This window comes from Sus scrofa, chromosome 2 (genome assembly GCF_054392235.1).
Source record: "Sus scrofa isolate SSC_HxYL_T2T_F1_AM1 chromosome 2, Sscrofa_HxYL_maternal_Yorkshire_Landrace_v2.0, whole genome shotgun sequence".
In the NCBI taxonomy this organism is placed as follows: domain Eukaryota; kingdom Metazoa; phylum Chordata; class Mammalia; order Artiodactyla; family Suidae; genus Sus; species Sus scrofa.
The window spans coordinates 53,071,714-53,132,661 of NC_139384.1; the positions used below are offsets into that span (position 1 = coordinate 53,071,714).

General features: G+C 44.5%; 3 pseudogenes across 1 annotated transcript; 1 reads left to right on the top strand and 2 right to left on the bottom strand.

The window, feature by feature from the left end:
* Nucleotides 1–5,433: 5,433 nt before the first annotated feature.
* LOC146405390 (brain acid soluble protein 1-like) lies at nucleotides 5,434–6,604 on the bottom strand (annotated as a pseudogene).
* A 22,344-nt stretch (nucleotides 6,605–28,948) lies between these two features.
* On the top strand, nucleotides 28,949–58,440 carry LOC146405391 (USP6 N-terminal-like protein; annotated as a pseudogene). Its single transcript, XR_014837166.1, has 13 exons — nucleotides 28,949–29,011; nucleotides 29,445–29,528; nucleotides 30,570–30,683; nucleotides 30,920–31,027; nucleotides 31,693–31,802; nucleotides 32,281–32,327; nucleotides 33,295–33,417; nucleotides 34,069–34,164; nucleotides 34,339–34,404; nucleotides 34,852–34,950; nucleotides 35,130–35,282; nucleotides 35,551–35,659; nucleotides 57,939–58,440. The product of XR_014837166.1 is annotated as a USP6 N-terminal-like protein (transcript).
* LOC100511117 (serine/threonine-protein phosphatase 2A 56 kDa regulatory subunit gamma isoform pseudogene) lies at nucleotides 49,293–52,362 on the bottom strand (annotated as a pseudogene).
* Nucleotides 58,441–60,948: the final 2,508 nt, after the last annotated feature.

The following is a 60,948-nucleotide window of genomic DNA, read 5'->3' on the forward strand; positions in this document are numbered from 1 at the left end:
AAAACTAAATCACAAAGAAATAGATCATTTAAACATATCCATGGCTAGAAATGAAATTGAATGTGTAATAAAATTCTCCCCACAAATGAACATCCAGGACCAGATGGCTTCACAGAAAAATTCTACCAAATATACAAAGAAGAACTTATACCCATTCTCCTTCAACTTTCCAAAAGGTTGAAGAAGGAATAATCCCAAAGACATTCTATGAAACCACAATCACCCTAATACCAAACCCAGACAAAGTTCCTGCAAAAAAAGTTACAGGCCAATATATATGATAACTATAGAGGCAAAAATTCTCAACAAAATTTTAGCCAACTGAATCCAACAACATATAAATAGATCACATACCACGACCAGGTGAGATTCATTCCAAATCACAAGGATAGTTCAACATAGGGAAATAAATCAATAACACACACCACATTAAAAAAAGACAAGTCAAAAACCACACAATCATCTCAATAGATGCAGAAAAAGTATTTGACATATACCAGCATGTATTCATGATTAAAAACTTTTACCAAAGTGGGTATCAGGGAACATATCTTCATATAACAAAAGCCATTTATGACAAACCCACAGCCAATATAATGCTCAAAGAGAAAAACTGAATGCCTTCCCTCTAAAATCTGGAATAAGACAAAGGATGCCCATTCTCACCACTTTTATTCAACAAAGTATGGGAAGTCCTAGCTGCAGCAATCAGAAAAGCAAAAGAAATAAAAGGTATCTAAACTGGAAAGGAAGAGGGAAAATTGTCACTCTCTGCAGATGACAGGATACTATATATAGAAAACCCTGAAGACTCCATATAAAAACTGCTATTTCTGATCAATGAATTCAACAAAGTAGCAGGATACAAGACTAACACTCAGAAATCAGTTGCATCTCTGTATACTAACAGTGAAATATTAGAAAACAAATATAAAAATATGATACCTTTTAAAATCACACCTCCCCAAAATACCTAGGAATAAACCTGACCAAAGAGGCGAAAGACTTACATGCTGAGAGCTATATAAAATATTTATCAAGGAAGTTAAAGAGGATTGAAAGAAATGGTAAAATATCCCATGTTCCTGGGTTAGAAGAGTTAATATCATAAAAATGGCCATGCTACACAAAGCAATGGACAGATTCGATGCAATCCCTACTAAGTTACCCATGAGATTTTTCACAGAACTAAAAACTTCCAAAAATTTATATGGAACCACAAAGGACCCTGAATTGCCAAAGAAATCCCGAGGAATAAAAACCAAGCAAGTGGCATTAGCTTCCCAGAAGTCAGCTACAGTAATCAAGACAGTGTGGCACTGGTACAAAAATAGACACACAGACCAATGGAACAGAATAGAGAGCCCAGAAATAAACCCAGACACTTATGGTCAATTAATCTTCAGACAAAGGGGAGAAGAATATAAAATGGGAAAAAGTCTCTTCAGCAAATGGTGCTGGGAAAACTGGACAGCTGCATGTAAATCAATGAAACAAGAACATAACCTCACACCATGCACAAAAATAAACTTGAATTGGCTTAAAGACTTAAATATAAGACAAGACACCCTAAAACTTCTAGAAGGTAAAACATTCTCTGACTTCAACTATAGGCATGTTTTCTTAGGTGGTGGCCTCCATGGCTTTGTGAAAGAAGCTGGGCTTGGAGAGGAAGAAGGGTTCCTGGCCCAACCCCTTGGAGTCCACCAGGTCAGTGGCCACGTATATACCTGTGGTGGAGCCCACCACAGCCATTTGATGAGCCTGAGGCTGAGCCTCAGGCTGATCAAACCAACAAACAGAGGCACAGCACATAGCAAACCAGTCTGCTGAGGTTTCACACAACGCAGTCAATACAGCATCAGGGAACACCACCCCCGCGCCCCAGAAGGGCTAGACTGCCCCTCCACCGCCGCCAAATGGCCCCTGCCAGCCAGTGCTAGCTCCTGGGCCGCCTTGGGCTCCGCCCACCACCGCCGCCTGCAAATCAGCTCCCTGCCCTCACGCCCCCCGCTGGGAGAGGTGGTCTGCGGGCGGAGCGGTGTAGGGGACAGGAGCAAAGGAGTGGGTGGTGAGTGGCGCGGTAGAGGGGCGGGTCCGCCAGCGGGTCAGGGAGCCGAGGGGCGCTTCTGCAGCCGGCTAAGCGGCCTCCTGCCCGCTGGCCCCGCCGCTGCTGCTGCCATCACCGACCCCTGCTGACTGCAAGTGCTCCAGCCTCGCCTGCATTCTTGGGGCGCTCAGCCAGGCCCACGTCTCAGGCGTCTGCCTGCACCGCCCAGGGCCTTGCTCCACCTTCCAGGCCAAGCCTGCATGCAGGCTGCGAACAGCCACTCAGGACAGCCGCATTATCAAGGGAAGTGGGGGGTGGGGTTGCAGCTAAGTCCTAAGGTGCTGCTCTGAGAGTCCCTGGCAAGTTGCACCGGTTCTCCATCCCCCTGCAGCCAAGCCTTGGCCAGCACTGTCTGGGAGAGAGCAATCTGAGCGGACACAAAACTTTTATTTCTAATCAAGGAATTCAGCAAAGTAGCAAGATACAAGATTAACATTCAGAAATCAATTGCATTTATGTATACTAAAAATGAAATATTAGAAAATGTGTATAAAAATATGATACCTTTTAAAATACAACCCCCCCAAAATATGTTACCATTTTCCAACATATGAAATATGAAAACCCAGAGACACTAAAGATAAGATCAAATCTGAAAACTAAATCCTGGCACCAAACTGCATCACAAATATATGCCAACAAGAATTTAGGGCTGTGGCAACTAGAGAATATCACTGATGTATTGTGTTAAAGACTGCAGTTCCAGCAATTAGATGCTAACAGTGTCCCATGTGATATCTAGCCTGTACATTATTTTCCTAAAGTCTTAGGGCATTTGTATAATCAGCTCCAGTCATTTAGTCTTAAGAAAAATAGACAAGACTACATATCTGGACATAAGACATATAAATATGTAAGGGAAAACCATCTATATGACAATATTCTAGGGAGAGCTTTTATTAATCCAAGTTTAATTTACTTATCTATTTTCTTATGAGGGTATGTATATGTATGCTCTTATGTTTCCAAACATAGAAGGGTCAAGAGAAAGGGTCTCTTTGAACTTTTCACAGACTTTGTCCTATGTATCTCTTACTTTGGGTAGGATACTGATCTGCATGCTTATCCCATGATAAATTATAATTGCTAGTGTAGTTTTTGGTAAACTGCTTGAACCCTTTTAACAAATTAGCAAATTAGGTTTTGTGAATTCTTCAGACTTGAAATTTATATCTGAAGTGAGTGCAATATTAGGTATTGTGCTCTCAAACCTCAAAGCATATCTAACTCCAGGTAGTCAGAAATTCCACTCCTAGGTATATACCAACTAGAATTGATGACAGGTATTCAAATAAATACACACAGCTCAATGTTCATAGCAGCACTATTTACAATAGCCATAAAGAAAAATGGCCCAAATGTCCTTCAAAATATCAATGGCTACATTAAATATGGTATATACAGTGAAATATTACTCAACTATAAAAACAAAGTACTAGTATATGGTGTAATGTGGATGAGCCTTGAAAACATTATGCCAAATGAAAGAAGCCAAGCACAAAAATCCCATACTTTATGATTCATTTTATATGGAGTATACAAAATGGGTAAACATTACATATAAACACAAAGAAGACTGGTCATTATCAGGACTTGGGGGCAGAAGAAAGCAAAAAATTCCTTAATAGATACAGCACTTTTTTTGAGGTGATGGAAATATTTTGGAGGTAAGTACAGGTGTGGTTGCACAGTATGGTTTAAATCTACTGACCTTTTTTTCTTTTATAATGGTTAATTTTATATTATGAGAATTTGCTTCAATTAAAGCCAGCTACAAAAGGAAATGAGACTTGATCCTAATTTTTTTTTTTTTTTGTCTTTTGTCTTTTTGTTGTTGTTGTTGCTATTTCTTGGGCCGCTCCCGCGGCATATGGAGGTTCCCAGGCTAGGGGTTGAATCGGAGCTGTAGCCACCGGCCTACGCCAGAGCCACAGCAACGCGGGATCCGAGCCGTGTCTGCAACCTACACCACAGCTCACGGCAACGCCGGATCGTTAACCCACTGAGCAAGCGCAGGGACCGAACTCGCAACCTCGTGGTTCCTAGTCAGATTCGTTAACCACTGCGCCACGACGGGAACTCCTTGATCCTAATTTTTATCTTTATTCCTCAGTCTCTGAAGTAATTCATTCAAATTTTTCTAAGGAAAAAAGCTTTCCTCCTTCTAACTAAAATTCTAGGGCTTCCAAGTTCCATGCTATTGATAATTAACAAAAAACAAGTCAGTTAATTCTTCATTTTAACCTTCTATCCCTAGTTTGTTGAGCATTTTTATAAATATTTGCTTAATATCATTAACTATTCTCCACATCTGTTGAGGTGACTGGTATTTCTACTTTATTAATGTGGTGAAATATATTGATAAAATAGAAATGATATACCAAACTTGCATTTTGTTCATTTTTGAATTGCTTTACTTTATTACTGTTACACCATTTATATAATTACATACAATTTCAGTGTATCCATTGCACATATTTTGTTGTTCTTTTCTTTTTTTTTTTTCTATTTTCCAATGAGTGATATGTTGGTGTCTGTGACACAGAATGGATGAGAAACTGGAACTGCATTCAATGAATGCAGGCTTTTTTTTTTTTCCTTCATTTCCACTGACCAATGAACAGAACTACAGATGCACCCAAACCTGGACATGTTTTAACATGTCATAAGAAATCTAGGGGAGCTGAGTAGGATGAGAGAATGTTTGTTCTTCCCAAAAATACCTGGGGCGGAAGCATGGAGTCTTGGTGTGGAGATACATGTGGACAGGCTAAGGGGCCTGTCTGAAAAATGGCATTCATCCGTAGCATTAAAAAAATATATATCAAAATAAGAAAGGCTGTAAATTAAAAAGAAAACTCAGAAAATACTGCCTTCATCAAGATCTGATAGACTTAGCATGGGCTCTGCGGGCAGAGTCAAAATGCTTCATTCCCAGTTCCCCCTTGGAGAAGACGAGATGTTTGGGATCTTAGTGGCAGAGTGCATGTAACAGCAGTTCAGATACAAAGAGAGGTACTGTACTTTCAGACATTTCAGTACTGAAATGGGACATTCAGTGCTGATTGGGAGAGGTGACTGAAGGTATATTAGATATTCCCCCACAAAGACACTATTTGAATTCTCCCCACCCCCTCCCTCCCTCGATGGGACCACATCCCTTTTCTCAGACAATACTTATCATTACTTCCAATTTGAAACCAGTTAGTGTAGGAGAGGAGAGAGACAGAGAGAGAAAGAGAGACAGACAGATCATGGATAAGCTGCATTTTTTTCTCCAGAGTCTTTGTTACTTTGACTCCTATGGTTTGAACTGAATTAGCTCAGGGTCTCAGATTTGACCTCATCTGCGGGGCTGTGGGGGCTTCGGGGGCCGGGCCTTGTGCATGGAACTGGGTGCTTGTGGCTGCTGGGGTCTCTTTGGTGGATGGGGCAGCCTCAGGGCTGCTGGGTTTTGAGTCTGAAGCTGGGGCCCCATCACTTTTCTTCCCCAGCAGAACCTTGGGGAGCCTCAGTCTAGGTGGGTTCCCCTGCCTCCTTGCTCTTGTCATCCTTGGTGGGGCCATGGGCTCCACCATCACCTCAGCCTCCAAAGCCTTGGAGGCTTCACTGCCCGCCCCTGGGCCTAGGCAGCAGCCCCCTCATGCTCAGCATCCCTTGGGGGCTCCTGCTTCCCCTCCAATCCCTCCTTCTGCTCCGTCTCTGCCTTTGGTGCTTCTTCCTTGGCTGCCTAGATGGCATCTTCCTTGCCCTCCTTCACCTCTAGGGTCTCCGCAGCCGCCTGGATCTCATTGTCCTTCGGAGTTCCTTCCTCTTCTGCCCCGGTTCCTTTGGCCTTCTTGTCTTTGTCCTTGGCCTTCTCATCATTCACACTGTACCCCTTCTTCTTCTTGCTCAGCTTGCCTCCTATCTTGGAGTTGGGGTCTGGGTGCCTATACTGCCCCTGGGTGAACAAGGTGCCACCAAGGGGCTTGGGTCAATGGCTTCGCCAAGCTGGATGCCTGGCTGCTGGCTGAGGACCTCTCTCAGGCTCAAAATGTCCATCGACAGAGGAGTGGATCAAGAAGATGTGGTACATATATACACAATGGAATATGTGTATATATATATATACACTCTGACATTAAAAGGAAAGAAATACCGGCATTTTTTGCAACATGGATGGACCTAGAAATTATCATGCTAAGTGAAGTCAGTAAGACAATGAGACACCAACATCAAATGCTTTCACTGACTGACATATGGAACCCGAAAAAAGGCCACAATGAACTTCTTTGCAGAATAGATGCTGACTCACAAACTTTGAAAAACTTATGGTTTCCAAAGGAGACATTTTGGGGGGTGGGGGGATGCGCTGGGGTCGTGAGATGGAAATTCTTTAAAATTGGATTGTGATGATCATTGTACAACTATAAATGTAATAAATTCATTGAGTAATTAAAAAAAAAGGTGGAGTCTGCATCAAATAGAGAGTTGGAGCACTGCTGCAGCCATCGCCACTGCTACTACTCAAAGTTCCACTTTTTTGATTAAATACTTCTTGGATAAGATGTATTATCTTTTTTTTTTTTTTTTTTTTTTTTTTGCCATTTTAGGGCTGCTTCCCATGGCATATGGAGGTTCCAAGGCTATGGGTCTGATCAGAGCTGAAGACGCCGGCCTACACCAGAGCCACAGCAATGCCAGATCCTTAACCCAGTGAGCAAGGCCAGGGATCAAACCTGAAACCCCATGGTTCTTAGTCAGATTTGTTAACCACTGCACTACAACAGGAACTCTGTATTATCTTTTTTATATATCAAGGAAATGATTTAATGTCAAATATTTGCCTATATATATACTTACTTATTTATGATATACTTCCCTTTAATTTTCTTATCTGGTGATGCTGGCATCATACAATGAACTATAAAATGTTCTTATTCCATGTTTGGGCTAAGATTATGTAGGACTGAAATGACATCATCTCTAATGTGCCATCTAAATGTGATGGCACAGCTATAAATTTATAAGGATTACCTGGAATTTTGATAATAGCAGTAGGAAATAAAGACCAACTATAGCTAGAAAATCACTCTTAGATATTATTACTCAAGCTCAGGAAGATTTTTATGTATTTTGGGTTGGATTTTATCTTTGTACTTAGAATGAAACTTTTTTTTTTCTTCATTTACAGGACTGTCCTTGACCTCAAATGAACCATGGATGTATCTAGGCAGCGATATCCAGGAAACACAAAGCATTGATGTAGGTTCTCCACCACCCCTTCCCCTCTCTGCCCATCACAATTTTATTTTTTCTTTCAGCACCATCTTTTTTTTAAGATGATGAAGTGTAAGGAAGATAAATTGCACAATAAAATACCGTCCCTGGAATACACATGTCTATCATAAGACAATTGTCCAGCACCAACAAATTTCCAGAATTCATGTTACTATTAAACATAATATGAAAATTAGATTTACATAATGTGGTTTATATCCAACTTATAATATTGTCTCTATTAGATGACTCTTTTGTATAGTCTTATTTTATTTTGTGAATAATTTCATCAAAAAATCTTGCCCCGGCATTGCCATGAGCTGTGGTGTAATTTGCAGCTGTGGCTCGGATCTGGCACTGCTGTGGCCATGGTGTAGGCTGGCAGCTGCAGTTCTGATTCAACTCCTAGCCTGGGAACTTCTATGCCATAGGTGCTGATCTAAAAAGTAAACAAAACAAACAAACAATATATATATAGCCTTAAAAAAAAGAGAAAGAAATCAAATAGAACTGAGTATCTACAATGAAAAATATGTACAGGACAGTGATCTTGTGTAAGGCTAATCAAGTAACTCTCTCTTCTCTATTTCTCCCCTTGCCACACACTTCCTGTCCTTTCATCTGAGTGTCCAGAGGAGATTGAGTCCAGTAGGGAGTGAGAGGGTTTTCATACTCACAGCAAAGGTGGGAACAAGACATCCCTCAGAGTAATTCCATCTCTTTTCCTCCTCCCCTCCAAGTTCGCATGTGGCATCCCCTCCTGGGACAGACTCACCTCCTTCTCTGTCCAAGTGGATTATTCTAGAAGGGACCCAGATAAATGACCCTGGAAGGACCAAAGTCCAGTGGCCACAATTTATAGAAATAAAAATCAAGCTGCAGTATATGATGAAGAACATCAAAAGTGGTCCAAGGGATGGGGCCAGGCCCTAAACCCTCACATTTCCAGGACATGTTGCTGTGTGATGGGGGTGGAACAGAATGTTTGATGTTGACTTACCCTTAGGACCTCAGGTTCACCGGCAGGAAATTCTGGGACAGACACTTCCACAGATGGGGGACAGAGAGTGTGGCAGCTAGAACACAAAATTAGAACCCACTTCCAGTGTGCTCTGGACCATTCCCTAAAGTGTTGTTGGAGCAACCATGGCAAAGCTTGAGATAGAAGAAAAAAGGCTGATTAAGACTAGGTCTTGGGAAGGTTACTTCCAGGCATAATTTCCCTGAGTGTAAGTTACATCCTCATTTCCTGCCTGGGATCTGGAATCCCAATCAGCAGTCAGGAGGTTGTTGTGTGAGGAGGGGGGACACACATGTGCCTGGGCCAAAAGAACCCAATGCCCATTTGGTCAGGAAGAGTCTATGCCAGCTGGCCATTGAGCAATAGGGCTTAAGCCCTAGCCTCCCTTCTACCAGCTGGATGAGCTTGGTTACATCTGTGAGTCAAGGAAGCCTTCTGTATACTAGCCCCATATTTTTTACTTCTGCACAGCTGGCCAGGACCCATTAGCTCCAAGCCCATCAGCATAATACTTAATTTCACACACCCAGTTGTTACAGTGTCCTAATAAGCAGATTTTTAACCATTTAGAACCTGTCTGTTTATCATACTCCACTGCACACAGCATCTGCTAGTCATAGATAAGACAAACATCTGGCTGTCAAAGACCTCAAGCCACAACTCCCACTGGTGCTCTCTGATGCAGAGGCTCCTCCCATGCTGCTGAATGATGTCACCTAGACCCACAACCCCCTGTCATTTCCCTCTACCCCAGCAGCTCCCCTGCTCTCATCACCTTGGATGGTACTCCCTGTGATGTAGCTTCTAGAAGGTCTCATATTGTGAGGGACATCCCTTAGCAACAACCTGGCGGAGTGCACCCTGGTAAAGCTCATTATGGACACCTGCCATCTCATGGCCACATCATTCTTCTTGATCAGTCCACAAGTCTGTAAAACCTTAACTCTTGGTCAGGTGACCCAACACTTCCTACTCCACATCCTCATCTGAAAAATGAAAACACTTGTAGACCTGTTTGGAGGATCAAATGGCATAAACATCAATCAGTTGAAGCACCACCTGGTCCATTACACTTCATAATGCGGGAAAGAACATTGGTGCATAATGCCTCATTGTCTTCTCCTCATGCAGATCTGCCTCCTGTTCATCCTTTCCTTTTTGTTGTCTCATTCTTTGTTGCACAAGACCTGACTCACAGGCCACAGTGACCATGCCTTTGACTAGGGCCTTGACATTGTGGTATTCTGTAAGAATAATAGACTCTGGGTCAAGATGGACACAGGTTCTCATTTAGGTATGTTACTTATTTCTTATGAATAAAGCAAGCATCAAGAGTAGCTGCTAATGCAGCATGAAAACCAGGATGACCTCATGGAAGTCACTGGAGAACAAAGTTTCAAGATGGAATGCATGCTTATCGGTACTAGGTGTCTAGACATGGGGAAGATGGGGAGAGGAATTGCCATCTTCCACTTAGGCACTGTGACTCCATGAGCTCTTCTGTACTAACTTTCTTCCATGTGGGAAGCCTCTTTTAGGGAGAGCAGGGCCCTTGCATAATCTGGATTTGGTTTTGTTCCTGATCTAGAGATTGGTCTACTGCCACCTAAAGGCCAATGCAGGAACTGCTTTTTGGCTGCTGTTCTGGGTGGAGATTCTCAAGGCTTTCCTGACTCTCAAAAACCCTTTTCTAAACAGCCCCCTGGGAGTTCCTGTCGTGGTGCAGTGGTTAACAAATCCGACTAGGAGCCGTGAGGTTGAGGGTTAGATCCCTGGCCTTGCTTAGTGGGTTAAGGATCAGGCGTTGCCTTGACCTGCGGTGTAGGTTGCAGATACGGCTCGGTCCCCACGTTGCTGAGGCTCTGGCAGAGGCCAGTGGCTACAGGTCTGATTCGACCCCTAGCCTGGGAACCTCCATATGCTGCAGAAGTGGCCCTAGAAAAGGCAAAAAGACAAAAAAAAAAAAAAAAAAAAAAAAAAACCCAAAAAACCCAGCCACCTGGGGTGGGAGTTTGAAACCACAGAGCACCAACCCTCACTCTTCACCATGCCTGTTTCCATGATTCTCTATCTGCATCTCCCAGTTGCATACTAATGCTTGCACATTTTTCTGACCATGAAAACACAAAGAGTAAAATATCAGAGCGAGGGGAACAGCTGATGAGGGGGAACTTTCCAGAGAATAAGGGAATTCTAGTTATCCCAACAACTGAAACAGTCACAGCCAATCACTGTAACTGAGCAAGGCCTTTTGGGGCTCCTGGCACAAAAGATTGTCTGTGTCCCACATTTCTTGTTTTTAGGAAATGGGCCTCATTCAGCCTCCATGGCCTTCCCTGAGTTCCCAGGGGCAGATTCAGACAATTTCTGGTTAGGGAAGGAAGGAGATGCAAAACCAAAGGAGGATCAGTGAAAAAACAGTACAGCCTTGGGGCAGGATCCTGCTTCCCTCTCAAGGGATACACAGAATGACATAGACATCTTATGCACCTAAGAGAAAAGTTATATTCCTTATGGTTATTTTAGAAAGGAATACTTAAAACTGAATGCATAGAGTCTTTCATTGTCCTTCTCACCCATGGCTTTACTCAATCACCCATAAGCTAAAGATTAGGCACCCTGAGCACAATTGCCTGTGGGTTAAAGATGATTAGCACATGATGTTTTTTTCAGGATATATCCTAGTTTTTTTCTAATCTGTGATCGATATGCCCATTTCTCAAGTACTGTTATTCTAGGCAATAACCCAGAAGACAACCACCCTGATCATGCCGAGATCTCCTGACACCAGCTTTGATGACAAACAACCCCTTAAAAAAGAAGAATGCATGTTTTTTCCCCTCAATCCTGATTTCTCTCTGAAAGCCTGTTTTGTTTCGTTTGCTTTTTACTATAAAACTCCCCACAATTCTCTCAAAGGGGGCACAGTCTTTAGAGCATTAACCTGCTGTGGGCTACTTTGCCTGGCAAAGCAATAAAAGCTGTCTCTGCATTTCTATTGAGCACTGGTGGACAGAGGCTGAGTTTTGGCAACAATAAGGGTCATCTACCTAAAACTACAGCTTATATGACATATAACAGCAAAAGATGGATTAGTAACAAAACAAAGAAATCTAGTCTTACCAATCTTATGCAACATCATACTGGAAGTCCTAGCCATCCCAGTGAAAAAGAAATAAAAATGCATGTACTGGAAAAGGTGAACTATAACTCTCTTTATTCGCAGATGACATGATTATCTGTATAAATAATTCCAAAGAATCTCTAAGAGAAACTTGTAGAACTATTCCACAAGTTTGGTGAGGCATCAGCATGCAAGATTGCAATGGAAAGATTAATATTGGGAATGAGAAATTTTAAAACTAACATTTATAATAGCTCCAAAAAATCAAATACTATGTATAGATCTATTGCAGTGGCTTGGGTTGGGTCACTGCAGAGGTGCAGGATCTCCCTGCCTGGCAGAGTGGGTTAAATGATTCTGAGTTTTGGCAGCTGTGGCTTGGATTTAATCTCTGGCCAAGGAACTTTTATATACCTCTAAATAAATAAATATATTTTAAAATAAAATAAAATAAAACCAACTGAAAGACTGCATTTCTGCATTATCTGCACACTCACATGTCAGAGGGAGCACTTGTAAAGTGAAATGATGGAAAAGACAAACCCTGGCCAGTGGAAGTGCTGCCCAGGTGCCCAATTTCAGCAGAGCACAGGAGGCACAAGTCCCTGACTCTGAGTACCCTTCAGGGGGGTGTGGGCATTGGGGGCCCTGCCTGCACCTCTTAGGTGGTCAGCCTTCCAGTGTGGTGGCCTTCCTGCCTGCCAGGTGGGCTCTGCCCCAACAAGTAGGGCCTGCCCTCTGCCCGAAGATGCTAAAGGACTTTAAGAGAAACAGGGTCTTTTAGGGTAAAATCTCTATTTCCACTATTGGTGGGTTTGGAAGGGCTGGTTCATTTAGATACTGTTAGGCACCCAGCATGGCACTGAGCACACAGTAGGTGCTTAATAAGTGTAAAGGTGCTTAATAAATGTAAATGAGTGGCACTTAGGGTATCATGGTGTCCTGGGCACAGGGTGGCAGGGGCAACCCACAGGAAGGTCTGATGTGGCTGAGGGTTCACAAGAGGCAGCACAGGATTCACTGGGGATAGGGTGTGGGGATGGCCACCTGCACCACAAGGGAGGTCTGGAAGTCGGCCTGTAAGAAGCTCTTTGCAAGTGCTAGTGCAACCTTGAGAAAAGGTAATTTTATCCTCAGGCACTGGTCCTCCCCTGGCAAGCCCTGGTATCTGCAGCTTCCCTACAGCCAAAGGCAGATTTGACTTTCCACGAGGGCACAGGCTGCAGGAGGCTGGCTGTTCTCCTGTGCCTTGGGATTGAGGGCATCCAGGAGGCAGCTTTTTGCAGCCATGCAGGATCTCTAAGGTCTCAGTTTCCTAAAGGCCCATATTTGGAGATGCTGCTTTTGTCAAGGAAGCTCTAAATAGAAAACTCATCTTGAGCTCACAGCTCAGCCTGACCTACTTCTGCCTCAGAACTGCTGGCTTGGTTGCTGGGTCTCTGCTATAGGTGCTGGTTTTATAAACACAAGACTTGGGAATGTGAGTCACTCCTTCCCTTCTCTTCTGCTGTTTGAGGACATGGCCATGTGGTCAGCCCCGGAGCACCAGGACTTCTTGTGCTCAGAACTGCCTCCACGATGGGACACTGGGGCAACCGTTTGCCTGAAGACTTGGTTTAAAGAGGTCTAAGAGTTCCTGTTGTGGCTCAGAGGTTGACAAACCTGACTATTATTCATGAAGATATGGGTTCGATTCATGGGATCACTCAGTGGGTTAAGGATCTGGCATTGCTGTGAGCTCTGATGTAGGTTGCAGATGTGGCTCAGATCTGGTATTGCTGTGGCTGTGGTGTAGGCCGGCAGCTTCAGATCCCATTTGACTCCTAACCTGGGAACTTCAATATGCTGCAGATGTGCCCTAAAAGCAAATAAAATAATAAAATAAAATAAAGTAGAATAGAATGAGGAGGTCTAGAATGCAGCCTTACAATCCAACCACCTCTTTTATTCTTCAGGTCACCATAATTCTGTGTCAACCAGTGGGAAGTTAAAAATCAGTGAAGATATTCCATGCTCCTGGGATGAAAAAGTTAATATTGTAAAAATGGCCAAAGTACCCAAAGCAATCTACAGATTCAGTGCAATTCCTATCAAATTACCCATGACATTTTTCACAGAACTAGAGCAAAGAATACAAAAATTTGTATGGAACCACAGAAGATACAGAATTGCCAAAGCAATCCTGAGGAACAAAAACCAAGCAGGAGGCAAAACTCTCACAGACTTCAGGCAATATCACAAAGACACAGTAATCAAGACAGTGTGGTACTGGTATCAAAACAGACATACAGACCAATGGAACAGATTTGAGAATGCAGAAAGAAACCCAGACACCTACAGTCAATTAATCTTTGACAAAGGAGGCAAGGACATAAAGTAGGAAAAAGATAGTCTTTTCAGCAAGTATTGCTGGGAAATCTGGACAGTTGCATGCAAATCTATGAAACTAGAACACACCCTCACACCATGCACAAAAATAAACTCAAAAATGTCTGAAAGACTTAAATATAAGACAAGACACCATCAACCCTCTGGAAGAGAACATAGGCAAAACATTCTCTGATATCAACCTTACAAATGTTTTCTCAGGTCAGTCTCCCAAAGCAACAGAAAGAAAAGCAAAAATAAACCAGTGGGACCTAATCAAACTGACAAGCTTTTGCACAGCAAAGGAAACCAAAATAAACCAAAAAGACAACTTACAGAATGGGAGAAAATAGTTTCAAATGATGCACCTGACAAGGGCTTAATCTCTAAAATATACACACAACATATACAACTCAATGGCAAAAAAGTCAACAACCCAATTGAAAAATGGGGAAAAGACCTGGATAGACATTTCTCCAAGGAAGATATACAGATGGCCAACAAGCACATGAAAAAATGCACAACATCTCTGATTATTAGAGAAATGCACATCAAAACTACCATGAGATACCACCTCACACCAGTCAGAATGGCCATCATTAATAAGTCCATAAATAGCAAATGCCGGAGAGGTTGTGGAAAAAGGGAACCCTCCTGCACTGTTGGTGGGAATGTAAGCTGGTACAACCACTATGGAGAACAGTTTGGAGGTATCTTGGAAAACTATACATAGAACTACCATATGACCCAGTAGTCCCACTCTTGGGTATATATCTGGATAAAACTTTCCTTGAAATATACGCATGCACCTGCCCCGAGATTGTCTAGTCAGCCATGTCCTCTGCAAATTGGGAATTTGATTCTTCCCTCCTAGTTTGTCTGCTTTTTCTTGCCTTTGGAAGCAGCTGGGTTTCTCGGGGCTGCTTTGCAGCGGGGAGCAGACTTACTGGGTCACTCCCACTCCAGGGAAAGGCTGGGGCCAGAGCTGGGATCTGTCACACTTGCCATCCAAAGAGAACACAGATGTGGCATCCAGTGTCACTTGCAACACAGAACTGGTCCTTATCTGCAGTGATCATGGTGCAGCTGGCTCCACAGATAGGAACAGATGGTGACACTGGATGGGCACCACAGGACCAGGTGACAGAGCTCTGGTGGTTAGAGTGAGGGACCTGGGCTCAGTCCAGGAGCTGGTGGAGTTCAAGACAGAGAGAGACAGAGACAGAGAGACAGATGGACAGAGAGAGACAGAGACAGAAGATGTGGCAGCAAAGGAGGTCCTCTTTTGTGACTCTGTCCCTTTGCAGTGTGACCTTGGGTGGGACTTATACTGACCAGCCTTAACAGAGCTTCTGGACAGAGATCAAGTTCCCACTGCTCACCCACCCCAGCTGGGTCTCAGCACTCCTGAGGTACCAGGTTCTAGGACTCCTCCTCCTCCTTTGATTTTCATTGGCACTTTCAACTCTGTAAGGATCAAAAAATCAGAAGTGGTAGATGATCACACACAGTAGTGAACTGGATGTGTCCTTGTGGCATCCCCTCAGGACTTTCCGGCCTGGGCCAGTCTGGGAACAGTCAGGAGAGTGGAGCTTTGGCCAGCCTCCCAGTGCTGGTCATTGGTAGGGCAGAATATGCAGAGGGATGGAGAGCCTGGTGCCTCTGCAGGGACCAGGCAGGGTGGAAGGGAGCCAGGCACTCTGGCTGCCTGGGTTCACAGCCCTCGGGGACTTGCTTGTCACTGAACAATCACCTGTCCTGCAGAGGCCCCCAGACTCCCCTCACTCTCTGCAAAATTCCATGGCATCTGGTGGCCTGGTGGGCATCACTGGCGCACATCCATGTGGCCAGGACCACAAATGGCTTTCTGCCAATGACAAGGCTCCCTGCCAATGACAAGGCTCCCACTATGTCCAGTGAACTCAGTGAAAACTATCAGTGAGGCTGCATCCACTGGACCCCCCTGGCATAGCTCTTGAGCCTCAGGTGAGCAGGCTCCTGGGGAGTTTTCATCCACCCCCAGGCCCTTGAGCTGTGTGCTCACCTGCATGGTCATGGGCTCCAGGCCTTTTGGAAGGACCAGTGCCTGGGCCCTCCTGGGCCCTCTTCAAACCTGTTCTACTGCCCTTGGCTCAGCCCATTCTGCATCCAGTCCCATGAGTTCATGACCTGCTGATGGACTTGCAGTGTCTCTTGTCACCTGGTTCAACCACACTGACGCTACTCTTCTCCTGAAATCCACTTGAGCTGCCTCCCACATGACGGTTGGTATAGTCACTTGAAGTATTTCTAATTCCCATTGTGAATTCTGCTCAGACCTGTGATCCACTGAGAAATGAGTCTTTGTTTCCAAATCTGTGGGTTTTTAATCCATCAACAAGGAAGAATTGAGGGCACCACAGAGCAGTCATTGTGTTCTGGGTCTGAAATACCCAAGAGGGCACTCCCCACTAAACTTGTATATTTTTGGCCATACATGTGTTTTGCTTTGTATGTTTCTATTTATTTTTTGTCTTTTTAAGGCCACACCTGCAGCATATTGAAGTTCCCAGGCTAAGAGTACAATTGTAGCTACAGCTGCCAGCCTACGGCACAGCCACACCAATGCCAGATCTTTATTTATTTATTTATTTATTTATTTATTTATTTATTTATTTATTTATTTTTGTCTTTTTGTCTTTCAGGGCCACACCCACAGCACATGGAGTTTCCCAGGCTAGGGGTCCAACCAGAGCAGCAGCCACCAGCTCATGCCAGAGCCACAGCAGTGCCAGATCTGAGCTGCATCTGCGACCCACACCACAACCTCTGGCAACACCAGATCCTCAACCCACCAAGCAAGGCCAGGGACCAAACCCACAACCTCATGGTTCCCAGTTGGGTTTTTTAACCACTGAGCCATGACAGGAACTCCCCAATGCCAGATCTGAATGGCACCTGCAACATATGCCATAGCTTGTGCCAATGAGGGAATCTTAACCTACTGAGTGGGGCCAGGGATCAAACCTGCATCCTCATGGATATTATTTTGGTTCTTAACCTGCTGAGCTACAATGGGAAATACATACACATATGTTTCCGAAATGTTTTTTTTTTTTTCTTTTTTGGCAATGTCTGCAGCATGCATAAATTCCTGGGCCAGGAATCAAACGTGTGCCACAGCAGCAACCCAAGCCCCTGCACTGACAACACAGAATCCTTAACCCCACAAGAAAATGTCAGCCTTATCTGCATTTAGGTAGAACTTATTGTTTTTGCTTAAAATCACTGCTTTCAAAGAGTAAGTGAGGCCCTTTTACAATTATTGTAGTGACTGGCATATTGGCCTTTATTTTTACTGTCTTAATTTACATCATGTGCACCTCACTTTTCTTTATTTTTCTGTAATGTAATCATGAGATCTACCCTTTTGACTTTTATGTGCATAGGGCAGTGCTGTTAACAAGGGGCATCTCTAGAACTGATGCTTTCCAGCCACACATATTTAAACTGATTTCATTTTGGGGCCTGCGCTCTGTGTCCAGGAGCTGTCCAGGGCACAGAGACTAGAACAGAGGCCACCCTGCCCACATGAACTTGGGAATAGGGGAAATCAGTAGAATGTTTTAAAGTGGTTCACAGGTGCCAAGTTAAGAGAAAACTGGAGCAGGGGAGTGGGAGCAGGGCCCCCTCAGACGCTGTCCCAAGCAGGGTGGTGACATGATGGGTGTGGTCAGTAGGGGGTCTCCAGGCCTGTGTGGCTGCTGTGCTGGGGCCAGACTATAAGTTGAAGGGCAAGAGCCCAAGGCAGGAGGGCTGGCTGAGCAGGATCAACCCCATGGCCATGGTCAACCTCAGTTCTCCTGTTTCCTTTCCAGTGGGGAGCCCCATCTGACACCCTTGGGGGCAGAGGCAGTGAGTTGATGCTCCAGGGCCCCCAGCCATTCAAGCCTTGGGGGCTGGGCCACCACTCCTACTGGCTCATGCAGGGCTGAACTTCCCTCATGTGGTCTCCATATCCAAGCCTTGCCAGCCAGGAGGGAGGGTGATGGGAAGGGCTGTGGATTCCTGCCCTGCTGGACAGTCCTGAACCAGTGCCCATGCCCCTCTGTACCCTCAGCACATACCTAGGTGAGGTGGGGAGCAACCATACCTGCTCCACCCCATGCTGTGGGTAACAGTGATGAGATGCTTGTGTTCAGGGTGGGTCATTTGGGCCCAGAGGAGGAACCAGATGCCCATGCACATAGCACATTTGCATGGTCACATGCACAAAGCATACACGTGCCACTGTGGGAGGCAGAGCTAGAGGGGACACCTGTACCAGGTGACTGCTATAATCCAGGCCACCAGCACGGACTGGCATGGGTCCACCAGTGGCCTTATTCACTTTGCTGTATATTTTTTTACTTTTATTTTTTTAGGGTCTCAGGTGTGGCATGAGGAAGTTCCCAGGCTAGGGATTGAATCAGAGCTATAGCTCCCAGGCTATGCCACAACCAGAGCCAAGTCTGCAACCAACACAAAAACTTTCAGGAATGCTGGATCCTTAACTCACTGAGCAGGGCTAGGGATCAAATCCACATCCTCATGAATACAAGACAGGTTCATTTCCAATGAGCCACAACAGGAACTCCCAGGTTGCCATTCTTTAGGAGTTTCTTGGTGTCAGGGAAGTTATAGAGGCCCCCTAAACCCACGCCTCTCGGTAGGAATGTGACTGTCTGCCCAGCCTGCCAACCCCACCCCAGGCCCAGGAAGGAAACTCTCAAGCCCACCACCATCATTGTCCACTGCCAGGGTGGCTCCTCCATGGACCTGCTTCTCCCTAAGTGGACAACACAGATGAGCCCTGGGAAAATGTCATGCCAGCTCTTTTGAGGCCTGCTTGGGTGGCTTCAAAAGTTCACATGCAGAGTAACTAAGCAACCATAGCTAGAAAAACTGAAAAAATGTTAAAGAGGGGTGGCCATGGCAGCTAAGAAGACAAATAAATCTTACTACAAGGCTAACATATATAGGAAAAGCCTTGCTAAGTCAGACAAAATCCTAGAGGCTACTTAGAAAAAGGGACAGATTCAAACACACAGAAATCAAGTATGTGCATGGGGGGGAACCCTCAAAAAGTCAAAGGAAATTTGAAACAAAAAACATTTGCATTTCTAAAGTCCTTAATGAGTGAAGAATTTCTACAAATCAACTTTTTAAAAATTATTTATTTATTTATTTATTCATTTATTTTTTGTCTTTTTGCTATTTCTTGGGCCGCTCCCACGGCATATGGAAGTTTCCAGGCTAGGGGTCGAATCAGAGCTGTAGCTGCCAGCCTACGCCAGAGCCACAGCAACGTGGGATCCGAGCCGTGTCTGCAACATACACCACAGCTCACGGCAACGCTGGATCGTTAACCCTCTGAGCAAGGGCAGGGACCGAATTGGCAACCTCATGGTTCCTAGTCGGATTCGTTAACAACTGCGCCACCATGGGAACTCCTTTTTTTTTTCAAAATCAACTTTTTAAAAGCAAACAGATGGGAAATGATGTGACCTATAGGTCACAATACAAAGGGAGGAGAGATAAAATATGCATATGGACCTCACTCCTAAGGGATATGCAGATGGAAAGCAAAAGCCATGGCAGCAGGCACCTCTTACCTCAGTAGTATTCAAGGTCCCAGCTGGGAAGGAAGGTCTGAGGGTTAGATGGTCTCAGAGAATGCAGCTGGGGTCAGTGGGCACCACCAATACCCTGAGTTAAAACCACAGGCACAGGTGACTGACATCACCTCCACATGGGGGAAAAGCAGGGGACTGGGGCTCCCCCTGGGCTCCTGGGTATTTGCCAAAAGGAAAGACCTGAGAGCTCAAAAATAAGGACCTTTAACAAAATCATGATGGATCCATAATACGCATGTTACACAGCCACTGACACTGGCCCCCAAGGTAATGATGAAGATCTCCAGTGGTGGTTTAAGTGCAAAAGCTCTGCAGTGCCCTATGGGCAGGAGCAGTGCACAACTGTGATACACAGCTCTCCGAGGGGCACTGGACACATGGGAGGGGGTGGAATGAGGGGCAGTGGGACAAGGCCAGGCCTCCCTGGGGGAGATGGGCTTGGTCATAGGACCCTCTCCTGAAGGCAAGAGCTTCCAGGTAAAGGGCTCAGGGCCAACCAATGAGATAGGCTCTCGTGTGGATGGAATGACAGTGACCTCAGAGTTCTGCAGATGCCTGGCACCCACTCTGCTTTGTGTCCAAAGGCAGTTGGGAGCCCTCGTGGTGTCTGACCTGCCCTGGAGTTTGTGTGTTTTTCCTGTTGTGACCCACTGACCCTCTCATTCACCTTGTTACTGTTTCTTGGGGAGAGGTGTGCCTCCAACAGCGAGAGGTCAGAAAGGTGAGCAAGACCTGAACCCTCATTCCTAATGGGCTCCTTGGGGACAGAGACCACTTAGCTGGTGACTCCCTTCCCCCTGAGCTGTGGCTAAGCTGACATCAACACTGGAGCACTTAAGGTAAGCAAGGGGGATGCAGCCCCTCAGGGAGCTGAGGGCTTCCAGCTGCAGCCAAGGGGCCCAGGCTCATGAAGGAGGCCAAGGTCAGAGCTTAGATAACTGGAGTGGGGAAGGGGGGGTAGGTGAGAGCAAAATGGAGATGAGAAGAGATGGAAGTGGGAGGATGGAGCAGCAGGAGGTGGCACAGGGGAGAAGGAGGAAAGATGAACAGTGAAGGAGCAGGGCAAGAAGGATGAGCAGGAGGAGGACCAGCCCAGAAAGGGGGAGCAGGAGGATAGGAGGCCAAGACCAGCCCAAGCCAGCTCTTTGGGGGTTAGGTTGGGGTCCCTGCAAATGTTTTACTTGTGTGATCCCCTGGTTTGATGCTCAGACTCAGGGAACCTCAAGATGCTGAGTGAGGCCTGGGTGGGAAATCGCTGGTTGATTCAAGACCAACCACAAGGGCTTAGTGTCCGCATCAGTATCCTCCTGACACTGCTAATGAGCAGGGGGAGAGGAGAAGTGAAGGAAGATCAGGGTTCAGGGACAGCTGGTTGTGAAGGTCCAGGTGCCCAGGTCCATCCCATCCAGTATCCACCAGCCCCTGGTCTCCCTCCCCTGTGTGGAGAGAGGACCCTCCCCCAAAGGGAAGTCAAATTACAGGTCAATGGTTCAGGGCTGCTCCTAGCCAATGGGATGGGCACAACTGTGGGTGGAATGGCGGTGACCCCAGAGTTCTGCCTGTTGCTTAGCACCCACTCTGCTTCATGTGCCTAGGCAGTTTGGAGGCCCTCGTGGTTGTTGACCTGCTCTGATGCACTCACTCACCTGCCTGCCCTGCTCTGACCCACCTGATCCCCACACCTGCCTGGTTACCCTGTTACCATTTTGAGAAGAGTGGCCCACATCCAACAGCAAGTTCAGAAAGGTGAGCATGAGCTGTGCCCTTGACCCCTAACAATACCTCAAGGACAATACCTCAGAGAGGCCACTGGTGGGTGCCTGGACCACTCAGGTCTGGGGCTGAGGTAACAGGGACCTCCAGCACCAAACACTGAGTGTGCAGCCCACTCAGGGCTCTGTGGGGTGTGGGCTTATGCCAGAGATGTGAGGAGCCTGAGGTGAGAGCTCAGACCTCTGGCCCAGAAAAGGAATTGGGGGAGGAGGACCATGGGGAGATGATGCAGGAAGAGGAGGAGCAAGATGGGGAGCAAAGGAGATCTAGCCAAGGAGAGATGAATGTAGAGGAAAGGTGGATACAGAGGATCGAGGGTGGAGGAGGTGAATTAGGAGGAGTTAAAAAGACAGGAGTGAGAGCAAGAAGAGTAAAGATGAAGGAGGTAGAACAGGAAGATGGAGGTGGAGGAGATGGAGGAGGAGTAGATGGAGGAGGGGGAGAACTAAGCAGGACAAAATGGATGGATAAAGTGGTGGATGAAAGAGGAAGAAGGAGAGATGGAGAAGGGGGTGGAGGGGAAATAGGGGGTCCAGCCCAGCCCAGAGTAGTTGGTTTGGGATCCAGATGAGGTTGCTTAAATGGCGTATCTGAGTGAGCCCCAGTTTTGATGCTTGAACCCTGGGAACCTCAGGGAGCTGTGTGAGGGCTTGGGTGAGAAATCTCTGGCCAATTCAAGTCCATTGGCAAGGGAGTAGTGTCCACATCAGTACTGTCCTGGAATCCCTAATAGGGAGGTGGAGAGGAGGAGAGAAGGAAGGTCGTGATCAGGGGACCAAATGTTTCTGAGGGTCCCTGTGCCTGGGTCCATTGCCTACGTGGCTACAACTGGCCCAGTCACCTTCCCCGGCCAGCTGACAGCCTGTCCCTGGAGAGGATGACCTCCTTGGTTTTGGATTCAGTGCTAACATTGACCTCTGACCTCTGCCCTATTTTGGGTGGAATGGCGGCGACCTCTGAGTTCCACCCTCTGCCCAACACACTCTCTGCTTTGGTCCCCAGGCAGCTGGAGGCCCTGGTGGTCTCTGACCTGCTCTGACACTCACCTGCCCTCCCTGTTCTGACCCATGGACCTGGGTCCATTTGTACAGCGAAGACCAGCTCTAACAGAAAAATAAGCAAGACCTGCACCACATACTGACTCCTGGGGACAGAGGCAACTGGGTGGGTGACTCAGTCCTCCCTGGCCTTGAGCAAGATGATGCCAAACCCATCCCTGACCATGAGCCAGGTGCATGCAGCCCCTTATGTGTCCAAGGGGTGAAGGCTGCTGCCCACAGTGCCTGATTCCATGTGAGGAGCTCAAGGTCAGAGATCAGAAAACTGGCTCTAGGTGGGGGGCACATCCAAAAGAGGAGTAGACAGGGAGAGGTTTTAGGAGGAGAAAAAGGAGGGGGATGAAGTGGAGGAAAGATGGAGGGGAATGGAAGGAAGGAAAGAAGGAGCAGGAGGAAAAGTGTAGCAGGAAGAGGAGAAAGGAGCAGGAGGAGATGGATAGATGGAGGAGGAGCAGGGGGTCCAGGCCAGCCCAGAGCCAGTGCTATGGGTTTCAGGAAAGGTCCCTACAAAGGCTGTGCCCAAACAAGCCCCTGGCTTGATGCTTGGACTGGGGAATCTCATAGAGTTGGGTGAAGACTAGGTGGGAAATCACTGGTCTGATTCCAGTCCAATCACAAGGGCTTAGTGTCCACATCAGTATCCTCCTGGTACTGCTGACAAGTAGCAGGAGATGAGGAGTTAAAGAAGGTCAGGGTTGGAGGACCAGCTGGTGGTGAGAGTCTGGGTGTCCATGTCCAGCTCAGCCAGGTTCCACATGCTCCTGGTCACACTCCCCTGAATGGAGAGAGAACTCTTACACCAAAGGAAAGTCATTTTAGAGGTCAAGAGTTCAGTGTTGCTCCTGGTCAATGGGACGGCCCATTTCCACTGTGGGTGGAAAGGCAGTGACCCCAGAGAGGGGAGGCCCACATCCAACAGCAAGAGTCAGAAAGGTGAGCTTGAGCTGTGCCCTTGACCCCTAACAATATCGCAAGGACAGAGAGGCCACTGGTTGGTGCCTGAACCACTCAGGTCTGGGGCTGAGGTGACAAGGACCTTCAGCACCAACCACTGAGCATGCAGCCCCCTCAGGGCTCCCTGAAGTGTGGGCTGCTGCCAGAGGTGTCTGAATCCCTGTCAGATGTCTAAGGTGAGAGCTCAGACCCCTGGCCCCAAAAAGGAAGAGGGGGATTTGAAGGTAGGGGAGCAGATGCAGGAGGAGAAGGATGGGAGGAAGGAAGGTCCAGCTACACCAGAATTGGATGTAGGAGGATGGAAGGAGGAGGTGGTGAGTGGGGAAAAGGAATGAAGATAGGAATGAGAGGAAGAAGGGAAAAGATGAGTGGAGTGTTAGGTGATTGATGGAGGAGGAGGAGTAGGAGGAAGGGGAGGACTGAGCAGATGGAGATGGATGGTGGAAGAGGTGGATGGAAGAGGATGAAGGAGAGATGGAGGAGGGGGGAAGGGAAGCAGACTGTCGAGGCCAGCCGAGAGCAGGTGGTATTGGGAGTTGGGTGGGGTCACTTAAAGGGTGTACTGAGTGAGCTCCTGCTTTGATGCTTGGATCCAGTGAAATCTGGCAGTGTGGTGAGGCCTGCGTGGAAAATCACTGGCCTGAGTCAAGTCAAACTTCAAGGGCTTAGGGTACTTTCCTGGAAACCCTAAGTGGGAGGGGAGAGGAGGAGTGAATGAAGGTCAGGTTTGGGGTCCAAGTGTTAGTGAGAGTCCATGTGCCCAGGTGACACCTGCTCCTGTCACCTTCTTTTGCAGGGTTACAGCCCTGTCCCTGGAAAGGATGACCTACTTGGTTATGGGCTCAATACTGACCCTGACCTCTGACCTTTTTCCTATTGTGTGTGGGATGGCAGTGACCCTAGAATTCCACCTTTCACCCAGCACCCTCTCTGCTTCATGTCCCCAGGCAGTTGGAGACCCTCATGGTCACTGACCTGCTCTGAGACTCACCTGACCTCTTTGGTCTGACCCACCAACCTGACCCCTGGTCCATTTATACAGCAGAGACCCAGCTGCAGCAGCAAGAGATCAGAAAGGTCAGTGCTGCCCCTGGTGACTGAGCCCATGTGAGGAGCCACATGTCAGAATCAGACACCTGGCTTGCTGGGGGGCAGTGCTGCATGGGGAAGAGGAGTAGGGAGGGGAGAGGATGCAGGAAGAGGAGGAGGAGAAGAAGGAGGAGACACAGGATGGGGAGGAAGAAGAGGAAAGGTGAAAGGAGGTTGAGGGGAGGAAGGAAATAAAAAGGAGCAGGAAGAGAAGTGGAGGATGGGTTGGAGATGGAGGATGAAGCAGGAGTAGATGGATGGATGGAGGGGGAGCAGGGAGTCCAGGCAAGCTCAGAGCCAGCTCTATTGGGACCCAGATGGGGTCCCTCCAATGCTTGTACCCTATTGAAACTCTGGGTTGATGCTCAGACCCGGGGACCTCAGGAAGCTGGGTGAGGTCTAGGTGGGAAATAGCTGGCCTGATTCAAGTCCAATGGCAAGGGCTTAGGGTCCATATCAGTATCCTCCTGACACTGCTATCAAGCAGGGGGAGAGTAGGAATGCAAGAAGGGTTGGAGGACCAGCGGGTAACAAGGGTCCAGGCCAGCCAGTCTCCACCTGGCCCTGCTGATGCTCCCCTGTGTGGGGAGAGGACCCTCCCAGAAAATAAAGTCACTTTTAGCTCAAGGGATCAGTGCTGGTCCTGGCCAATGGGATGAGCCCCATAGTGGTTGGAATGGCACTGTCCCCAGAGTTGTCCTCATTGCTCTGAACCCACTTTTTTTCATGTGCCCAGGCAGCTGGAGGCCCTTGTGGTCACTGACCTGCTCTGATGCTTCACTCACCCACCTGATTCCCACACCCACCTGGTTACTTTGTTACCTTCTTGGGAAGAGGGGTCCACATCCAACAGGGAAGGTCAGAAAGGTGAGCATGAGCTGCTCCCTCACCCGCTACTGACACTTCAATAACAGAGGCCTGTGGTGGGTACATGGACCACTCTGGTCTGAGGTCAAGGTGACAAAGATGTCTAGCACCAACTAGTATGCATGCAGACCCCTTAGGCCTCTGTGGAATGTGGGCTACTGCCAGAGGTGCCCAAGTTCCTATTAGGAACCTGAGGTCAGAGCTTAGAATCTTGGCCCAGAAATGGAAGAGTGGGAGTATGAGGGAGGGGAGAGGTTGCAGGAGGAGGAGGATGGGGAGGAAGGAATGTCAAGTCAGATGAGAGATGGATGTAGGAAGACAGGTGGATGCAGGAGAATAGAGAAAGAAGGTAAGTGATGAAGAGCATTAAAGACAGGAGTGTGAGGAAGAAAAATTTTGATGCAGTGGGAGGGGGAGGATGGAGGAGGTGTAGATGGAGGAAGGAGAGTGGGAGGACAAAGCAAGAGGAGATGGAGAATAGGGAGGTGGATGGAAGAGAATGAAGGTGAGATGGAGAATGGGCTGAAGTAGAGCTTCAGGTCTGGGCCAGCCAACAGCTTGATCTATTGGGATTCAGATGGTGTCACTTAAAAGTGTACGCATGTGAGCCACTGGTTTGATGCTCAAACCCAGAGAAATCTGGGAGCTGGTGATGCTTGGGTGGTCCATCCCTGGCCTGGGTCATGTCAAACACAGGGGCTTAGGGTCCACATCATTAACTTCGCTGAACTCCTAAGAGGGATGGGGAGAGGAGTGAGGAAGGTGAGGGTTGGGGTACCAAGCCTTTCTGAATTTCCATGTGCCTGGGTCCATCTACTGACAGGGTACAGCTGCCCCTGTTATCTTCTCCTGCTGGGTTACAGCCCTGCCCCTGCAGAGGATGAGTCTTTAGTTATGGGCTCAGTCCTAACTCTGACTTCTATTCTCAGCCCTATTATTGTTAGAATGGCAGAGCCCTAAGAATTCTGTCTGCTGCCTAGCATTCACTTTTTTCTTGTCCCCAGGCAGTTGGAGGCTCTGTGGTCTCTGACCTTCTCTGATGCTCACCCGTCTTCTCCACTTCTCCTGCCCCATCCCTGGGTGCATTTCCACCAAAGAGGCACAGCTCCAGCAGCAAGAGGTCACAAAGGTAAGTGTGACTTGCACCCTCACCACATACTGACAGTAGGGGACAGAGGCTACTGTCATGGACCACTCTGGTCTGTAGCCAAAGTGATAAGGACCTCCAGCACCAACCTGCCAGAGGTGCCTGAATACCTGTGAGGAGCCTGAGGTCAGAGCTCAGACACCTGGCCCAGAAAAGGAAGAAGGGTAGGAGGAGGAGCAAGGGGAGAGGATGCAGGAGGAGGAGGAGAATGTGCAAGGAAGCTGGATTGGGTGGAGAGATAGATGTAGGAGGTGGAGGGAGGTGGAAGGTTGGATGGCTGGTGGAGGAGCAGTGGGTGAGGAGGAGGAACGTGGAGGAGGACCATTGTGGAGGAAGACAGAGGAGACATGGGCCTGGGGAATGGGAAGAACACAGCATTGAGACCATCGTGGATGAGTGTGGATGTTGGAGGCAGAGATTAGGGATGCAGAGGAGGAGGTCAAGAGGAGTGGGTGGAGTGAGGAGGAGCAGCATGGGGCAATTGTGGAGGAGAAGGTCTGAGCTTGGGCAACTCTCCACTGCCCACTGGTCCCTCCAAGTCTCCTTGGCCTGAATCCTGTAGGTTTTCCATCCATCCTGCCTGAGATCAGGGACACTGGCTGGCTGATCACGTGTGGGCAGTGGGCTGCAGTGGGGACATAGAGACTCACCCAATTCAGCAACCTGTCCCCCCATTGTTACATGTGTCATCTGACCCACAGACCCCAGCCGTGTTTCCCACTGGCTAGAACTTCTTTGTGTTACCCCAGAACAGATGTGTCCCACCACTTGAACAGGGAAAATTAGGCCTTTCCCCCTGTGACTTGTTCACAAAGGCTAGGGATGGTCTCATAAGCACAGAGGCTGCCTGTGGTCAAGTACCTATCCTTTCACCAATCCCACCCCCACCCGATGGGCTGGCAATCTTCTCTGATTCACCAGCCAGAATCAGCTGAGTGTTAAGAAGACTGTAGCAGATGGGAGCCTCTTGTCCTAGAGATCCCTGGTCCCCACATCCCACCCTGCATCCCTAGTGGGCTCATCTAGGATGGGCACATGGTCAGGGAAGAGCTTAGTGAGCAGGAGCAAAGAGCTATCCTTGGCTGGGAGAGCACCTGGTGTTATTTTCACCTGTGCACCTTCCACTCCCAACTTCAGAGTGTCTGGGGGCCCAGAAGTTAGGGAATCTGGCTCAGAGCTTTTTTCTTAAAATTTACACATCAAATGTAGGTGCTAAATTATACCACTGAGTGGTATTTAGTGTATTTGCAGAACCATGCTACCATCACCACTATTTCCACCTTCCACTACCTTGTCAAGAAAATCTCCTATCAGCAGATACTGCCACTCAGCCCTCATGCAGCCCTGGGGACCACTGACCTCTTCCTGTCTCTCTGGCTCTGGCCTGGCTCTGTTGGACAGGGCACCTCCTCGGAACCTCACAATAGGCAGTCTCTGTGCCTGCTTTCTTTCCTGAGCATCATATCCATCCATGTTGCAGCACGTGGCAGTGTTTCATTCCTCCTCTGGTTGGGAATGAACCATATCCTTGACCTCCAGCCACCTGTACAGGGCTTCTTAGATGGGGCCCTCCTTTTTGCTTTTGAGAGTAGCTCTGCTATGGATATGCATGTACAGATATCTGCGTTCCTGTCTTCTTCTCTCTTGGGTGTATACCTGGGAACGGAACTGTTGTAGCCTGTGGTGACTCTTCATGTAACTTTTGGAGAAATGACTGGTTTTCCGTAGAAACTGTGCCATTTTACAGTCCTGCCAGGCATACAGGAAGGTGCCAGCTTCTCCACATCCTTATTTGATCGTAACAGCCACTCCTGTGGGTGAGAAGTTTGGTCCTCTGGTGGCTTTGATTTGCATCCCTGTGATGCTAAGGTTGAGATTTGTTTCCTGTGCCCATCGGCCTTGATCTTTAAAGCTCAGTTGATTTTGGAGAAATAGTCTATGCAGGTCATCTGCCCATTGTCTACTTGGACCATTTCTATAGTGGAGTTAGAAGTTTGGCCATATTCTGTATACTGGGCCCTTATCCATCAGGTCATTCTCATATTTTTATTCATTGTGTGGGTTGTCTTTTGCTTGACAGTGTCACTTGAGGCACAGCTGTTTTAATTTTGATCAAGTCCAGTTTATTACTGTTTATCTCTTGTTGCTTGGGTTTTTGATGCCTAAGCAAAATGTGAGTCCCATGAGCCTGTGGGGCCCTCCGCAGCTGGCAGATGCCCTCCCCTCAGCACCCCTGGGCCAGGAATGCACCCCCCTCAGCTGCAGGACAGCCATTGGTCTGGGCCTCCTGGACCCCTTCCTGTTCTTCCTCATCACATTGTGACCGGATTTCCTGACTGCTTAGAGGGGTCATAAGTGGAAGAGTTAGGATGTATGAGATGTCACCTACCAGGTGGCATGGTTTTCTCCCCTCTGATCAGACGGATGGGGAACTGCCAACAGGGAACCCATCCCAAACTGATGGTTCTCTGAAGCTCTTCCATGCACTGGAATATTTGGATTTTTTTCTTTCAGCATCGGACATGGTAAAGCTCGAGACCCTGCTGGCCCTGGAATGAGCAGAAATCATTGCCAGCTATGAGCAGGTGAGGCCCCAGATGGAGCAAAGCCATTAGGAGCAGCTACAGCCCTGGCAGGGGTCAAAGTGAAGGACAAGCAGGGATGCCTGGTGGGGAAAAGAACCAGGTAGAACAGGTGAGGCCCAAGGGTCATCGTCATCAGCAGGAGCAGGTACATCCCCCAGGTGTGGACCACTCCCTGAGGGAGAAGGTGAGGCCCAAGGTGGGGAATCACAACCAAGGGGGCAAGTATGTGGGATCAGAGCAAAGGCTGATCAAGTGAGGCCCAGAGGCAGCAGGAGCAGGTGTGTCCCATGCAGGATGAGAACAGGTAGGAGCAGATGAGATACAGGTGGCTCCCCTTGGAGCAGGTTCTCATGCTGGGCCACCATCAGAGGTTCCTGGGCTCCTGAGGACACTCTGCTTGTACTCTCACCTCAGTACCCCATCTGAGTTTCAGGGGCACAAGTCAGGGTCTCCAGCAGACCCATGGGATGATGCTGACCTCTTGCTCTACAAGGTCACTGACAGGCTAGGTTTTTTTGCCGTGAGTCATCTGGACACCCCCTTGCTCTCTCCCTGGGGAGGGTTACCATTTGCAGAAACACCTCTGGAGGGAGGACCCTTCTGCCTAGCTCAGGGCCTCAAGCCCTAGGGGCCACTGGGGACCAGGGTCCACACTAGGCTTGGGACGAGAGAGCTTGGGGAGGTGGTACAGGCAGAACTGGGTGCTGGGCCAGCCTGGGCCTCAGCCCTGTGTCCTCCACACCCGCATAGGGTATCCATCCAGTAGAGTCAGGGTCAGGGCTCAGCCTGGTCTGCAATGGCTCTACAGAGCCTGGCCACAGGGGGAGGGGCACCTGGCCAAGAGGTCTCTGAGGGCAGTGGGCCCAGCCAGGGGGCCATGTGGGGAAAGGATGAAGGACAGTGAGAAGTTGCTTCAGGCATTGTTTGGATGGTTAGGATGTGGTCATATAGAACCTGAAAGCTCATGGGAAGGTGACAGAGACAGGTGGAGTTTGACCCCTTGTGTGGTGCCAGGAGGAGACCTGGGGTAGAATGCCCAGCCTGGCTGTGGTGGGGGAGTGGAGACTGGGTTGAAACTGCTGGGTCTGCTTTGGGTGGGGACACACACCTGGCAGGGCAGGAGTGGGAGTGCATGGTGCAGAGGGGGTGGCCAGCCTCGGTGGAAATAGGGGCACTACCTGGGGTGCTGCAGTCTGCTCCAGAGCTGGCACTCACCTGGGGTCACTCCTCTGTTTCAGGGTGTCTCTGGTTAAGATGGGGGGGCAGGGGCTGGGGGCCTCCGGGCACCTGGTCCTCATGGCTCTACTTCTCTTGCCTTGCAGTTGGGAGCAGCCTAGCCTCAGCACCCAGGGCCTCAGCATCCATGGCCTCAATACCATGGCGAGGGTGAGAGCCAGTCCATTCTATGCTGGTGGGATATGGGAGGTGGCCAAGGGGTGGCTGTGGTTCCCCGCTGCCTGACCCCAGAGCTGTTTGGGGGTCCTTGGGCTGTGAGGGGTCTGTGCCTTCACTAGCTCTTATAAGATCAAGGCCCTGATTCAGGGCCACTTTAGGGAAGTGGGAAGCTTGTCTGCCATGTCCCCTTTTCCAGCAAAGAGCCCAGGAAATCAGGTGAGCCACTAAGTGGGTGAAGATGCTAAGGAATTGGAGTAAATACCAGGGCAATCAAAAGGTAGAAAGCTGAGCATCCTGACCCTGAAGGGGGCTGGTCTGGGTCCCCAGGGGCTACTCTAGCCCAGGACCCCACAGGGTGGACCAGCCATGCTCACATCACAGCCTATTCTTAGTTGGGGGGGATGGGCACAGATTCAGGCAGAGCCAGCCTCTCCTAAGCATCTTCTGGATGAGTCTTACTCCATCTTACTGGGTATCACTTGCACCTGTCTTAGGGCCCCTACTTTCCTGCAGATGCGCCAGTGGGTCTGCAAAGGGATTCCTCCACAGGTGAGAGGACAGGCATGGTCTCTGCTGTTGGACCTGGAGAAGGTGAAGGTGGAGACCCAAGGGAAATACCAGGTACAGCCCCTCCACCTGTGCCTCGGGGACCCCTCACCTGTCTCCAGCTTTCCTGGTACCTCCCACCTAGCATCACACTAAGGCCTCCCAGACCCCTGAGGAGGACAGACTCACAGAGAAAGGGACAAAAGCCAAGAGGAAAGAGCAAGGAGACCCCTCTCACCAGAAACCATGGAAGGAGATGACCAGGCCAGATGAACAGAGTCCTGATGGACTTGGGACAAGAAACAGGTCTCAACCCATTGACCCAGAAGCATCCCTGCCCCTGTCCAGTTCCTGCTGCTCAGCCCCTGTCCCCACCATGGGTACCCCAGGTCCCAAGGCCCAGGGTGGTTGCTCTTTGCAGTTCATCCTGGACTACCTTGTATGGCCTTGGGGAGGAGGGGATCTGGTGGCCTGGATGGTGTGTCACTAATGGGTGGGGGTCTGGGCCTGGAGAAGCCAAAGGCTGATTATCCACAGGCCGGCAGCCCCTGCCCAGGACTGCTGGGCACAGGCTGTGACCTGGGCCCCCTTGTGACCCTGCCTGGCTTCTGAAACAAGCAAAAGAAAGGTTTCTCTAGAAATATTCACATTGAGCTGGCAGCACCTGCTCTTATGTGACAGGTGGTTAGGGTTCAAGGCCTCCAACCTCATCACCCGCTAACCCGTGGCTCCACCCACATAGAATGAAGGAGCAGGCCAGGCTCTTCTCTCTGGACATCAAGTTTATTGACATGGACATGAGCCACACCTTCCAAAACAACATTATGCTCAGGGAGCATTATGGCATCAAGTGAGGATGCTGGGCCACTGGTCCCCAGGCAGGGGGACAGGGGCATGGTAGCCAGGCATCCTAGGAGAGGGGAGGCATGAGGATGAAGGCTGGACCTGAGGTGGTGACAGTGGGGCCTGTGCAGAGTGCCTGTGGGAGTTGGGGCACACAGGGCTGGGGTGGCCCTGAGGGTGGTCGGATGTGCCCTCAGAGGTCAACAGACCCCGGTGGCGGGGGGAGCACTGGGCAGCAGAGAGCAGGCTGGATCAGGACACAGGAAGATGAAGTGAGTTGTCAGAGGGTCAACGTGACACTTCATTTTGACGTTTGTCTGCTTTTTTAAACAATTTGTATCATTTATAAAAGTGAAGTGGTATGGAGCCCCCAATTCTATCACCCCATCCTACATTAGCCATCCTTGCCCCATCCAGTGTCCCACACTCACCACACACTTGACCAGTGGCAGGTGTTTATAGCGAGCCCATTGTCCCCTTTCCAGGCAGCAGGCGCTCCTCAATGTGCTCACAGCTTACTCTGTCTACAAGAAAGGGAGTACCTGCCCCTGGTCAGCCATCCCACAGTGGCCTGTTTCTTAAGTGGCCTGTTGGCACCAATCAGGATGCCAGCTCCCACAGCCACAGAGATGATGCAAGGGGAACTCTGCTCTCAAACTGACATGGATGGCTGGGGTGCAGGCCCCACTTTTTTTTTTTTGTCTTTTTGCCATTTCTTGGGCTGCTCTCATGGCACATGGAGGTTCCCAGGCTAGGGGTCTAATCAGAGCTGTAGTCACTGCCCTACACCAGAGCCACAGCACCGTGGGGTCTGAGCTACGTTTTTAACCTACACCACAGCTCCCGGCAATGCTGGATCCTTAACCCACTGAGCAAAGAAGGCCAGAGATCGAACCCGCAACCTCATGGTCCCTAGTCGGATTCGTTAACCACTGAGCCACAATGGGAACTCCCAGACCCCCCCACTTTTAAGGACAGAAATGGCACATAAGACCTGGGCTGCAGCAGCCTGCAAGCTTGGAAATGTTTTATAGAAAGTTCACATGGGCCTAAAAAGCATTGCTGTGGTCATGACACTTGAGTTTGGATCCTGAAATGCCATTTTATGAATCAGACTCTTAGCAGGGATGAGTGTTCCCAGCAACCCAACTCATGTGTGGACCACGGGAGGCAGCTCCCCACCCCATCTGCTCTTTCCAGAACATTACCTCAAGGAACACAAGCTGAGATGACCCCATAGGCTGCCTACAGTGGGGTCTGGGGCAACCCACCTACCACCATGAACTGTCCCAGGCCCACACAGGCCACAATCAGCAACCCACTGCTTCCCCTCACAGAAGGACCTCCAAACCTTGCTGGCCCACAGCACCCAGCATGCCTCATCTGGGAAAGGGGGCCCCAGGATGGTGCCCAGGCATGAATGGGAGCTGAGGTGCAAGTACGAGGGAGGGAGCAGTGGAGGCCTCCAAAGTGGTCCCTGTAGCCATTCTGATTCTTGTAGGAGGTGGGCTACTGCCAGGGCATGAACCAGATTGTCACCATCCTGCTCATGTTTCTTAATGAGGAGGATGCTTTCTGGGCACTGGCCCAAATGATGGACAACAAAAAACATGCCGTGCATGGTAGGTGACTGCCATGGAGCACTGGATGTGACTCAGGGTCAGGAGTCTTCCTGCAGAGTTCCCCCAGTTGGGCTGGTAGGGATCAGCCTGGTCTATCTCACCATCAGCAAAGGTCACCGGTTCCCCCCCTGGCTCTCTGGGTCCTGCAACTATAGCCCTCAGCCCTGGCCTTGTCCAGACCACTCCATCCCTGCTGGTTCCTCTGCCTCTCTTCTGCCACCCACTGGGTCACCTCTAACCCCGCCCCAAGCCCCTGATCAGAGAAGGCCTGCTGTGTCCCCCACCTGACTCCAAAGCCCAGGAGATGTTTGTGCACATCCCATCCCCCACCCTTTGGGCCACACTCCTTGCCCCTCAGTACTGGGACCTTTGTTCCCCTGCTGCAGCCACAGTCAGGAGAGCCTGTGCCAGAGACAGATGTCTGCCTGGGCACCCATCAAGCTGGGCTTCAGGGAGCAGATTCTCAACCCTGGCCCACCCCAGGCCTCAAAGGCAACCAGTCCTATCTGGGAAGAGTCATCCAGCCAGACTGGGGTGGGCCCTGCACACTGGGGTCACTGCATAGGGAGGAGGCCCTGGGTTCCCAGGGCATAAAAGCCCCTGCCAGGCACCCCTCTGACTTTTGGGTGGGTGATTCTTGTGGCTTCTCAGGCTTCTTCATTCTGAGGTTCCCCAAACTGCAGAGATTGCAGGCCCATTATGATAATGATTCTGGACAGGACCCTCCCAAAGCTGAAGTGGCACCTGGTGAGTAGAAGTGGCCCTCACAGGGCCTGGCCTGCCTGCACTTTCATCTTCCTGGTCCTGGTGTGGCCAGGCCCGAGCTGGGGTCCACTGGCCATGGGGGCGGCTTCATGGGGCCCCCAGGTAGGGAGGTTTGGGGCCAAGCAGGCTGGCCCCAATCACTTGTGCCTCTGTCAGGACAAGGAGTACATGTTCACAGCAAGTTACACTATGTTGTGGTTTCAACAATGCTTCACTGACCATGTAAGTGTGCCCAGGGAGACCTGTTCTCTGAGGGGCATCCCAGGGGAAGCTCAGAGCCCTGGGGAGAGGGAATCTGGGGTCCTCAGGCAAGCCGTCTTCCCCTGGGCTGCTGGAAGGAAGGCTGGGTCAGCCCAGGAGGAAGGCAAGCCTGTGCCCACCCTGCAGTCATCCCCAGGCTCCTTGGAGGAACTCCTACAGAACCTGGGGCAGTCTTTTATCTCCAGTTCTGTGGAGGTGCAGGCTAGGCCCTTAGGACCCCAGATGGCCTGGTGGGGACCTCCTCAGTCCACTCAGTTAAGAGTTGTAGGGCCTTTTTGGAGGCAGCCTGTAGGGCTGCAGGACCCAGAGGCAGTGGGGTCTCCTACACTGTGCTGGGAGACTCCCCCCGCCGCCCCAGCACCTTGTGCCCTGCTCAAACCATGCCTCCTGGGCCTGCTGTCCCCACAGACACCATTCTCACTCACATTGAGACTATGGATAAATACATCCTGGAGGGCAAGTGAATACTCACAGCCATCGCCTATACAGTCATTAAGCTGCACAGAAGTAAGTAAGCCTGAGCCTGAGTCACTCAGGCCACAGAGTCAGGCCAGGTGACACAGAGGCTGGGCAGGGGCCCTGGGAGAGGTGGCAGGATTGGGGCCAGCCCCTGGCCATGGCAATGCCCTGGCTCTCCTGGGCCCAGAAGAGGATACCTGTTGGCCTGATGGCATCCCCACCCCGAGAATGCCTCCTGAAGCTGCCCCTGGATGGACTACATGAGTTTCTCCAAGACACGCTCTCCAGGCCCTGGGCCCTAGATGATGATGTGATGATCAAAGGACTACAGGCCTCGATGACTGAGTTGCACAGGGGGAAACACGGCAAGTCCCCCCGAAGTGGGCTCAGCAGGGGTCCCCTCCCAATACTCCCTCCAGGGCAGTGACCTGTGGAGCATCCAGGGTCTTTCTGCTTATCCCATCCACCTGCTCATCTGCTCTAAGGCTCAGACAGCATGGGTTGGGCCCCAGGGCAGCCTCCACAGATACTGACCCTAACCTTACTTGGCCTGAGGGATGTTCTCAGGGTGGGGCCAGGGTGGCCATTCACAGACCACACAGACCACACAGCCTGGGGGAGACACTGACCTGGTGTGCTCACTTCCAGCAGAACCTGAGGAGTTCCCCATGAGGCCCCTGGGCCTGGAGCAACCATCCCTGGAACCCAGGCCTTGCCCCACCACTGCAAGCATCAAGGAACTCTCTGGAGAGGATGGGTAAGCTCTCCCTGGCCCACCTGCCCAGCACCAGCAGCCCAGAACCTCAGCCAGCCAGGCCTGCCTAAGGGCAGAGGAGCAGCAGCAAGAGGCGGCCATGGCATCAGGACTCCCCCAGAGGCCCCAAGAGTCTTTGAGTCTGTTCTGCCTGTTCCCATCCCTCTGCATACCTCAGGACTGGATGTGGCCCTGGAGATGGACCTCCCTTCCCAACATCCCCAGGAACTATGACTGTCCAGTGAAGTGGCCAATCAACATAGGATTCAAGCCTGAATGTTGGGACCTTTGCCCTTCAGCACAGGCCAAGGTCACTCTCAGGGGGCCACACTGCAGGCCTATCCCTGCAGTCCCACCAAGGCCCCAGACACAAGTCCTGCTTGGGCCCATTGAACATGCAGCCACAGGGCCCAGGACACTCCTTCTGACCCATGGCATTTGCAGCCAATGCCCCTCCTGGAGCAGTGACCAGCACAGCCAAGATAAGATATGTTATTTCAATTTCATTAAGATTTGTAATGCTACTCTATCATTTTGCTAATGACCCTTTGACATTATCCATGACATAATGGGCATTTGTGATGAAGTTAAGTTTTCGACAAAATCCAGTGACTTCTAAGATTTGTCTTTCAAATGAGCCACTTGTAGCAAGAAATTATTGAATCCCAAATCCCAGTGTTCACCACAGGGTGGCAGAATTCATCTTCTGCCTCAGTCATCAGGCTCCAAGTATTCAGAGAGCAGACACTTTGAAAAATATGTAAGCTTTCACATTAAGGAGCTCCAATGGCAATGCATGAATAATTTCTGACTATAACTCTCCTAGAGCTACTTTCATTTCTTTCTTGTTACTATGATGAAAAATGGTAGTGGTGAATTTGGTAGGGTTTGTAACATGTCTCTAATGATCTTGGACCATGTTATTCCCATAAACTTGCCTAATTGCTCCAAGCCCTTTAGTTTGGCTATACTGAACAGTCCTACTTGGCTAATTCTATTTACCGTAGCCTGCATAGTCTCCTGAGTGTCTCTCTTTGAGACAGAAACTGTCATGAAATTGTCAATATAATAAATTAGCTTATTTTAGATATGGTCACATATACATTTTTGTTTTAAAAATACAGTATGTTAAATTTATATCTTTGGGGAAAAATGGTAAAACTATACTGTATTCCTTTCCACACAAAAGTGAACTATGCCTGATAGTTGTTTCTAAAAGTTCATCTAAAAGCATAAATGTATGCAAATTGCAATTAACTTTTAAAAAAGTAATTAATTAGTCATTCTAGAAGACAACACAAATTATAATGTTACAATTAAAAATCATATAGTGACTCAGAAATAGAGAATGTAAATGCTTAACAAGACATAAATTAGCCCAATTTCACTTATATATTTAAAATAAGGATATTTTAATATAAAATATGGAATCCTTACTGTGGCACAATAGGATTGGAATCACCAAGGGCACAGGTTTGATCCCCAGCCTGGCACAATATATTAAAAGAGCCTGTGTTGCTGCAGCTATGGAGTAGGTTACAACTGCATCTCAGATATGATCCCAGGCCTGGACACTCCATATGCCACAAAAAATATGTTTCAATTAGGATATTAGTTGTAAATGAAAGAAAAATCAAATGAAATTGTTTTTAAATGTAAGGATATTTGTTGATTGGCTTATGTAACTGCAAACTCCAAAATCCTGGAAAGCCTCAGAATGAGCTGATAAAAATTATGTATTATACTATAATAAAATCCTTTACTTTCTTCTTCTCATCCCATCTGTCAGTGTTGGATTTAGCTTAAAACTTACTCACCCCTAGAAGGAGTGCAATTGTAATAATTCAGAGATGAGGCTCTTTCTATGATACTGGCAGAGGTAATTGCCCTGAATATTAGGTGGAAATGGAGATGCTATAACACAGTGGTGTCAGGAAGAATATTTTTGAAGAAGTGATTAGACCTTGAATGGGTCAGATTTTGGACTAGACCTCCAGCTAAGGTATGCAGATCAGTTGAGGTGTGGGTGAAAAGCAAAGCCAGAATAGAATTGACAGTGAAGGAAGAAGATGACAAGCAGAAGATGCAGCTCTAAGATCAACTGCAGTAGCCAAGGACAGAGTTCATCCCTCTAACCATCTCTTCTAAGTTACTCTCAGAAACAGGACTCTAGAGGTGCCATGCTCACAATGCATATAGGAAATGGATTCAGGCGGCATAAGGGGTGGACTATGGTGACTATGGTAATGTAGTACCAATCTCCCATTTAGAAAAGAATAGTTTATTGCTCCTATTGCTGGGGGTGCTGTTAGCAGACAACCTCTTAAAGATTTGCATATGCCTCCTCATGTCCTTATCCAGAGCTGTCTCTCATGGCTTTTGGACCAAGAAAGTTTCAGGCGTCACTAGAGCTCAAATAGGAAACAGGGTCTTATTCCAGAAGAAAGTAGAGTGTTCAATCAAAAATGGCAGAATCTTAGGATCCTACATGGAAATGGATCTTTTTGCTACTGGAATGAGAAGGGACAATATAAGGATTCATTTGGGAAATTTCATTAGCATGGGGATCTTCCTCTATGCATATGGCCAGCATGAAGTACAAAATGGCCAAAGCTGACTGAGCACATACTGTATGCTAAACATATAGGAGGATATTCCAAAGTTTCAGTGTAGGGTGTCCCACGTGGTACTACAGCTCAGCCTTCAGCAGGAAATGCCAATTTTCCACTTGGTTAATGATTCTTGGTAATAGGAGGTATAATGACACTGGTGAATTCTATGATGGCAAGTAATTTGCTTTATTTACTATATAAGGTGTGAACTTATTAGAGATAATGGTGAATGGAGTAGCATGACAATGGATCATGCATTCTGCTCCATGAATAATAAAGCAGATGGAAGAACTACAAGTAGAGGGAACAAATATAAACCCAGAATATATTATGGCAAGATGCTGTCTCCCTCAGGTTGAGAGGGTTTTGCTTTTTGTTTCTGTTTGTTCATTTGTTTGCTTGTTGGCTGTGCCAATGGTAGGTGGAAGTTCCTGAGCCAGCAATCAAACCCACACCATATCTGTGACCTGAGCCACAGCAGTGAAAACACAGGATCCTTCACCCATTTTTCCACAAGAGAACTCCCAAGTTGAGTTTTAATGATCTAAAATGCCACCAATTTTTGGTTGTTTTCTCTGTAGAATTATGCCCTATAAGGGAGTTAGTGGTGGACTTTACTAATGGAATTTTGGAAACTCAGCAGTGACAGGAGCCAGACAAGGATTGGGAACAGATCTTGTTGCCCATTATGTCTATACAGAGCTTTCTTCTCTGCCACAGTGCAGAGTGACCATAAAACTGAATGAAAAGAATGACCAATATCTCATTCTGATTTAAATCACTTTTCCTTTCTACCAACTTTTGCAAAAACTGATTTTTTTTTTTTGTCTTTTTGCTATTTCTTTGGGCCACTCCCCGCGGCATATGGAGGTTCCCAGGCTAGGCGTCCAATCGGAGCTGTAGCCACCGGCCTACGCCAGAGCCACAGCAACACGGGATCTGAGCCACGTCTGCAACCTACACCACAGCTCACGGCAACGGGCAACGCCGGATCGTTAACCCACTGAGCAAGGGCAGGGACCGAACCCGCAACCTCATGGTTCCTAGTCAGATTCGTCAACCACTGCGCCACGATGGGAACTCCCCTGATTTTTTTTTTTAAGGGGCAAGCAGCTGAATCTTATTCCATAACAATCCTTCTGTTTCCCACTACCCACCAATACCACTGCTTCCATATATAAACCCTATTTTCCTATTTTTTTCAGCTTTCCATCTAGTTCAATTAATGTATCTAATACTAGAGTGTCTTAATTATTGCAATATTTCAGACACCACTGCCTTGTAAAAAAATCACCCCCAAAATAGTGGCTTAAGACATCAAAATTTACCATTGTTTCAGATGTTTCCAGTGGGTCTGGAATTTGATCAGTTCACTTGGGTACTTTGATGAGGTTGTGGTTAGAAATTTTCTAAGGTGTGAGTGCCACTGAGGAGCAGCAGAAATGAGTCCAATCCATGATGATGTGGGTTTGATCCCTGGCCTCTCTCAGTGGGTTGGGGATCAGGTGTTGCTGTGAGCTGTGGTGTAGGTCTCAGATGTGGCTCAGATCCCATGTTGCTGTGGCTGTAGCATAGACCATCAGCTGCAGCTCCGATTGACCCCTAACCTGGGAACTTCCATATGCCTCAGGTTTTGCCTTAAAAAAGAAATGAATGAATGAATAAATAAATAAAAGAAATTGGGTGAGGCTGAAGTCATCTAAAAATTGTTTATTCATATACTAGATGTTTAGGCTGGAAAGCTTTGAACAATGGAGAGTGAAATAGGTATTGCTTCTTAATATAAGGGTGGGGTAATAGCAGAATAGCATTAGTGTCTGCATGTTTGCTTGGAGGGAAGGCCATGTGAGGACAGAGTGAGAAGCTGGCCATCTACAAGCAGGGAAGAGAGGACATACTATAAGCTCACCTGTTGTCATCAAATTGATCTTGGAGGTCCAGCCTCCAGAACTGTGAGAAAATAAATGCGTGTTACTAAACTTCCCTAGTCAGTAGTGTTTTTTTTGTGGAAACCCTAGCCAAATAATCTGACAATGATGATGATGATGAAATATAATCTGAGTTGGTGAATACAGAGGGATGAATGAATCACCAGATATGGTTCAGAACAATCTTCACTCTCAACCCATCATCAAAGGTAGATATTTTCCATATCCATAGATTTTTGAATAAATAACACAGCAGATATTTTTGAATAAAAAATCTGTAATATCATCCAAAATAAGTGGTGTACATCTTCAACCTAACCTTTCTCTGAGGAATCTGAGAGCATTTATCAAAGGAATTGTGCTCTATGCAAATGGAAATGCTCAAATCATTCAGGAGATTCCATAAAGTAGGCTCTAAGCTAACACTCACTCATGGGTGGAAGAATACCAGCATCCTCCATTGGCTGTCGACCTGAAACAAAAAGAATGCTAGATATTTTTGCACAAAGATGAGTTTATTTGGGGTCAGCAATAACTTCAGTTTGAGGCCTGAAACCATGACAAACCATATGCAATCCCCCTCAATGCAAGAAAAGGGGAATGCTTTACAGAGGATAAAAGAGTTTGGAGAGCTAAGTAAATAAAGAGCCCATGGTTCTTCATTGGCTGAACAACTTGCAAGGGAAGAAGGCTATCTTATTCCTGTTGGGCTCTGCTATGTTATAGGGTATAAAAGTTCTTCCTTCTGATCTCCCAATTCCACTGAATTGAGTATATGTTAATTTTTTTAAAGGGAGGGAAAGATGCAGCACTCTCATATTGGAGAGTGCTTCATATCTAGTAGACTATGTGTTTTCTTCAGAGAGCATAAATTTCCATCTTGGGTCCCAGATGCCTGATTAAACTTATTGTTGTAAAGGACTGACTAGAAGTATTTGGAACAAATCTCCTTTTCCAAAATAGGAAAAAGCAGCACCATATTCTTGTGATACCAAAAGTTTTGACAGATGCAGAGAGTAAGTCTTGTCATATCCTCACACAATTTACTTTTATTATTTAGCAATAAAATGGAGACACAGGTTAAATTTGTGTGGAAAATGGAAGCTTAAAAAAATCCTATATTAGGAGTTCCCATCGTGGCGCAGTGGTTAACAAATCCGACTAGGAACCATGAGGTTGCAGATTTGGTCCCTGCCCTTGCTCAATGGGTTAACGATCTGGTGTTGCTGTGAGCTGTGGTGTAGGTTGCAGATGTGGCTGGGATCCCACATTGCTGTGGCTCTGGAGTAGGCCGGTGGCTACAGCTCCGATTCAACCCCTAGCCTGGGAACCTCCATATGCTGCAGGGGCAGCCCAAGAAATAGCAAAAAAGACAAAAAAAAAAAATCTTGTATTATAAATTTTTTCTTTGTGTGATTTTTCTTTATATTATAAAATGCTGCAAGGCAGTATCTAAGAATGTGTTTGATTATCATCTTTTAACATCTTCTTTTCCCTAGGCAGGTCTCACTTAGAAAATGATAAGGTTCATTAAAGTAATTACATAGGTTGGTTGGGGAAACAAAACTATACCTTTTGTTTAAATTACTCTATAACAAGTTGGTACATCAGTGATTCCAGGTAGGGGAAAAATAAAGAGGCTGGGATTTAGGAAGGCTGAATAGTTTATTCTGCCAGCATCAGAATGTGCAGTTTTAGAAATGTTCCTTTCCTTTCCCATGTTGCAGTTTCTTTTGATGCAATATAAAGAGAATGAAATAGATACTCTTCCATAAAACACTCAATTCTCAATGCCTAATATTTTATTGTTTATGTGTAGGTCAAATGCTGAGCTCCATGTAGATGAATCTCAGAAAGCTCATTTATAACATGATCTAAAATACGGGATGGATATCACCTCCTTGTGGTGAATCATGGCCAATGCTTTGCAGAGACTTGTGCTTTTGAAGATCTTGTAAATTAGGAGGCTAAAAGTTTGAACTGAAACATCAGAATTAGCCTTTCAATTCCACAACTTACTGGTTACAACATCCTGGATAAGTGAAATAAATTATTCTAAGCATCAGCTTTCATCTCTATGTATTGGAAATAATGTATTCATGTCATAAAGTTACATTGAGATGAAATATGAAAAGGGATTGCAAATAATAAGAGCTCAGTGCATGATACTTCTTTTTACTAGCAAATTTAGGGCAGATTAGAAAGGCACAGGGTGAGACATAGATTATAAACCTACCTAACAAAGTAAAGAAAATAACTATCTTATTCTAAATTCTCCTGGGAGAAGAGGTAGGGAATTCTCAGAGGGAAATAGTGGACATCTTTTGAATTTCTGTGTTTTTATTTGTTTGTTCACTTGTTTTAGGGCCACACTAGTGGCATATGGAAACTCCCAGGCTAGGGTTCCAATTGGAGATATAACTGCCAGCCTACACCACAGCCATGGCAACACAGGATCTGAGCCACATCTGGACCTACATCACAGCTCATGGCAACACTGGATCCCTGACCCAGTGGAACAAGGCCAGGGGTCAGACCTCCAAACTCATGGATACTAGTCAGATTTGTTTCTGCTGTGTCACAATTGCAACTCCCCCAAGTGTTTTTTGAATCAATTTCTAATGCCTTATGATGAGAACTAGTCTTCTGATAGCTTTTGTTGAAAGGGTATGTTAAATAAACCTGATAACTCTTTGGTAAATTTTTACTTGGGAAAGTTCAAATCTCTGATGTCAGAGATTCTTGAATTATATCTTCAAGTCTGATCTCACTAAACGTATGTCCTGGGGAACAAGGCTTAATTCTCATGTCTCAATTTTTCTTAAAGAACAAAAACAAAAACAAAAAAACCATTAGATGAGATAATGTATGTAAAATTCTTTGCACAATACCTAGTATATATGAAGCAGTCAATACTAGTTTTTGAGCATCACGTCATAATAATCTGATCTTCAAAAAGAACTTCATTAGTTAGCAAATTTCGACATCTCTCAAGAGGAAAGTAGGCTTACTTTCCTTAGTCCTTAACCATCTCAGAACTTGTAATATTTCAATGCTACAAAAATGGAGAGATGAGAAAGGGCTATTGGAACATTTGACTTCAAAGCAAATTTTAAAGAAGATTTTTACAAATGCATTAAATAGAAGCAACTCCCCCAATAAAACAGAAAACCTATGGTAAAATAACACATGGGGTAAGCATATCTAGATTGTTTATAAGTATCTTAAAAAATCTCTAAACTGATCTTTATTCTAACATCAAAAGGAAAAAAAGACTTTTTTAAAAAGTGAAATTATGACTCATAGAAATGTCAAATAGACACATGACAATGATTTTATTTAGCTCATTGATTAATGAGGGGACTAGTAACATATTATAATCCAACTAAAGGAGAATCCAGTATACTACCCTTACATTATTCAGCCAGGGATGTATAAGGATCTTACAAATAAATGTGAAATTTTCTTTTTCTGTAATGATCGGAGATCTCAATCAAACTTTTACTACACAGTTTTGCATTTCTACAGACAAGATTTATTTGCATCTTTATCAGTTTTCTCCAACTGAAAAGATTTTTGAAATAGATAAAAGGCAAAAAAATGCATACTTCATGAAATCATATGTCAACAAAAATTAGTCAACCTAAGAAAGAATTGGAAAATATTATTAGAGACAAATTTGAGGATTATAATCTGTGAACAGCATCTTAGAAAACTGAGAACCATTCTGCTGTACAGAAATCAAGTCACAATTATAAATGTTATTTGAGACAGAAAGTTGTACATCAAATGCTGTATTATGGACAGTTTATATAATCCAGATCTAACCTGCATCATAGTCAGTCATTTGACCCCTCACAATATCCAGAAAGTAGGCTATATTTTAAGGTGTTGTCTTGATGCTAGGAGAATGTTGCTCTTCATGTGGAACAGTACTCCAAGCATAATGCAAATACACAATGTACAGTGTGGGGAGAGATGAGGCCAAAAGGCAGAGAAAACTTTTTACACTTAAACTCCTCTTGTTTTGCCATAAAATATGACTTTTTTCCACATAAAACTCCAAAGTGAGTGCTACAGATAATGCACAGAATCCCAATTAAGATACCAAGAACTCTTTATGTTTTGGTCATTCATAATACATTTTCCGGACAAAATTTTAATTTATTTAGCAGCTATAGATCATGCATAGGTGCCTTACAGATAAAACAAATTTACTAAAGGGAAAAATATTTTCTCATTTATTTTATTTTACTTATTTCTTTACAAAGGAAAAAAATACAAATTTTCTGCATATGTTGGAAACCTGACAAGAAAGAGCATACTGAAAATGGGAGATTAAAATGTTTCATATGTTTGCATATCAAGGTATGAATAAAGTGGAAGGAAATAAATAAGGGCTACTACAGCACCCCTGGTAACAGAGGAAGCCATTACCACAAAATAGCCAGGTAAGGTAGGGGAGAGAGGGATCTCAGGAATTCAGAAGGTACATCCAAAAAGTGCAGCCTCAGTTAATGGCACCCAGACATTGAACAACCACAACAGTGAAACAGGACAATAGGCACTATGGCAATTTTTCTTCCCCCCGCCCCCAACCTTCCCTCTAATATTCAGCTAGTACACATGGCCAGAAAGTAAGGTTGTTGGTTGAAGCAGATCTGCAAAGACAGCTGCTCAGTGTCTTATGGAAAGAGTGAGAGATCTCACTGGGTGAAAGGAGTATGTCTAATTGTCATTCCAACCACTTATTCAATTTTCATAAGTAAGAGAGTAAATGTGGCTTAAAGACCTAAATGTAAGATAAGACTTCATTAAATTCCTAGAAGAGAACATAGGCAAAACATTCTCTGACATCAAATATACAAATGTTTTCTTAGGTATGTCCCCCAGAAATAAAACCAAAAATAAACCAAGGGGACCTAATCAAACTGGCAAGCTTTGCGCAGCAAAGGAAACCCTAAAAAACCCAAAAAGACAACCTATGGAATGGGAAAAATAGTTTCAAATGATGAAACTGACAAGAGCTTAATCTCTAAATATACAAACAAGTTATACAAATACAACTCAACAGCAAAAAATCCACAACCCAATTGAAAAATGGGCAAAAGAACTGAATAGACATTTCTCCAAAGATGATGTACAGATGGCCAACAGGCACAGGAAGAAATGCTCAACATCACTAATTATTAGAGAAATTCACATTAAGCTACTATGAGGTGCCACCTCGCACTTGTCAGAATGGCCATCATTAATAAGTCAACAAATCACAAATGCTGGAGAGGGTATGGAGAAAAGGGAACCCTACTATCCTGTATTCGGGAATGTCAATTGCTACAACCACTATGGAAAATAGTATGGAAGTACCTCAGAAAACTAAATATAGAACTATCATATGACCCAGCAATTCATCTCTTGGTCATAAATCCAGGAAAAAAAAACTTTCCATGAAAAAGATACATGCACCCATATGTTTATTGCAGCACTATTCACAATAGCTGAGATATGGAAGCAACCTAAATGTCCATCAACAGATGAATGGATTAAGAAGATGTCATATATATACACAACGATGTACTACTCAGCCATAAGAAGAACAATATTGCCATTGCAGCAACATGGATAGAAATAGAGGCTCTCATACTAAGTTAAATGAGTCAGAAAGAGAAAGCCAAATACCATATGATATCACTTATATCTGGAATCTACTATACAGCACAAATGAACCTTTCCACAGAAAACAAACTCATGGACTTGGAAAACAGACTTGTGGTTGCCAAGGGGGAGGGGGAAGGAGTGGGATGGACTGGGAGTCTGGTGTTAATAGATGCAAACTATTGCATATGGAGTGGGTAAACAATGAGGTCCTGCACTACAGCACAGGGAACTATATCTAGTCACTTGTGATGGAACATGATGGAGGATAACATGAGAAAAATGATGTATATATATGTGTGTGTGTGTGCGTGTGTGTGTGTGAGAGAGAGAGAGAGAGACTGGGTCACTTTGTCATACAGTGGAAAATTAACAGAACACTGTAAACCAAAAAAATTGAAAAAAATCATTATAAAAATTTTTTGAAGATAACAGGAAAAAAAGAAAATGCAGGCAAAATGAGTCTCCAAATTGATTTATTCACTTAATTTTACTGAACGTCCATATGAGTCACACTGAAACAAATGCTGGCTATAAAGAAGTGAAGAAGCTATAGAGAGACCTATGTCTCTTAGATGTATTGAACTGGTTTTTAGACGGAAGAGGGGGAGAATTCTTCTGTGTATCAACAGTGTGTAGAAGCAGAACCAATAGTTTTACATTTTTAAAAATATTTATGGAAGATTTTTCAACATTTCTTATTGTCTGAGTATCAGCCAGGTTTATTACATGGTGAGTTCCCGTGCCTGGTTGTCCTCCACAAAGGCCCAGGGACTAACTGTCAGAAGGTGGTGAAGAAGGATTTGAGCATCCTTGTAAGTAGCAAAACCAGACAGTTTCAAAATTCACTCTTTTTATAAAATAGAAAAAAGTCACATGTTTATTCTCCTCTTGCACACCATGGAAGAAAATAGTTTCTATGATTAAAATGCTTTGGTCTTGTCTAAAAACCCTAAATACATACATCACTTCACCTTGATATTGAAAATGTTGTCTTTACAGGTTAACTCCCCACTTCTGAATTCATCATAAGCATTGAAATGAAAGAAGACAGGATGAATGTAACTGAACTGATTCTTTTTGTGTGTTTTGTTTTTGAGGGCCACACCCAAGACATATGGAGATTGAATTTGAGCTGTAGCCACAGGCCTATATCAGATCCTTAACCCACTGAGCAGGGCCAGGGATTGAACCCGCAACCTCAATTGGTTACTAGTCAGATTTGTTTCCACTGCACCAAAACAGGAACCCCTGAATTGATTCTAATAGGACTTAGGACCCTCATATGCAGAAAACTCTACTTTCAGGGTTACTTATTATTTATATTGTCACTGTTGTTGGCAACCGGCTTACTGGGGTTACTATAATCTGCACCCAGACTTTGGACTTCCTGGAATTTTTGTCTTTGATAGATGCCAGCTAGTCCTCTTCCAAATAAAAAAAAATGTTAGCTGATTAGTTCTATTATTCAAAACATTTCTCCTTCAATGGCTATGTGACACAGCTGTTTGTTGAAAATTTCTTGAGGGCTTCAGAGATCGTCCTCCTTGTGACCATGGCCTATGACCTCTACATGGCCATTTGTTGACATTTGTACTATGTGATCATGAGGAACCTCTGCATATACTGCCTCCTGCTCTCTGGTATCTTGGGCAGTAGGTTTTCTCCACTCCATTGCACAGATCCTAGTCACTTTCTTGTTTCCATTCTGTGGTCCAAACATGATAGGTCACTTCATGTGTGACATTTTCCCCCGATATAATTTGTCTGCGATGACCCTTTCCTTGTTGGTCTCTTGGTTGCTGCAATGGTGGAGTAATCCCTGTGATCACTTTTGTCATGTTGATGGTATCCCTTGTGGTCATCCCATGCCCCTTGAGGACTCAGAGCTCTGCAGGGAGGTCAAAGCCCTGTCTACCTGATGCTCCCACATCTCAGTTTTATTTTGTTCTTTGTCCCTGTATTTTTAAGTATCTGAAACCATAGCTACATTGCCCATAGACAAATCTACAGCAATATTCTTTTTTTTAAATATGCACTTACCACTTTTAATTAGACATCTTAGAGATTAAAAACCCACATAGCAACTGAGATAACAACAATTTATGCATAACTCTCACCAAAGAAAATACACAGATTGCTTATAATCTGGCTGAATTTACTGAAACTATTAGGATTTTAGGGGTAGCTGAGCAGTACTCCTCAGAATATCTTTTCAGGGGTGTTGAGGATAGCCTGAGAATGCTTGGTGAGGCAGATTCATGCACATGGCTTTCAGTGATGGTCAGACTTGCACATGGCACCAGAAGGAAGGTCTTCCAGGACAGTCCCCATCACTGGGAACAGTGGGGACACCACCAGAAGTTCACAACACAACTCTCAGACCCCAGCCACCTGTGAGTGATCTGAGTCAGCACTACATGGAGCTTGCCTCCCAGCCACAGTTCCAGAGACCTGTCGCCTGTGCCCACCCACCAGGGCACACCAGGGCACACTAGGCGTTAGTTTCAAACTTGGTAGAAGTCAGTCAATTCTTTTTTTTTTAATAATTTTTTTATTTTCCCACTGTACAGCAAGGGGGTCAGGTTATCCTTACATGTATACATTACAATTACATTTTTTCCCCCACCCTTTCTTCTGTTGCAACATGAGTATCTAGACAAAGTTCTCAATGCTACTCAGCAGGATCTCCTTGTAAATCTATTCTAAGTTGTGTCTGATAAGCCCAAGCTCCTGATCCCTCCCACTCCCTCCCCCTCCCATCAGGCAGCCACAAGTCTCTTCTCCAAGTCCATGATTTTCTTTTCTGAGGATATGTTCATTTGTGCTGGATATTAGATTCCAGTTATAAGTGATATCATATGGTATTTGTCTTTGTCTTTCTGGCTCATTTCACTCAGTATGAGATTCTCTAGTTCCATCAGTCAATTCTAACAACAAATGGCTCAGTCAGTAGAAACCTCATTTTAGGAAAGAGGACATCAACTCCATACTTAATCTAGTTCAAATCTAATTGTTTTTCCTTTAGAATTAATTTTATATTGAAGAAAGGAAAATGTGGTTTGAGCTACATCATCTATGACATTCAAGAGAGAAAGCAAATGACAATCATAGCCCCAAATAGAGGTGGTGTCCTGTTTTCCTTTTACCGCAGTATATTCATAAGGTTCATATCTTATTTAAAAAGCAAATAAGAAAAAAAAAGTCAATTCTGTGGTACAAACTTTGTTGGGCAAAATAAGTACTTGTACAAATGTTGAAAAATATTTTTACTGCAGCTATTTCAATATGCAATGTTAGTGAAACTGCCCCTGCCATGATGAAGCTACATTCCTATTCTATAACAACATTCAAGTCACACCCTAGCTGTTTTCATGTTACTCTCTCTTTTACTATCCAGGGGTTTGCCGTGGCTAGGTTTTCTAGTTTAAACCACACTTCTCATTCATTCATTTTCAGCTTCTCTTTCAAGTTCTCTGCCTTAAACCGCTGGGTGCAGAAGTCAAACAGTTTCTGGTTCATCTCCATGAAGAGTTTCAGTAAGATGTATATCAAGCCATGTATCCTCTTGTACCAGTGTGTCTTTGAGTTGCGGTACAAGGATGGAAACATGATGGGCAAGGATCTTGGCTGCATTGTCGCTGGTCAGACTTACTATGCACTCATTATTCCAGTAATAGAGCACTCAATCGGCCACCCAGAAGTGTGGACTGGAGACACACTTGGCCACCTGCCAGAATAGAGGCCCCATGAACTTCACAAACACGGATGGCTTGATGATATCCAGAATCTCTTCTAACTCATTTAGGAACATTACTTCTTTTGATCTGTGTGTCTTTGGCCAGTACTTGATAAGGGCCATTACCACTGGTTCAGTGAAGGTTCTGTCCTTTTCTAAAAAGTGTACTACACCGTAGCCAGTTGAGGATTGAAACTTCACTCTTTACAAAGATGGTAACACCTTCAGTAAGAAAATCTTGTGCTCTTCTTTTAGTGGTAAGGCAAATCTATTATTTATACCTCCTAATATTTCCAGTTATTCTGCTATGACATTGTGATGCTCTGTTTCATAAATAAATCTATGAAATATTTATCTGTTTTCTGATGTAAGCTCTTGAGCCTAAGAATTTTCCATCAATTCTGTGAAGGGTAGTTTTAGGAAAATCTCTCTCAATGATCTTCACTGTCAAAGAGCTCTAAAAGCTGCAATACAAACTTCTGATCAACGTATTTCTCTGCTATACTAGGTTGGAAATCTGGAGACTCTAAAAATCTTAAGAAAAATTCATAAACAAGTTGGAGGTGAGGTCAGCCTGCTTATAAATTTGGCTTATCTTCCTCTGGGTCAAATTCTACCCCTGTAGGGTTGGAGGAAGGTGGTCATGTTCAAAACATGGTAACTGAAAACATATGGACTACTTCTGGGTAAATAAGCTCTGTGATTACATTCCAATTATGGGTGATATATTCTATAATTTCACTTAAATCAGCCCATTTGATTTCCTTCCACTTTAGGTCACTTAGTGGATTGGAAACAAAGTCAAAGAGGATACAATACTGAGGTAACTTCTGGATAAAATCTTCACTTGATCAGCAGGAAGAACATTTTTTAAAGAAGGTTTTAAAAAAAATTTTTTTTTATTTTATCACATCTGTAGTTGTATAATGATCATGACAATCTGATTTCACAGGATATCCATCCCACAACCCAAGCACATCCCCCTACCACCCAAACTGTCTCCTCTGGAGACCATAAGTTTTTCAATGTCTGTGAGTCAGCATCCGTTCTGCAAAGAAGTTCAGTATGTCCTTTCTTCAGATTCCACATGTCAGTGAAAGCATTTGATGCTGGTGTCTCATTGTATGGCTGACTTCACTTAGCATGATAATTTCTAGGTCCATCCATGTTACCAAAAATGCTGGTGTTTTGTTCCTTTTAATGGCTGAGTAATATTCCATTGTGTACTACATCTTCTTGATCCACTCCTCTGTTGATGGACATTTAGGTTATTTCCATGTCTTGGCTATTGTAAATAGTGCTGCAATGAACATTGGAGTACATGTGTCTTTGTGAGTCATGGTTTTCTCTGGATAGATGCCCAGGAGTGGGATTGCTGGATCAAATTGTAGTTCTATGTTTAGTTTCCTGAGGAATCTCCACAATGCTTTCCACAGTGGTTGCACCAATTTACAATCCCATGAACAGGGTACTAGGGTTCCTTTTTCTCCACACCCTCTCCAGCACTTATTGTTTGTAGACTTTTTGATGATGGCCATTTTGGCTGGTGTAAGGTGGAACCTCATAGTGGTTTTGATTTGCATTTCTCTAATAATGAGTGATGTTGAACATCTTTTCATATGTTTTTTGGCCATCTGTATGTCTTCTTTGGAGAACTGTCTGTTTAGATCTTCTGCCCATTTTTTGATGGGGTTGTTTGTTTTTTTGGTATTGAGCTTTAGAAGTTGTTTATAAATTTTGGAGATAAATCCCTTGTCAGTTGATTCACTTGCAAAGATTTTCTCCCATTCTGTGGGTTGTCTTTTTGTTTTGTTTAGGGTTTCCTTTGCTCTGCAGAAACTTTTCAGTTTGATTAGGTACCTTTTGTTTATTTTTGTTTTTACTGTCATTACTCTAAGAGGCAGATCTGAGAAGATGTTGCTGTCGTTTATGTCAGAGAGTGTTTGGCCTATGTTTTCCTCTAAGAATTTTATAGTGTCAGATCTTATATCTAGGTCTTTAATCCATTTGGAGTTTATTTTTGTGTATGGTGTTAGGGGGGGCTCTCATTTCATTCTTTTCCATGTGGCTGTCCAGTTTTCCCAGCACCACTTATTGAACAAGCTGTCCTTTCTCCATTGTATAGTCTTGCCTCCTTTGTCATAGATTAGTTGGCTGTAGGTGTGTGGGTTGAATTCTGGGCTTTCTATCCTGTTCCACTGATCTATATGTCTGTCTTTGTGCCAGTACTATGCAGTTTTGACAACTGTTGCTTTGTAGTATAGTCTGAAGTCCGGGAGCCTGATTCCTTTGGCTCCATTTTTCTTTTTCAGGATGTCTTTGGCTATTCTGGGTCTGTTGTGCTTCCAAACAAACTTTAAACTATTTTCTTTACTCTACCCTGCATATTCTTTTCACAGGAGACTTGACCTTCTGTGGACCCAATGTCATTGACCATTTCATGTGTGATTTTTTTCTCACTCTTGGAACTTGTCTGCAGTGACACCTACAGGCTTAGAATGCTGGTGGCTGCTAACAGTAGGGAAGCATGTGCTTGCTCATTTCTTTCATGCTACTCATCTCCTACATGGTCATCCTGAGCTCCCTGAAATCTCTGAGCTCTGAAGGAAGATGCAAACCCTCTCTATCTGTGGCTAGATGCAAACCCTCTCTATCTCTCACTTTACAGTAGCAGTAATCTTCTCCGTCCCTTGTGTATTCACCTATATGTTCTGTGGCCACTTACCCTGCAGACAAGTTGATGAGTGTGTTCTTTGCAATCTTCACTCCCATGTTAAACCCACTCATTTACACAGTGAGAAACACTGAAGTAAAAAAGCCACGAGGATTTTGTTGAGGAGGAGAGTAACTGAGGCTGCTCACTGTGCTGAGAAAGTGATGATTTATATACATAGGCAGGATTATACTTGTAAATTGTGAAAGAAAATTTAGACATTTTGCAGATCATTGATAGGAAAAAAGTGTCTAGAAACTAACATTTGTTGAATCTTCAATAATGGATAGGCATTTATTAGGTATTTTGACAACTTTGTATGTACTTTACCAAGGCTTCACCATGCATATTCATAGCTTCAGAACAGATAATGGAAAGAACTCTCTAAACCCCTAGTTCAATGATTGTAGAATATGTTTTTCTCAACATATTACTTGCCCCTACTTTATCCAATTCTCCACATGAGTTACTTGGATGAATTTGGCCTTTCTATCAGCCTTCATTTGAGAATTCTTGATTTTTATAACCTGTGGTAAAAGCAAATAAGTAAAAATCTTTGATAAGTGCACAAGGGAAAAAGAGGGAGTGAAAGAATCACTGCAGATTTTTTTTTTTTTGGCTGTGCAATGAATTTACCAAAAGCAAAAATGGAGTCATCCTCAAAATAAGGAATAACTCATAATCTAGTTACTTTAATGGCTCAAAATTAAGTCAGACATTTGATATATTTTTTTCCTTAAAGATAGATTTATTCAATCTGGATATTTTGTGCTTCCAAACAAACTTTAAAATATTTTGTTCAAGTTCTATGAAAAATGTCCTTCGTAGTTTGATAGGGATTGCATTGAATCTGTAGATTGCCTTAGGTAGTATAGTCATTTTGATAATATTAACTCTTCCAATCCATGAGCACGGTAGATCTTTCCATCTATTTGTGTCATCTTTGATTTCATTCATCAGTGTCTTAGAGTTTTCAGAGTACAGGTCTTTTTTCTCTTTAGGTAGGTTTACTCCTAGGTATTTTATTATTTTGGGTGAAATGGTAAATGGGATTGCTTCCCTAATTTCTCTTTCTGATATTTCATTGTTAGTGTATAAAAATGCCATCGATTTCTGTGTATTAATTTTGTATCCTGTGACTTTGCCAAATTCGTGGATGAGCTCAACAGTTTTCTGGTAGTCTTTAGGATTCTCTAGGTATAGTATCATGTCATCTGCAAATAGTGATAATTTTACTCTTTCCTTTCCAATTTGGATTCCTTTTATTTGTTTTACTTCTCTGATTGCTGTGGCTAGGACTTCCAAAGCTATGTTGAAGAGTAGTGGCGAGAGTGGACATCCTTGTCTTGTTCCTGATCTCAGCGGGAATTCTTTCAGCTTTTCACCATTGAGAATGATGTTCACTGTGGGTTTGTCATATATGGCCTTTATTATGTTGAGGTAAGTTCACTCTATGTCTATTTTCTGAAGGGTTTTTTTTTTTTTTTATCAGAAATGGGTGTTGGATTTTGCCAAAGGCTTTTTCTGCATCTATTGAGATGACCATTTTGTTTTTATTCTTCAGTTTGATAATGCAGTGTATCATACTGATTGATTTGCAGATATGAAGAATTCTTGCATACCTGGGATAAATCCCACTTGATCATGATGTACAATCCTTTTAATGTATTGTTGGATGCGGTTTGATAGTATTTTGTTGAGGATTTTTGCTAGATGTTCATCAGTGAAGTTGGCCTGTAGTTTTCTTTTTTGTGGTATCTTTGTCTGGTTTTGGTATCAGGGTGTTGGTGGCCTCATAGAATGAGTTTGGGAGTATCCCTTCCTCTGCAATTTTTTGGAATAATTTCGGAAGTATAGGTGTTAGCTCTTCTCTAAATGTATGATAGAATTCACCTGTGAAGCCATCTGGTCCTGGACTTTTGTTTGTTGGAAGTTTGTTAACTACAGTTTCAATTTCAGTTCTTGTGATTGGTCCATTCATCTTATCTATTTCATCTTGGTTTAGTCTTGGAAGATCATACTTTTCTAAGAATTTGTCCATGTCTTCTAGGTTTTCCATTTTATTGGCATATAGTTGCATATAGTAGTCTCTTATGATCCTTTGTATTTCTGTGATGTCCATTGTTACTTCTCCTTTTTCATTTCTAATTTTATTGATTTGAGTCCTCTCTCTTTTTTTCGTGATAAGTCTGGCTAAGGGTTTATCAATTTTGTGGATCTTTTCAAAGAACCAGCTTTTTGTTTCATTGATCTTTTCTATGGTTCTCTTCATTTCTATTTCATTGATTTCTGCTCTGATCTTTATGATTTCTTTCCTTCTACTCACTTTAGGTCTTGTCTGTTCTCTCTTGAGCTACTTTAGATGTAAAGTTAGGTTGTTTATTTGGGCTTTTTCTTGTTTCCTGAGGTGGGCTTGTATTGCTATAAACTTTCCTCTTTGAACAGCTTTTGCTGCATCCCATAGGTTTTGGAGTGTTGTAGCTTTGTTGTCCTTTGCTTCTAGGTATTTTTTAATTTCCTCTTTGATTTCTTCAGTGAGTCATTGGTTGTTTAGTAGCATGTTGTTGAGTCTCCACTTGTTTGTGTTTTTGCATTTTTTTTTCTTGTTGTTGATTTCAAGTCGTATAGCGTTGTGGTTGGAAAAGATGCTTGATATGATTTCAATTTTCTTAAAGTTACTGAGGTTGGATTTGTAGCCCAGGATGTGCTCAATCTTAGAGAATGATCCATGTGAACTTGAGAAGAATGTGTATTCTGTTGCTTTTGGCTGGAATGTCCTATAAATATCTATTAAATCCATCTGGTCTAATGCCTCATTCAAGGCCTGTGTTTCCTTATTGATTTTCTGTCTAGATGATCTGTCCATTGCTGTAAGTGTGGTGTTAAAGTTCCCCACTATTATCATGTTATTGTTGAATTGTCCTTTTAAGGTTGTTAACAGTTGCCGTATATATTGTGGTGAACCTATATTGGGTGTGTAGATATTTAAAATTGTTATATCATCTTCTTGGATTGATCCTTTGATCATTATGTAATGTCCTTCTTTGTCCCTGAAAATACTCTTCATTTTAAAGTCTGTTTTGTCTGATATGAATTATTGCTACTCCAGCTTTCTTTTGATTCCCATTTGCATGAATTATTTTCTTCCATCCTCTCACTTTCAATTTGTATGTGTCCCTAGAAGTGAAGTGGGTCTCTTGAAGGTAGTGTATATATATGGATCTTGTTTTTGTATCCATTCAGCCAGTCCATGTCTTTTGGTTGGGGCCTTTAGTCCATTAACATTTAAGATAATTATTGATATAATATGTTCTTATTGCCATTTTATTAATTGCTTTGGATTTGTTTTTGTTGCTCTTTTTTTCTTCCCTTCTTTTCTTGTTTTCTCCTCTTCTTGTTTGATGACTATATTTAGTGTTGTATTTGAGTTGATTTTTCTTTGTTTGTTTATCAATTGTAGATTTCTGGTTTGCAGTTATTCTGAAGTTTTGATATGTGTCTATATGTATATGAGATTGTTTTTTGTTGTTGTTCTCTTAATTGCAAGTTCATCTCCAGTGTCCTGCATTTGTACCCACCTCTTCTCATGATTTCTGAATTTGGTGGTGTAATTGTGCATGGATGATTTTGTATCTTTATTGTATATATAACTTTACTGGTGAGCCTTGTCATTTGTGGAATTTTTGTTTCCTGTTGCTGTCTTTTCTTTTCGGCCTAGAGAAGTTCCTTTAGTATTTGCTGTAAGGCTGGGTTAGTGTTGCTAAATTATCTCAGCTTTTTCTTATCTGTGAAGGTTTTGATTTCTCCTTCAAATCTTAATGAGAGCCTTGCTGGGTAGAGTAATCTTGGTTGGAGTTTTTTTTTCCTTTCATCACGTTAAGTATATCATGCCACTCCCTTCTGGCCTGCAGAGGTTCTGCTGAAAAATCTGCTGATAACCTTATTGGGGTTCCCTTGTATGTTATTTGTTTCTTTTCCCTATCTGCTTTCAAGATTTTGTCTTTAATTTTGGTCAGTTTGATTAATATGTGTCTCAGTGTATTCCTCCTTGGGTTTATTTTATATGGTACTCGTTGAGCTTCCTGGATTTGAATGAGTGGTTCCTTTCCCATGTTAGGGAAGTTTTCGGCTATTATCCCTTGGAATATTTTTTCTGCCCCCTTCTCCTTCTGGCACCCCTATAATGCAGATGTTGGTGCATTTCATGTTGTCCCAGAGTTCTCTGAGACTCTCTTCATTTGTTTTCAATCTTTTTTTTTGTATTTTTTTCTAATCTGTCCTCCACCTCACTTATTCGGCTTATTCATTCTTCTGCCTCCTGTATTCTGCTGATAGCTGCTTCTAGTGAATTTTTTATTTCAGTTTTTGTTTCCTCTTATTCTTTAGAGGACATATCATGCTGCACAGGTCCGGCATGCCTAGACCAACACAATATGTCCTCATTCAGCTGACCATATGAATACCTTATGCCTTTAGGTCTTTGTTCTTAAGCTCAAATCATTTACCAGCTCTGCAACTGTTTTTCAAGCAGGAATATGGGATAAAGTAAGACAGGACAAGATGGAGTTTTCAGCATAGAAAATAGAAGCAAAGAGGCTAATAAAATATTGTAGAAACATGTATTGTGACACAGCACAAACGAACCTTTCCATAGGAGAAAAACTCATGGACTTAGATAACAGACTTGTGGTTGCCAAGGTGCATGTGGAGGGAGTGTGATGGACGGGGACCCTGGGGTTAATAGATACAATGTATTGCATTTGGAGTGTATAAGCAATGAGATTGTGCTGTATGGAGCTGGGAACTATATCTAGTCATCTATGATGGAGCATGATAATGTGAGAAAAAGAAACTATATATGTATGTGTGACTGGGTCTCCATGCTGTACAATAGAAAATTGACAGAACACTGTAAACCACCTATAATGGAAAAAATAAAAATCATTAAAAAAAGATGTTCCTTTGCACTCATCGTTAAGAATGCCTCCTGAGCAAAAATTGCCATCTGATTTTTTTATTTATAATTTAAAAAAATTTTTTCCCACTGTACAGCATGGGGATCAAGTTATTCTTCATGTATACATTTTCCCCCCACCCTTTGTTCTGTTGCAATATGAGTATCTAGACATAGTTCTCAATGTTACTCAGCAGGATCTCCTTGTGATTATTTTTGATTCTTAAAAAAAAAACAAGCAAAATATATAGGGGAGTAAGTATATTTCTCCTAAAATTAATGAGGAAAGTACTGTTTGGATGTTGTATGAGGATACATTGCTTTAACATGGACATTTAATTTAATGAAAATATTAAGCATTTTGTGAGGGCAACAACCTCATAATTGGTTAAAGGCCAACTGTGGGGCATACATTTTGGTAGGTTATTTACATACTTTATTTAACTCTCTTAATGTAGCAACACGTATTATTAAAGAGGTTTTTTTTTTTCTCCATTTCATAGAAGAAAATAAGACTCCTGGGAGTTAAGCAATAATATCAAGTCTTTTCTATTATTTCTTCTACTCTATCCACTTCAACATACTCCTTGATATCATGATGTGAAAATACCAAAACAAAGGTCTGATCATTGGCCACATTGTGAAGATTGTTATTGAGTCATTCTTCCTGTTTTTTTTTAGGAATGAGGACTTTCTTCTCTTCAGGTGATCATTGACCTACAGTTCCCAGGCTTCTTGCAGAATCTTGATTCCTCTTACGTCATGGAAAAACTAAGTAATGATCTCACTTATGCAGATGTGGTACTGGTCATGGGCCTCTCGAAAAGTGAAATGTAAGCGGCAGAATAAGTGAAATTCAAATGGTCAAATTTCAAAGGAAGTGACACTCACATGAAAGGAGGAAAATTAACTCAATCACTGTGGAGATTGATACTCTGGGCATGAGAGTAGCACCTTGAAGAGCTACATAGTTCCTATTTCTATAGGGTTTTTCCCATCGTTATCTCATAGTGTTAACATTTATTACTGGAAAAAAATGGCTCCATGGTCAATTTACTTCAGGAAATTTTGACTTCTTTAACTTAGTCCAAAAATGCTGTTCAGTCCTTACAGTGGAAAGAGTGCAATGGACCAGATATAAAACATTAAATTTTTTAAATGATTTTTATTTTTTCAATTATAATTGGTTTACAGTGTTCTGTCAATTTTCTACCATAAAAGGTTATATTATGTAAGCAAGGGTTGTATTTGTGTGGAATTTTAATTCCAGTGAGGAAAGGATGGATAATAGGCAAGTAAACAGAAAAAAGAAGAACCCACAGCAAATATAATACTCAATGGAGAAAAACTGAAAGCCTTCCCACTCAAATCTCAAACAAGACAGGGATGCCCACTCTCACCACTGCTATTCAACATAGTATTGGAAGTCCTAGCCACAGCAATCAGACAAACAAAAGAAATAAAATGCATCCAAAAGGCATCTGTATGCAGATGACATGATACTATACATAGAAAACCCTAAGGACTCAACCCCAAAACTACTCAAACTGATCAACAAAGACAGCAAAATAGCAGGATATAAGATTAACATTCAGAAATTAGTTATATTTCTTTCTTTCTTTCTTTTTTTTTGTCTTTTTGCTATTTCTCGGGCTGCTCCTGTGGCATATGGAGATTCCCAGGCTAGGGGTCTAATCGGAGCCGTAGCCACCAGCCTACACCAGAGCCACAGCAACGCGTGATCCGAGCCGCGTCTGCAACCTGCACCACAGCTCACGGCAACACCGTATCGTCAACCCACTGAGCAAGGGCAGGGACTGAACCCGCAAGCTCATCGTTCCTAGTCGGATTCGTTAACCACTGCGTCACGATGGGAACTCCCAGTCATATTTCTGTATACTAACAATGAAACTTTAGAAAAGGAATATAAAACACAATACCTTTTAAAATTGCACCCCCCCCAAAATCAAATACCTGGGAATACACCTGACCAAGGAGGCAAAGGACCCATATGCTGAGAACTATAAAATATTAATCAAGGAAATTAAGGAAGATGTAAAGAAATGGAAAGATATTCCATGCTCCTGATTCGGAAAAATATTGTAGAAATGGCCATACTACCCAAAGCAATCTACAGATTCAATGCAATCCCTATCAAATTACCCATGACATTTTTCACAGAACTACAACAAACAATCCAAAAATTTATATGGAACCACAAAAGAACTAGAATTGCCAAAGCAATCCTGAGGAACAAAAACCAAGCAGGAGGCATAACTCCCCAAGACCTCAAGCAATAGTACAAAGCCACAGTAATCAAGACAGTGTGGTACTGGTACCAAAACAGACAGACAGACCAATGGAACAGAATAGAGAGGCCAGAAATAAACCCTGACACCTATGGTCAATTAATCTTTGACAAAGGAGGCAAATAAAATGGGAAAAAGATAGTCTATCCAGTAAGCATTGCTGGGAAATCTGGACAGCTGCATGCAAAGCAATGAAACTAGAACACACCCTCACACTATGCACAAAAATAAACTCAAAAATGTCTGAAAGACTTAAATATAAGACAAGATACCATCAATCTCCTGGAAGAGAATATAGGCAAAACATTCTCTGACATCAACCTTACAAATGTTTTCTCAGGTAAGTCTCCCAAAGCAACAGAAATAAAAGCAAAAATAAACCAATGGGATCTAATCAAACTGACAAGCTTTTGCACAGCAAAGGAAACCCAAAAGAAACCCAAAAGACAATTTACAGAATGGGAGAAAATAGTTTCAAGTGATACAACTGACAAGGGCTTAATCTCTAGAATATACAAAAAACTTACACAACTCAACAGTGAAAAAAACCAACAACCCAATGGAAAAATGGGGAAAAGACCTGAATAGGCATTTTTCCAAAGAAGATGTACAGATGGCCAACAAGCATATGAAAAAGTGCACAACATCTCTGATTATTAGAGAAATGCACATCAAAACTACCATGAGATACCACCTCACACCAGTCAGAATGGCCATCATTAATAAATCCACAAATAACAAATGCTGGAGGGGTTGTGGAAAAAAGGGAACCCTCCAGCACTGTTGGTGGGAATGTAAGCTGGTACAACCACTATGGATATCAGTATGGAGGTACCTTAGAAATCTATACATAGAACTACCATATGACCCAGCAATCCCACTCTTGGCCATATATCCAGACAAAACTTTCCTTAAAAAGGACACATGCACTCACATGCTCATTGCAGCTTTATTCACAATAGCCAAAACATGGAAACAACTGAAATGTCCATCGGCACATGATTAGATCAGGAAGACATGGTATATATACACAATGGAATACTACTCAGCCATAAAAAAGATGGAACTAATGCCATTTGCAGCAACATGGATGGAATTAGAGACCCTCATTCTGAGTGAAGTAAGTCAGAAAGAGAAAGACAAATACCATATGATGTCACTCATATCTGGTATCTAATACAGGGCACAAAGGAACCTTTCCACAGAAAAGAAAATCATGGACTTGGAGAATAGAATTGTGGTTGCCCAAGGGGAGGGGGAGGGAGTTGGATGGATTGGGAGCTTGGGGTTAACTAATGCAAACTATTTCTTTTGGAATGGATTAACAATGAGATCCTGCTGTGTAGAACTGAGAACTATGTCTAGATACTTACAACAGAGCA